Below are 62,483 nucleotides of genomic sequence, written 5' to 3' on the forward strand. Positions count from 1 at the left end.
TCAGGGACTCCAGAGTTCATCTCTATTGAGATATGTCCCTTGGAAGGATGGAACTCCTCTCTACCGTAACCATAACTCTAACGTTTGTAGATGACAAGTTAAAATACATAAAAAAAAAAAAAGAAAAAAACACTTCAAGGGTCGTCATCGGTGTATTTAAACACTCCAACTGTTATATTGCCTTATTGCAAGTTGCCTATATGCCTTATTACACACTCATTCCCCATGTAATCTTACATCAAGAAATTTTTCTCTAATTTGCTACTTTATATGATTTTGTTATTGTTGTTTTTATTTTATTTGTTCATCCATATTTGTTATACTCCACATACATGCCAATACCCTACATGCCTCTCTCTCTCTTCTAACCTCAACTTTCACAAATAATTGAATGACTGTGAGGATCTTAACTGACATTGTATCATATATGACACACATAATCATACCAATTATCACAATTCTAATCATTTAACACATGGGTTATCTGTAATCACACATATTAGTTACAAACCAACTAAAAAGTAATCACCTTTTCCCTGTTCCACACATGGACATGAAATCTCAAGAACAACAAACAAACAACCTTTTCTAAATCTTCTTCTTTTTTGTTCTTTTTTCTTGTTTTTTTTTTCTTTTAATCTTTTAAAAACAATCAAAACCTCCATCGCTGGATTTACATTCCAAAGCGTATGATGAAGTTGAACAATTACATGTAGAGCTTAATGAGCTCAGAATGGTTACACATTCAGTCAATATAGAGAAGACAAAAGTGGAAAAAAGAAAAAAAAAAGCAGTGATATATTAAAAGATTAATAAGAACAGCAAGCTTACTTCTCCTTTCTAATATTAATTTCTAAAATAGAGAACTAAACAGTTTGTGGTTGCTGCTGCTGCTGCTCATTTCCTTCCCAAGTCCATACAATATCTTTAAGGCAAGGTCTCATATCTTTGTCATAAAACTGCCTATATTCCAATGTATCTCCAGCAGTTTTCTTCACTTCCACCACAGAAAAAGAAGGCGTTACTTCAAATATCTCAGCATCTATTGCCAATTGTCCTTTCCTCCCCTGTTTGCTCCCTTGTAGTTTCACAATCCCATCTTTCTTCATCACCTTAAACCTTTCCATTTCCGCTATCTCTTCCAACTTCGACACGATAGCTGAAGCTGGTTTCGTCGTTGTGAAACGAGACTGTAGTCTTTCATTCACATCACTCTCAAATAGACCTGAGAGATCAAAGCCTGGTGAGAGAGATATGAGGTCAAATGCATTGAAGGAATTATTTCTTATTGGAGCTCTTGTAGCTGTTGGTGGCCTTCCACTCTCATTGGTGTTGCTAACAGAGCTTCCTCCTTCCGAACTAATATCGCTGAAAGCAGAACTAACGTCGCTCACAGACGACATGTCTTCGTCGTTTTGAAGTTGTTTTGGAGTGGTTACATTTTCTTTGAAACCTTTCTTGAACCAGGAATTTTCCATGAGTTTGGCCATGTTTATTCTGGTGCGAGGACTTGGGTCTAGGATTCTTGAGAGAAGCTTTCGAACTTCTGGGGGAAACCATTGAGGGCATTTGAATTCTCCTCTTGAGATTTTTCTGTACATTTCCATCAGATTTGGATCGTGGAAAGGGAGATAGCCAGCAAGAAGAACGAACAGGACAACCCCAGATGACCAAATATCAGCTTTAGCACCGTCATAACCTTTTTAATAAGTAGAAACAAATAAAAATTCATCAGTTCCTATTCTAATATCTCATCAATTTTGAAAAACTTAGCATATACAAACAATTTATTAAGGCCATGTTCACTGATTCATAATCAAAATTATTCATATTGTAATAGGTCTCTTTTGATGTATGACTCGTAACGAGTCTCAAACATTTTGAAAACATAATTTATACACAATTTTTGGTTGCTTGCTTTACATTATCTGATATCATTGTTTTTTAACCTTACTGTTATTGATTGATACTTAGCGACAATGATAACGATATTTCTACCGGCAACAATAATTGAAAAATCATGCAAAACTATTTTAAAAAACTGTAATCCAATGAAATCCACTCTTTAGATTACCATTACCATTACCATGGATGAATTACGTTTTAAGGAAAATGCAAAGCAATCAAACCTTTCTTGTTGATGACTTCAGGGGCAACATAAGCAGGGGTACCACAAGTTGTATGAAGAAGCCCATCTTGTCTTCTAGATTCAGCCAAAGCACTCAACCCAAAATCCGAAATCTTAAGATTCCCATACTCATCAAGAAGGAGATTTTCAGGTTTAATATCTCTATGATACACACCACGACTATGACAATAATCAACAGCACCAATAAGCTGTTGAAAATACTTACGAGCAGCATCTTCCTTAAGCTTTCCTTTAGCCACTTTATTGAAAAGCTCCCCACCTCTAACATACTCCATAGCAAAATAGATTTTGGTCCGGCTAGCCATAACCTCATAAAGCTGCACCACATTAGGATGACGAACAAGCCGCATCACAGAGATTTCCCTTTTGATTTGGTCGATCAACCCAACGCGTAGAACTTTCTCTTTGTCAATGATTTTAATAGCGACACTCTGGCCAGACTTGAGATTACGAGCATGGTAGACTTTAGCAAATGTGCCTTGTCCAAGCATTCTACCAAGCTCGTATCTTTGCATTAAAATGCTTCCCTTTTTCTCCATTGTTGAGGAGAAGAAGAGAAACAGGGGAAGAACAGAGAGATTGAGAGAAAGAGAGAGAGAGGGGGGGGGGGGGGGTGGGGAAGAAAATGAGTTAAGAAAAAAGAGAAACTCAACCGTGCCTAAAGAGGCAGGGTTGAGGGGAGCTATGGCGGGGGGGGGGATGATGAGAAAAAGGGAAGAATATTACAAGAATTCTGGTGTGAGAAAAGAGAGAAATATTGGAGTTATTTCTTGTGGCTGAGAATTGGGAGGAGTAACAGAAATAGAGGAAGGTGACCTAGTAATTTTAGGATTGCCTAAAAGTGGGATGTAAGAGTTGGGTTAATCTAATGCCATATTATGGATGTGATTCATTTTGTGGGGTTGAATTTGAAATGATGGGTATCAGAAATCTAATCTTTTGAGAGTGTGAAAAGCTCAAAATGACTTGAGAGGGGTCAAAGTGGTGACAAGTGGCAAAAGGCATATGGGGGGGGAGGTGGAGTTGTGGAGCGAAAGGGACAAAGATATGAATTTATATTTGCATCCACAAATCAAGTGGTTGTGAGACACTTTACAAGTTGGTTATGCTCATAATAACTATTTGAATGGCCCATCTATGATGTAGTTTAGAAGTTCGGTTGATGGAGCTCAGCTCTCAACATTTGGCAAACCATCTTAACTTAAGATTTTGATTTTTTTATGTTATAGTTAAATATGTTTTATAACTATTTATATTTTTTTGTTTCTTAAAAGAAAAAAAGTGTGGTTCAACATAAGACTATAATAACTATCTTTGGTTAACTATTTTTTTTAGATTAAAATAGTTTAGAGGTAGATCGAAAAATCCCAAAAACTAATAGTGAGAGGAGTATATGTATGTTTTAGTAAGGGCTTGGGTCAATTAGGCATAGAAGTTGGGCCTCGCAAGTTGTAAGTTACACAAATGGACTTGGAGGATGGCTTGAATTGGTGGAACAGAAATACTATAAGAAAAAAAAAAAAAAAAGTAAAGTAGAAGTAAGTTTATTTTGTTTTGTGGTGCTACAAATATAATTCGGGATTTATATATCGTATCTACAACTATCTAATAGTGTTATCTCAATCTTATCATTAATAATAAAATTCACTTTTAAACTTTAGTGTTCGTATAATCCATTTCATGTTTGTCAAATTGCCAATAAATAGTGATATTTGGTGGGGTGTGTGAAAAACATACATATTCAGACTTTCTAAAGAAGCCATTGAGAAATAATTAAATATTGACAAAATTTATCAAAATCTCATTATTAGCTTTAGTTGTTTTATCTTCATCGACATTCTTATTCGAACTCAAATTTTGGATTTGTTTAAATAAATAAAATAGAATACTTTATCATAATCATGGGTTTAAATAATTTCTAAAAAAATAGAAAAATATCCTATTTAAAGATATACATAAAAAAATAGAAAAATAATTTCTTTAACTCTAAAATATCTTTTAAAACTAAATATAATAATTAAAAGTTACCTTTTAAATATATGAAAACACTTTAAATATAACAAACACTTTAAATATAACAAAGTTAAATTGCACCACACAGTTTCCTTTTCTAAATTCACTACTTGAGTATACATTAATTTTGAAAAACTAGAGATTGCAATGCACACTTTTCTTTTAACTTTTACGTCTAGAACTTGAATTTTGATGCAACAAGTTTTTAGTAACGTTGGATTCATAATTGCTTTCTATAATTTAAGCAATAATGCACACTTTCCTTGAATTTATAACTCTAAGAAAATGTTAAACCCTAAATTTGATCCCACTTTATTGTAAGTTGTAATATTTCAATCTATGAGATTGGTATGTTAAATATGTACACAAGTTTTGATAACTTTGTCACACCCCAGACTGTACTGTGACGATAACGTCGAAATAGTAGGAATAGAATGCGAGTTTGTTACAACTTTAAAATTTTCTTATTGCAACATCTTATCATCAACTTCTTTTAAACTATTAACAACACTCAAAATGCAACTGTGGTAAATAAAACGCCAAACAAAATAAATACAAACCAAAATGTAAACTTTATCAATAACAACCATTTCATACACATTTACAACACTTTGACCCAATAATTAAGGCTTAACCATTCCCAAAACACCTTGAATCACCTCGCCACAAATTCTTCAACCTTTTTCCCTACTTGACCTAAACGCCCGAAAAGTGAAATTTTAAAAAACGTAAGTCTAAATGATGTAGTGAGGTTTTATGAAATTCTTTTTGCAATGCCCTTTGATAAATTCTTTTCGTCAAATCATAAATACAAATACAAATTAGTTGATCAATTAAATACTTTATTGTGCAAAACATGTCAAAACGCATGTAATTATTCTCACAATAGAATTATATCATCTCGCAAATCATATCAATATACATTATGCATGACACCAATTCGCATAGCACATCATTTTCGCATCACATAAATCATCTCAAACAAACACACATTACTTAATTATTCTTTTCGCCAAGGATCTCGAATCGTTCTCTATGCTTGATCTCATTACCTCGCGTTTAGACTACTGTATCAACAACATCCTAGAACGTATAGATTTGTCCTTGTTGCTCAGAACACTAAGCTTTATATGCTTCTTTCAACGCATAAGCCAGCTACTTGTCACCATGTAGCCCGTACACCCCATGGTAGCCTTGACTCTTTTATGTGCACATAAAAGTTAGCATTATCTCAAAGAAACAACTAATAGTTTGAAAACCACTTAATAGTATGAAAATCATAATCATCAAATCAAGCTTTAACGTTATAAATCATGTTTGAAAACATATAAACTTTTCGTAGAAATCTCTTTTGAAACACTTTTCATTTGAATTCTTCTTTCAAAATAGTAAAGCGAAACCACAAAACTTTTAAGAAGAAAACCACTCACCACACTTTACCAAAAATCCTCCTTTTCATTCTCTTCTCGTGAAACAAATTGTCGTACTTAACACTTTGTTTTTCTTCTTCTCGCCAAAGCAATACAACAACATTTTAGCATTTATTTTTAATAAAATCATTTGTGCTGACTCAATTACCAAGTCCTTTATTTATAGAGCCCATAAACTATCTTAATCATGTCTAAACTCTTCTTAGTTTGCCAACTTCTGCTTAAAACTTTACACGTGTAAATTTAATACTCAACTCTGTCATGCTTAATTCCTTAATCTGACACGTTCATCCCTGTCAAATCTGATATGACATTTTCTTCGCCAAACTTTACTTCTTGTCTAACCTCATACCACAAATAACTTTAACCACTTAACATTTCTCGCGAATAACTTTATCGAGTGGTTATCTTTACTACAAGAAATCTTCCTCGCAAACTAACCAACTTTTATTCGCTTAGAACACTTATTGCAAACTTAAACTTCAAAGGTTCCTTGCGAGCTTCTTCATCGCGAAACCCTTGGTTATTATCTCGAAGACTACCCACTGCCTAGTCGTTTTAGTCAAAACTTCGCTTCTTAACTTACGTGAATAATTTCTTTTGAGAGCGTTCAGACTTATAGATTCTACTGCAAATCATTTTTTTCTCAAAACTTTCTCGCAAATTAACTTCTTAATCGCAAAACTTTTGTTAACCATAAAAGATTTTATTGCTTGATCATTTTCACGGATTTAATCAAACACCAACTTCTTTAATACTCAGTCGAATTTTACTTCCTATACTCAAATTAAAAACGGATCTTTACAAAGACTAGTTTTGTTATATGTTCATGCTTTTCTTTATATAATAAACTTGGTTTTGTTTTGTTTTTCATGATCACGGGTTTGTTTATTTTTTATTTTGTTAATTTTCTTTAGGTGCCAAACACTACTGCTTTCCAAGATGATTATGATGATTTAGTACTTCACTTTATATTTATTTTAATTTGGTGGGTATATTTGCTTTGTAATTTTAATTTTATTCTATTTTAGACTCAAACCTTCTCCAAGAATCTTAATTCAATGAATTTTATTTTGCATATTCTTTACACAATTATTTATATATATATTTTTTTTTAACTATCCCAACGCCATATATCATGAAATGTCGATCAAAGTAGGATTTGTACATATCATTTATTTTGACGTCAACAAAGGGTCACTTGTGACAAACCATCTATAGATGACTTGATTTAATTGGAAGTGTCTTTATTAACAAATCAAAATGTTAACATTAGAATAATTTTCATCATAAACCTAAATTTGAAATCTTGTTGGGATATTGACCCTCAATATAGATAGTATTTTAATGTAATAGTTTCACCATAATATCGTAGATCGTTATCAATGTGTTTTAGTTCTAATTTTAAAGATTTATTCTTCTAACAATAAGTGTTGAAAGATACATTTAATGAATATAAAAATGTATATATATGATACTAGAAAATATAATGGATTAGGTTGTGTGAAATTTATATCTATTGTAAATAAAATTATCCTACTCATCAAATTTAGAACTCACAAGAAGAATCATCTAAGGTTAGACTTATCAAAACCTTTTAAATTAAATTGAATTTAAAATTCAGACAAATTATTTGAATTAACATGATCTTTCATATTTGTATTTAGATTTTTATCTGCTAATTTTAGCTTTATAATAATCCTAATTTTTATATAATTGACATAATTTATTGAAGTTAATGAATATATGATTGATTGACGATCTAAATAACACATATTGGAAAAGTAGTTTTAGATTTTTGATCCAAAACACATTTTGTTCATATTTAAATTTAAAATGATTAGTTTGTTTGTCATTTTCTCTTTTTGTTGTAATAAAATAGAAATTGAATAGGGCCAAGATGTTTTAGGTTTTTTCAATTGGGGCCTTGGAATTTGATTTGAATCAGGTTGAAGGATATATAAACTGACACCATGAACATGGCGAATTAAAATCTCTTTACCTCAAAATCCAATTACTTCCCATTTTTTAAACCTTCTCTTTGGAACTTGTCTCACCATTTCGTCTCTTCCTCTCTCTTTCTTTTACTTCCTACAAGTCTTCATACTTTTTTTATATTCCTACAAGGTGAATATAAGAAATAAATCACTATTTTTACTTTATTGGAGAAAAAATTATATAATATAACAAAATTAATTAAAATCTTTATACCATACATATTTATATTTATGAATATTTGTGGTAGTTTTATCACATTTATATATAAAAAAAAATTCATAAGAATAAAAAATAAAGGGAGACTTGAGTGAATGAAATATAAAAATTAAACATTTTAAAAGTTTAGAAATGATAGAAGGTTTTTCTATAAATATAAATAGCTTCTTGAAATATCCATCCGACTCCATATATATCTGATCATTTTTATTTTGTAAATTTGAGACTTTAATATCGTAACACGCTACAAATATTAGGAAAATAACTTCTATTGGATATTAAACAATTAAGAACGTAATCTATGTAAATTTAGAGAGAAAGATAGGTCCTAAATCATGATATGAGATTTACAAAGGTAGGGTAAACAATAAGAATAAATAAAACAGACTAATATATATTCTTACAACAAATAGCAACCATACAAAATATGTCATCAATCTAAACACAACTTTATTTTAAGCTATATTCTCATACATAACCAAGTTAAAAGTTGGAAGAAATGTATATAAAATGAATAATATCAACAAATCTATTATTTCATGTCTTTTTTTTTTGTTAAATCAATAGACAAAAAAGTGTATGTGTATACTTACGTTAAAAGACCTAAAAGAAAATAAAGATACATTACATGAATCGTATCGTATGTACATGTTATCGTTTTTTTCCTTTTAACTTTGTATTCTTAATTCTAATTTTCTATTATTCTTTTTCTAATAACATTTTTTCAGGTTAACATCAAATTTTAATTTGGTTTTTTTTTGTACGAGTGTTAGACTTATTCAAGCTTTTTCTAATAACATTTTTTCGTATTAACATCAAATTTCAAATTGTTTTTTTATGTATGAGTGTTAAATTTATTTATTTTGAATGAAAAACACATCCAAAATTTTAAGTCATTAATTTAACACTAAAACTACCGTAGGGATTGTTTAGAAAGGAAAAAAAAGAGTCAAACTTTCACAAATTAAAATACGAAAGTAAAAAAAAAAAGAGGACATATTTGGTTAATGCAGCAAAAAGTTATAAAATTGATTAAAATTGAAGAGCATAGTGATTTGATTAAATTTAGAAAAGAAAAGGAAATGCATAATTGGAGCTAAAAAGATGTGGCCAAATATTTTGGGGGGTGAAGGTCAGCCTAGATAGGTAAGGTGATGTAAGCATTTGGCTCGGTGGCGTCCGTAGCTTCAAGGCTTTCTACAGCTAAATTAAACTACAATTTTATCTCTAAAATTAAAATTGGAAACGATTTTGGTTTTTATTATATAAAAATGAGGTTGATTAATGAATGAATGAATTAATGAAGGGTGAAGGCTGAAGGTTTCACTTTGCATATCAAACAAATGCAAATCACGTGAACTGAACGTGGGGATTGACATGACAAGTTGATGCACAAAAAACACAGCCTCGCACCTGCCTCCCTCTTAATGCTATTACGTCATTCGCGCCCCAACACCGTGGAATCCTCCCCCCTTCATTTCTTATTCAACAATACATACATATATATATTACCACAACATATGGATAGATATGTATGTTTATATTTTTGTTTATTGTATAGTTCCAAACTACTCATTTGGAAGAGTTTAATCAATTTGATTTTTTTATTCAACCTTCAAATTCGAACTAAACTATTAAAATAAATTTTTATTTTTTTAATTGAATGTGACCTAATATTTGTCTTCAATGAGGTAAGAGTCTGCATTAAGTGTGCTATTACGCTAATCCAAGAGTTCGTTTATGAATTTAGCAAAATAAAAGTAACTCAGAATTGAATAATTGGGTTCATCTTAGATTTAAAACTTGTAGTTATTATGATTTTTGGACTTTATTTAGGAGGATTATCTCAACCAACGAATAGGTTTTAGATTCAAACTTAGATAATAATATCGTAATAAACGAGTTTGAATGGGAACGCAATATAAAGATATATTAACCGCCTTGTGATGTGAACGTGACAAAGCAATATAAATACAAAAGAAAAAGAAAGAAAGTAGAGTCCAAAATGGTAATACCGATGAAGGAAACAAAATTAGGTTTGGAAGAATTAGGTCTGACTGTTTTTGAGTGTACACTCACGAAACCCCATAGGATCAAAGTTTGAGAACTGCAACTCTTTTGCTTCATGTGCAATACCTCTTTCGTCTTCGTCTTCATCTTCGTCTTCCTCTCTGCTTTTTTCTTTTTTTCTTTTTAATATTGTATTTGCGTAATCCATTCAAAACAAATATAATCAAACAAAAGCAGTCACTATAAATTGCACGCATCACAATATCCTCTGCTCCAATCTCTCGGATTGTAACCAAAATAATATCATTATTACTTTCCCCGCCGGATTAATTTTTAGTTATTTGTAATTTGTATATATCCTCAATTTTCAATAATATTACTTTTATCTTAAATCCTACTTTCTTTTTTTTATCCCTAAACTTTCTATATTCTTCTGTTTTACTTTTAAAACCTTTAAAACAAGGTTTACTTTGTTCTAATGATGCTGTAGTTTTTAATTATATATGTTTAAATAACTATGTTCTAGATTTACTATATTAATTAAATTGATTAAGGATGGAAATATTTATGTAACTTTATTTTTGGGTATTTTTAAAAATAATAAAATAAATTAAAATATTTATAAATTATATTAAAATTTTGAATTCTATCACTTCTAGCTTCTTATCACTATAACATATCAATACTATCACTAATAGAATTTGTTAAATATTTTGTAAAATCTACTATTTTTAAAAATTTTCTCTTAATTTTTTGTATGGGTTATTTTTAATTTTATTTTAAATTTTGTTTCACGCACTAGTATATTATGTGAGTCCTATTTTTTTATTCAGCTTCAGATGATTTGTTTTCCTAATTTAAAATTTTTTAAAATAAAAATAAAGTGCGTGAACGGATGAGGGAGTTGAGTTTTGGAGAAGAAAAAAAATTAGTTGTTTGATTTAATTGATTTAGATGTGTTGATTATATTTTTGGGTTGACAAAAATGATTCATCGAATATACTGACATCATTTTTTTAATTATTTATCAATTTAATTAATACGATGATCTTAGAGAAGAGTCGTCAAATCAAATCATCAAATTAAATATAATATTGAAAGCACTTCAACATTTTATTAAAGAATGGACAGAAACCAAATGATAAAAGATCAAACCAAGTTATTTTTAAAAGTTCAAAAACTAAAATTGATGTTATAAAAGTTTAAGAACAAAAATAGATACAAAGCTTAGAGTGTAACATATAATTTAAACCATTAAAAACGGACGAGTACAAACTATACAGAAGAAAACTTTAATGCACCCATCCAAATATGTTCCAATAAAATATCCTTAAGGTGTAATTTTTTTCGTGTGTGATTTGTTTATAGAGTTTTTTTTAAGAATAAAAAAATTTGGCAAACTATTTACAATAAATAAAAGAGACATTGTTAAAAATAGTAAAATAAATTAAAATATTTACACGATGTAGCAAAATTTTGGATTCTGTCACTGATAGTTTTCTATTAATATAGCATATACAGAATTTGCTAGAGGTTGTAAATAAAAATAATAAGAGATTTTTTTTTTTCAACTATAAAATTTTATCAAATAATAATAATAATTATTATTATTTTGATAACTTTCATGTATGATAGGTAATATTTTTAATGGAATCACAGTGGCTTTTGTTTATATGAATAATTACAATAGGCCAATAGACAGCCTAAATAATAATAAAGTACATAATAACTAATCTTTTAAAGGTAGAAAAAATGGTAAAAAATAGAAAAATTGCTTTTAGTAAATTTTTATAGTAAGGAAAATAGTTTATCAAATTTTCTATTTTTAAATAAAAGAACCGATAAAATGTAGATGATATACCCAGAAAATTTTGTTATATGATTTTCAAATTATTTGGAACTGTTGTATATCTATTAGTATAGTGCAACAACTGTTTTAGTTATTACTTTTGAAATAATGAATTAGAAATGGATTTATTTATAAAACATTATTTTAATAAATAATGAAAAGGATAGGGTAGGGAGTAGGAGGGTAAAAGTAATTTAAAAAAGAGGTGAAAAAATTATGCAATTTGCTCACATGTGTTGGTCAAACCTGTCAACTTCCTAATTCGTAAATTTGACACAAACCAACAGCAAAGGATATATATCAAAAATTTACTTCAAAAATAATAAAAAGTTGAAGATGAATTGTAATTGGAAACTAAAAATTAGAAATAATTTTTTGAAAAAAGTGCAAAAAGGACAAAAATAAGGACCCGTGGCAGAAGACAATTGTGGAAGGTGAGGAAGGTGGGGGTTGTGTTGGGAGTAGAGAGACAGCATAAATAAAGGAAAGCATTTGTAAGAAAAAACGAAAACATCACCCCCTCATTCCTCCCATCACATCCAATTCCATGGCAACCCAGGATATGTGTAGCAGTAGCAGCACCATCACCACCAAGAAGAAGCAGCAGCAACTACAAGAAGATGGTTTTTCGAATACTCACGAGGAACGATCCCGCTGCTGCTTCGAAGAATGGATGCAACTTCAACGCGAAGACTTAACCCACCTCCTCAAATCCCTTCACCAACCAACAAACAACGACACCACCACCACCACCACCACTGTAATCCGCAATTGCATCTCTCACTTCGAACACTACATCTCCAACCGCACCCTCTTAGCTCAAGAGCACCCTTCCCCTCTTTTCGCACCCACATGGTGCACTTCCTTAGAAAATTCCCTCCTCTGGATGGCCGGTTGCCGACCCTCCATTTTCATTCGCTTAATCTACGCACTCACTTCCTGTAGTAGTGAACCCTTAATAACTAATGATGATGACAATAAGAACGGTAATAATACTGTTACTAGTATAGGGGAACTGTCTCCTAGTCAGATGACACGTGTGAATGGGCTACACATGAGGACGATAAAAGCGGAGGAGAAACTGACGAGTGAATTGGCGAGCTGGCAGGAGGAGTTGGCGGATGAGCCGATTGCGTTGATAGCGGCGAAAGGGGATTGTGGGGATGAGGTGGTGCTGAATAATATGATGAATGAAGAGGCGGAGATGGCATTGAAGGAACATGAGAAAGTTATGGGAAAAGTGATTGGGAAAGCGGATGAGTTGAGGTTGAATACGATGAAGGAATTAGTGTTGGAGATTTTAAAGCCAACTCAAGCGCTTCAGTTTTTGGTTGCCAGTAAGAAGCTTCATCTTTCTTTACATCAATGGGGAAAACGTAGAGATGAGAAGCAACGCAGAATCAGATGTTATCACTCAATCTCTCATTAAAATATAATATAATACAATAAATAAATAATACTCAACTCTCCTAAACTATGTCCTCCTCGTCGTCGTCATCATCTAACTCTCTCCCTCTCTCTCTCACTACTGTTTTTTTTTTCTTTTTTTCATAATTTCTAGATTAAGAACATATATGTTTGTTTTCTTGTTTTTTAATTTATTAATATGATAATTAGACGCTACCAGACTCTACTCTCATTACTAATTTTTTAGTTGAAATTTTCTCTACTGAAAAAAGATAAAAGCACAAAATTTCATACTCCTTTTATCATTATAATTTTCTGCAAAATGAGTGTAGGTTGAAATATTTTATACTGAAAAATACTAATGGACTTGTCGAACCTCTCTATCTTTGTAATTGGCCAACTGGGTGTCCTATCTCTACACAATACAATCTCCATCTTGGCTCATCTCAATATATCTAACCATTAAATTCCTTTTTAGGACAATGGGTAAAGTGGAGAAATAACACTAACTTTCAACTTTCTGGATATGAACTCTTTATTTTGTTTCATCTAACTTTCAACGACAACTTTTTTTGTTGTTACCTCTCATCATTGGCATATATTAAATTTTCAAATTTTTCCTTTTTTCTTTTGTCTTTTAACACTATTATTTTGAAGAACAGAAAACTGTTATCCAAAACTTTTATCAAAATAACATGAACTTTTAATGGATAAGAATTTTGGGTCTATATTTTTAATTTTGTAACAGCTTAATATCTGAAATTTACTAGGTAATAATTTAACTATACTTTAAAATATTGTTAAAATATTGTAGAATTTCTTCTCTCTCTACATTGATAAATTAACTAGGAACTAAATGTCTATCTTTCACTTAATATTTAGATGATACTTTTCATGTTAGAATTAAATTGTTACCTATTTAAAAGATTTTACATACTAGAGCTTACAAATTAATAAGCACAAGAACTATATATATATATATATATTATAAATTTGAAAGTGCAAAGAATTCTAACTTTTAAATTTGTATAACAAACTTATAAGCTTTAAGATTATTTAATAAGTCTCTAAACTTGAACATTTGTTTCTAATAAATCCTTGACTTAGCCAAATTCCAAGCTTTCAATTTTTGCTCAGTGAGCTTGTGAAAATGTAAGAAACTTGAATAGGTGATGGAGAAGGAAATATCAAATACAATAATTCAATAATTCAATAATTCAAAAACGCATTGAACGAATGAACACCTTTTGAAATTCAGTAGCCTATTATATAAAATAAATAAATAAAAAAGCTAAGAAAATGATAGATCTATTACCCTCGTTTTAAAATTAACGACCAAATAGATACAAGAGACTAAAACGTAGATTCAACGTAAAAGTTTATGTTTGTTCACGAAAATTGGTTTATATAAAGGCCATAGAATGTTAGAAAATGGGAAAGATTACTTGTGGGAAAGAGAAAAATGGAGGTTAAGGACAGTAACCGAAAGCAGAGAGTTTAGGAATTGTGAAATGGTGAGGAAAAAATGCATTGCTGAAAAAGAAAAAAAAGGAATGTACATAACTGGAAAAGAGGAACGAGCTAAAACAACAATTGTTACAATACAAAAGGGCAGGGTATAGCAGCAAAAATTTGGGGGTTTATCTAAATAAATCTAGTAAAAGGGTGGGATTTTTTTTAAAAACAAATTTATGTATTATTTCACTCCATTTGAGATGATGCACTTTGTGTATTAGAAATGTTACATCCCGAACTTTGATAAATAGAGATTACACAACCAAGTATGTAACAAAAAAAAAAAAAAGAAAAAGAAAAAGAAAAGAACAGCACCCCCCCCTACTTCACAAACTCCAAACCCACACCCTTATTGCAATATCAGCATATGCTAGAAAGAAATTGTGGAAAAGAATCTGAATCAAATGAATTGTGAGGGCTTGCTTACATGAAAAGACCAATAAAAAAAGGAGGAAAAAAAAAAAAAAGAGAAATAAGAAAAGGGTTCCACTTTCCAAATGCCATGTGTTGTAGAGACTGAGAAGCAAAGCAAATGAATAGCAGGGGAGGAGCCAGAGTTTGAAAGAGGCTATGTTTGTTTTTAGATATTAACACAGAAAAGAAAAAACATACTATACTTGGCAACAATGGACACACAAGGAGACACAAGTGTTGTAGTTGCTATTGTTGTTCAAGTAGCCTCCACGGATAAGATCTCCAGTTCAGCCCACCAAAGAGGAGACAGTCTTGGGACCGATTGGTCCGGCGATAAACCGATCACTTCCCTTAGTTTTGCAGTTATGTCTTTCATGGTTGGTCTCATTCTTGGATCTGATTTGATGCAATCTTGGATCACTTCACAGATTACATCCAGTTCATTGTTTTTGAATGATTTCAGACTTTGATCAATCATGTAGCTAATACTTCTCTTGTCATTTAGAAACTCTGCAGCCTGCAGATGTTCATAACATAAAACCAGATTATGTAACAAACATATCCATTTGACCAAATCTATATTTGCTTGTTTTAGTTCTTGAGGTTTGGACTATTATTATGAACCTACCCAATTCACAAGAGGCCCTTGTTCTTCTGAGTATGGGAGCTTTCCTGAGATGATTTCAAGCAACAGTACTCCGAAACTGTACACATTTGATTCTGGGTCGGCGAGGGGTGGCAACTCAGAGTGCTCAGCATTATCATGGCTGCTGCCGTTCTTATATTTCGATATCCCATTTGATAAGAAAATTATCTCTGCAATCTGAAAAAGCATCGGAAGTGATGATGATAAGAAAGACTGTTACAAACTGTAACCAAAGTAATCAAATGGGGATTTATATGTGGAATACCTTGGCAGCATAATCGTCAGTTAGATAAATAGATGTTGATGTGAGATTAGTATGTGCCACTGGGGGATTTAAATCATGATGCATATACTGAAGGCAATATGCTGTTCCCATAATTATCCTCATCCTTGCCCCCCAGTCAAGATGTTCCACTTCTTTAACTGAACACAAAGAACAACATTTATGTTAACCACAGAAAGTGGAGCGTCAAAATACTTAAATAAAATTTGCATCCCATTCTTGCCTCAGAAAAATTACCATGTAGGTGCTCAAAAAGAGTTCCGTTTGGTGCATACTCGAACACCATCATCCTGGTAAAGGGTTCTTCCTCCTCACAATAGCCAAGAAGATTAACAAAATTCTTGTGGTTGATTCGCGATAACGTATCAATCTGCACAAGTTATGGAAGGTGTTAATGGTGAAGTTGAATCTTTGAGTTCTACAAAGGGAAATTGAGGGTGAAGGAAAAGATTAAAACAAAAGGAAAGGAAAGGAAAACCTTTTTCCTATAGGTTTGCTCTGAACTCTTTGACCAATCTTTAGAGGAAGTAACTGAGACGGAGGCAACAGCAATTTCTACTCCACTTGATAGTGTTCCTTTGTAGATAGTACTACAATCAAAAGTGTCAATGATATTGCTGAAATCCTCACAGGCTACTTCCAATTCTGGTCGATTTAACTTGGGTGCCCCTAAGTAAGAAAAACAAACACAATTAAGTCCCCAATCATCAAAACAATACACAATGAAGCCAATTCATTTCTTTAAAAAACAAATACCTGTTATGAATGCTTTCTGCAACTGCCCGCTCAATCCAGTCTTCCAAGGACCAATGGTCGTCACTCCTCGGCTTCGGCACATACAGAAGATTATTGTAGCCAAAATAACTGATAAAGATACACCTCCAATTATGATAACATACTTCCAGAAATTTCTAGAATTATCAGTTTGATTTTGTTCAGTTGTCAGTGGATCTGAAAAGTTTGACGAAGTATTCCGTAGATGGGGATGGGGAAGAGGGGCTGGTATAGGTGTAGTTCCCTGTTTATGTTTCTTTGGTACAGCTGGGAAAGTGCCACTACTTCTGGAACTTGTAACGGTATTGATTGAATCTGAAGAGGGCAATGAACTGCTAACAGGTGCAGCTGCAAGGTTGCTCGATTCATCCAGAAGCTTACGCCGATGAGTATTGACAATATTCTGTGCACTGTCATCCACTTCTTCTAGAACAGAACCTGTTCAAATACAAGACAGTATAGTTTCATATATCTTATAAAGAGTCGTTTCCAAAGTTCATGAATGAAAGTTTTCAAAAGTTCAGTACTTACTAGGTAGATAATCATCATTACTTTCCGTATGGTCAGGCTGAGAGTCCTTCCCATGCTTGAGCCTTGAAGAAGAAGCAAGCAATTTCAACAATCAAACAAGAAATATCTTTGCTATAACAATGCTTGGGACAGACAATTAAAAGACGAATCATACTCAAATACATACAGCGGATTTGGCAAGCTGCTGAAGTGTCGAACAAATGCACTATCTTCACTTGCAGATGCATCTGAACTTTTCATATAAATGGGATTTCTCTGCCAGATCCTACCCCATTAAAGGAGCAGATAAAGTGTTAATACATCGAACACTATCAATGATATGTAGAACATTTCAGAAAACATTCAGACATTGATCATCATATTAGCATCAACTACATTGAACTAGCTGAAACTCAACTTTGAGATTGAATATCTTTGGATTTGACCATGCTACATACATTAGGCAAGTACAAAGAAAAGTAATTTGAGGGGAAAATATAACGACAGAAAGTTCATACCAGTGACCAAAGTTTCTATATACACTGCCAATTTCAGCATCCCATAGAAATACAAGGTCATCATCAAACTGTAATTCGTAGAGAGAGCTGAGATTCTGAAGCTCTAATGGGACACTGCCCTCAAATTCATTGTCACAAAGCAACCTGAGATTGTTAACAGAGAACTTAGAATTAAACTTTTTCTTTGCCAATGCCAATAAAGTGTTGGAAGAAATCTAGACACAAAAATGATTTGTTGAAGTTAAAACTTACAAGTACTTTAGATTAATAATCCTGCTTATTTCTGTAGGAATTTTTCCACTTAAGTTATTTTCCCTCAAATCCAACAACTCCAACTGTGTTAGTCCTTCAAATTCACGAGGAATGGTGCCAAAGAAACAATTCTTATAGACAATACTGTCGATGCATAAAGAAGTATTAAAAAAAAAGGACACGTTTTAAGTAAGGATCCACAATATCTAGATAATCTAAGAAACTAACTTCATTTGTTAGACAAAAAAACTTACAGCGATTGTAAATGAACAAGTCTCCCAAGTTCTGGTGCCAAAGTTCCCTTTAACATAAGACCACTCAGATCCCTACAACATGTAGAGATAAAACATCAAAATTTTCATTATCACATGGAACAAACAGAACTTGTCTAAGGAATGTCTAGTCTACAAGATTTTTTAATTACAGGACTATTCAAGCTCAGCACCATGAATATTATGATTCGTTGGGTTATTTTAACGTGATACATCTACTATAAGAAGATGGTTCAAAATTGGAGAGCATACAGCTTGTGCACTTCGCCACTGACGCAATGAACACGAGTCCATCTGCAAGGATCATTTTCATTCGGGTTCCAATCATCAAACGCAGCATAAGGATCAGAAGTTACTTGAGCTCGGAATGCTAATAGCGCCAATCCTATATTCCCAACAATGAAACCCCACGAGGTCGGCAACAAAATATGAATTCAATCTCCATTTGATGGGGAAGGAAAAATCAAAGAAAAGAGATACAAACAACCAAGATTTACCTTCATCATTAAGTGAGAAACAAACTTCAATACCGGAAACAACAATCAAAGCTAAGAAAGTTGAAAACCGAAATGCTTGTGGGATCCATCCATCCCCCATTTCTTGGTGATCACAATGCAGCAGAGTTCAATAGCCGCAGAGCTATGATGACTACACAGAATCGCCAGGTTTTCTATGCAAACTACCCCGACGAAAGCACTTGAAACCGGAGTCGAGTATTGATCAAAACAACAAAAAAAAAAAAAAAAGAAGAAGAAGAAGAAGGAAAAACTTGGTATGGATCAATTGGGCTAAACTAAGAAAAAACCTATGTTACAATTCATTTGAAATAACAAGGGCTGCCGCGACCAGCAACCGTATAAGGGTCCCTCATTTTGATTTCTCAAATCGGTTTCACAAACTCTTTTCCGGCAAGAAGCTCATTACCCAGCTCAACAAGGCTGAATCCACAGAATCCCTGAAAATAATCCAATACAAACTCAAACGTTAGACATTTCACAAAATGGTATCAGCAGAACAATGGATCATTAAAAAAAAAAAAAAAATCAGAATGAAAGAATACCCTCATCATCAAGCAAGCAAAGAAAAAAGAAAGGCAATGAGAGAGAAAAGTAAATACCGTGAAAAATGGGAAGGAAAAAGTGCAGAAGAATCTCCGTTTGGGATGTTGACAGAGATGTTAAAAAAAATTACAAGGATTGTCTGAAAATGTAAAATTAGAGAACCCCACAAAGAAAATTTGGTAAGAATCTTTGTAAGGAAGAAGAAACGTCGGTGGGTGGGTCGATTAGAAACAAAAAGGAAAAGGATGTTAAGACGAAAGGCAGCAAAGAAAAAGAAAAAATGGGATAAAAAGATAAAGAAGAAAGAAAGATTTTGTTTGTTTGAAATTTTCTTTTCAATTACTGCCCCTTGAGGATGATCTCAGAGCAGTTTCTCTTCGACCATCTTCTGGGTCTCAACCAGGTCTCTGCCTCTGTCTCCGTCTCTCTGTTTTTCTCTCTCTCTAATTTTCTCTCTCCTTACCAGCTTTTTGTTTTCCCTTTCTCTTTGTCCAATCCCTCCGCTTTGCACCAAGCCGGGATGGGATTTTTTTTCGTAAAAAAAAAAATCATCAAAATTAGTGAATAATTATATATAATTAATAATTAGATGTTCTTGGATGTGGGCGTGGTTAAACCGTTGAGAGAGTTGGAAAACACTATCCGTTTCAAACTGTTCATTCGGCGGCACAGAGACAGGGAGAGAGAGAGAGAGTGGAAATCGATGATTAGTGGTTTAGAGGGTCTCCATTTCCGTCGTAAAAGGACGCGCTTTCATCTTCTTTTATTCTTTTTTTAATTCCGTTCCGTTGACCAAGCCTTCATTTCTCTCCCCCCCTTTCTTCTTCTTCTTCTTCCCTTCTTTTCGTGCCCACCTCTCTCTCTCTCTCTCTCTGTTTTTGTTCATTTTTTGTTTTCCATTTATTTCACAGCATAAAACTTTACTATATTCCCTCGATAGATTATCTAGGAGCTTCGATTTTGCCACCTCAAACTTCCCATTTCCTCTCCTTCTTCATTTTCATTCAAACAGAAAAACAGAGCAAAACTTCCCCTTCTCCCTCTCTCAACTGTCAAAAGTCACAACTATTTTCCTTATTCACAAATGTCCTCACAATCGTATCTGGTGGTTTTGTTTAACATTATCCATCTTCCAAAACTCATTTTCCTTTTTCTTCCCTTCTTGATGTGTGTTCGTTTTTTTTCCTCGAGTTCGTTTTTACAGAGCTTGTTCTAAACGAGATGTTTTGGGATTGTGTTCGTTTGGCAAGGGAATTTGATTTCAAATATATAAATTTGATAACAAGGAATCTAATCAAACACAAAGTTGCGTTTCTTTTCGGAAATGTACATTCAAAAGTGAATTCCACAACATTAAAATCGTTTGATAATAATATTTATAAATCATAATGTCCAATTATTACATTCACCCAGTTTTTTAAAAGGAACAACTTGTTTTATGTTAGCAACCTTATATAGTGATTACTCATAATATCATAATTTAATAAAAGTAAGAGCTTACAACATATTATTTTTATAAATGACAAATCCATTGAAAATATTTTATGAATTTTGTAAATATTTTCAAATAGTCTTTTCCAAATATCCATAAGAACTTGTCTATATTGTTAGAATATTTGAGAGGGTACAAAAATCAAAATTAGTAATTCTACAGCGCACCTAAGAGAGTTAGATTGGTTGCTGGAAAAGTTGCCATTTAGAACATGAATTTAGAAATAGACTAATACAAAATAGTAGTCAAAATATTGGTTTATCAATTAATGACTTACTATTTCTAATTTATTGATTTCCTCAATATAAATCCACGACGTTGAAGATGTGAAAAAGACAATACAATTCAACGATGTGACAAGTTCAAGTAAGTTTTATATACCTTAAAATTCAGTGCTCTAATCAAGCACACAAAAAATCAAAATTAGCAACTTTTTAGTCTTGGAGTCCTTTTATGCATCTATCCAAAGCCTACACGTCTCTGCACTTCAGAATTTTTTATAGACCTTTCAATCTCAACTCTTACTAAATTATTTGATATATCAACCTTCCTTATAATTCAATTAATCATTGATTTTCTTGCTTGGGACCATGGGTTGACAAACCTCAGATTTTAGATTTTATATTGCCCTGGGTGGGAACTTCAAGCACAAAAACTCCTTGACGGAGTGACAAAGAAAAAGAAGGCTTAAACTACAATTTATGAACAAACTTTCATTCACTTGTATTACTTCAAATATACAGTGCAATTATCTCACAGCACTCACAGCTATATTGATTCCTAGGCTGCATTATACAGAATTCATTCTATGAATATGAATATGAGTATTTCCTCAGCTACCCCGTGCATGTCTTCACATAAATATCAGAAGACATAAAAGGAAAGGGCAGCTCAAATCCTCTCAAGTTATTCAAAATTTTTAGAGGAAAGGAAGGGGAAAAAGATTCTATAAGAAATTTAAAAACCATTCTGATGTATAAACTTTCACACAAAGCCAATCAACCCACCTGAGTGTTGCAGAGAACTACTTGAAATTTTCTGTTGTTGAGTGCTGAGAAACACGAGGAAGTAATTCCTATAAACAAACCAAGAAAGAAAAGGATTAGTCTCTTCTCCGTCTCCAACTAGATGCACAGAGTGTGTTTGAGAGTTCATGACATTACCTCAGAGTAGCGAACATGATCGTGACACAAATTCGAAGATTTTACAATGGTTTCCCATTTGGTACTGGCTGATGTTCTAGGGCTCTGCGGTTTTTGATACAACTTGTTTCCAAAATTTGATCCTGCCAGTAACTTTTTCGAGGAAACTGAAGGCAGGGTACGCCAGAGCCAAGACTCGGAAGGAGACTTTGGTAGAGGCGGAGGTTGAGAAGATATTGCAGAAGTTACTTTGACACTTGCTGGATCTTCAACTTTGACCAGCTGATAATTGGCCTTGGAGTAATCTTCTTCATCAGCAGAGCCCAAATTAGTATATTCAGTGTGATCTTCTTCATAAAGTCCATGTCCTACTTTGAGGCAATCATCAATAGCATCTTTGATTTTAGATTCTGCAGCTTCACGCTCCAGTCTCCCTTCTTCAACCATAGTCAAACATTTTATTTCTAGGAATGAAGGTTCCTCAGTGGTACTTTCTTCCATCACTCTCATTTCACATGCTGTCTCATTCTTCCCATTAGGACATTCCGATTTCTTCTTGTCGTCGAAAATGGCTGAATTAAATGGAGGATTTGTTCCAGCGACACTAGCGGTATCTATGTAAAGTGTCTTCTCCATAAGGATATTTGCCATGTCAACCCCATCTTTATTAGTTGCTTGAATGGACGGTGTATCGTGACAGTCTATATCACCTTTAGATTTGGAGATAATGTCAACTTCTTTAGGAACTACAAATGGCTGCCTTCTGCAAGGAGACCGTGATGCTTCATTCCGGAAGGGAGAAGCAGCCCTCGAATGCCTGAAAGGAGAAGACCTACCTTTCATTTGCAAGTCGGTGGAGGAAGAAAAATGTTTCGATTCACCAGTCCACTTATCTTTCACCTCCAACAGCTTGGGTGAACCGACAGCAGCTTCTGATTTTTGCTTGTAAGTAGCATCCCAAGCATGCTGTAAGATGTAAAATTTATCAGCAATTATGCTTTCATACATAGCAAGTGAATGGGAAGAAAAATAATTCATTAAACAGAAACCTTGTTCATCTTCTGGCCGTATGAATGGTGCAGTGTTCTACTTGATCCCCCAACTTTCTTAGTGACAGACATGGGTGCCTCGGTCCTGATTCTCATTCCAGGCACAGGATTAAGAAGGCCCAAAGAGTTTTTGAAGCATATGTTGGGTATTAGACCACAACCTCTAGCTGATATATGACCTGAATTATCATATTCATCATCCACAGAGTCACTTTCTTCATCTACTTCATCTACTCCATGTACTTCATCTTTGCCATACTGTAGTAACAAGGTAGACTCAAGTCGTTTAATAGGAGAAATCCTCCTATTCTCAGCCTTCTTAACTTGTCTAGGTTGCTCAACTGCTACAAGTTTCTTCTTTAAGGAATATTTAGCAGGCTCCAAAACCATTGCCTTGGCTGCAGGCAAGAAGCGACTCATCATGAAATCTCGAGTTTGAGGATCCGTTCGGAAAGTTCCCGACGGTTTCACCATGGGGCCATTGTATCCACTTATACCACTAACACTACAATTGTTAACAGAGAATGAACCAGTGAGGGACAATGTCTCACGTGCATCAGAAAAATCATCATCGTCATCGTCATCATCATTCTCAGATGCCAAGCTCCTCCCACCGCTAGCTTTTGCTGACTCTAATCTAACAACAATGGCATTAGAAGAAGATGATTCACACCCATCTTGATGACAAGCTTCCATTTCTGAGCTATATTTGTTAGCATCCAAAGCCGTCCCAAAGGAAAGCCTCGGAGTAGAACAAGTCCTCTCAGGCGGGTGAGGCAGGTGAACCTCAGGTGAGGCCGAGCCGCTATCATTCTTAGCTCTTCCTGGAATCTGCTCCCAGTAGAAAGGAACTGCAACTGGTTCTGTAACTTGATCTAAATTGAATTGTGGTCTAGAAACCGGAAAGGTACTCCGTCTACTAAAGTGGGAATTTTCAGATTTTTTCTCATTCGCTTTAGATATAGAACTAGCTGCCTTGGAAAATCGCCTCACAGACATGAGTGGAGCATTAAAATTGAGTTTTCTTTCCTCCATTGCTTGCCCAAGAAACAAGAACTAAGAGAAGAAAATCTAACTACCAAATTAAGGCTGCAAGAAAGAAGAGAGTAAATAAAAGTCACGAACACCGCCAATTTTCGACCGGAAAATAAAGCCAAACTGAATAAACCCTTGTACGTTCTGGGTTGGTTGTAAGTTAACCCTTGTACGATCAGACACCACAACAATCAGTAATCAAGTAATGAAATTCAGAAATGAAAATTCGTCAGCCACCAATTAATCATCAAAATCCCCAAAATTAAGCGAACCCCAGATGAGAATTTGGTGCAGAACTCACTAAAAGTCAATCAAAATGCGAAAAGAAACGGGAAAAAAGAGAGAGAAATTGAAGCGATGTGCACAGAGCATAAGAAAACAAATTTTAAGAAAAGAAAGACAGAGAATGAACACATTTAACAGAGAAAAAAGAAGAGAACAAAAGAGAAAGAGATGATGGGTTTTACCAGTAAGTGGAAGAGATAAGAAAGAGAGAGTGTGCATAAATGATGGCGTGTAGTTAGGGGAAATTTGTGAGCATGGATTTTCGTTGCTTTACGCCGATGATAGAGGTTTCAATTCAATTTTTCACGCGCTCTCTGTTTTGGACTTTTCTTTTTCGTAAAAGCTCATTGCTCGCCTTGTGGTCACGAGAAATACAGTTGAGGGAGGAACAGAGTTGATATTGATACTGATAGTGCACTTTTCTTGGCCCTTTGCTCCATTTCACTTTTCTCTTCCATCACTCTCCACCAGTTTATTCCTTTTTCGCCGTTGGATATCATAATTTATACATTCGAAAACAAACTATATCTATTATACAATTGTATTAATTAAATCATTATTGCCTTCCAGTTTTCTTAAAACAATATTTAAAACTTTGGAGTTTGAGGATTTTAGTACTGTGTTTCTCCTCCCTTCACTCTCTGCATTATATTCCGACGATAGTATTATATTATCTAATCTATGCTTAACTTTTACATAGATTTGTCTTAAAGTTGATCCAAAAAAGTAATGTTATATCAATAAACATATTATCCATTGTCATCACTAACCTAACACATAGATCTACCTTCTTAACTTATTAGATATATAAAATAAAACCAATGCAATGTCATATCATGTATCATGTTTGGATGTATTCCAATAATATAAAATATGTTTTGTTATTTTCTATTAGGAGCTATGAATTATTTAAGAATATGGGAAGAGAAAATAAAACATAGATTTTAGAAAATTGTGTATTTATATGTATATAGTTTTGGAGGGTTGTAAATAAAACCAAAGGGAAATGGACGGTGGAGGATTTAAAATTATTGGTGAAATATATAATCAAATTGGATGAGTTGAGAATTAGCTTAAAATAATAATAATGATGAAATTGATTTTGATTTTGATTAGTTTAGTGAAAAGTTTCAAAGGTTGTGTGTGTGATCCTTTTGTTAATCTTTTCTGCCTTTGATTGCGGAAATTAAATATATGGTTGAATCAATCACATGCATCCCACAATTTGTTACATTAACCCCAAACATTCCATCTTCCTCCAAATTAATTAATACTACTAATTGCCACGTTTAATTCAGATTCTTATTAATTTAAGTTTTTTCTTTTAATTTTCCCAACTTTTAAAACAAGTTAAACTATGAACTTTTATTCAATTTTCAACACTCCAATTGAATATCTTACCATAATTAATTAATTAGCAAACTTTCTTTTCTTTTATTAAAGGAATTAATTTGATTTGATGTATAAAGATATATGAAAAATAATAAATATGCACAGAAGATATATGGAAAAGATGGTTGAGATGTATTCATTCATATCTAATTCAAACATTTAAGAAATAAAATATATTTTACGTCCTCAAGTTATGAAAAATATGTATATTTGGTCCATGCATTTTTAGTTTTGAATTTTTTAGATATGTAATTTTAGTTCATGTATAGGTTTAGGTTTGATTTATAATTTTATTTTAAACAATTAAATTAAATTCTATCTAAAACTTTTTTTTTTTTTTAAATATCTAAAACTTACAAATAAGATATTTGTAGGATACATTGAAGTATGTATTAAAATTTGAGAATGTTGTTTTTCCTTATTCTTTTTTGGAATGCAAATTGGAAATTAATATTATACATTGTTCTAAGCTCTTTGACCCACTGTTAGCTTTTGTTCGACGAAGGCATGAGCCAACACCATCAACACAAGCTAAATGTGTGACATTGAAAGAGTTGATATTTGAGAGAGATATTTTTTTAGTACCATATATATATATGATGTAAGCTATTTTGATATTTTCCTATATTTTACTTTTTATATAAAAGAAAGTTCATATTGTATAGAGCGATAAAGTACAAATAAATTGAATAAGTGGAAATTGTGCAAAAGGAAAGAAATACACATGCATCAAAGGGACAAAAAGTAATAATAATATGTAATATAGCTAGCTAGATTTAAAGCAGATAAGATGTTGAATTCTCTTTAAAATATTTGAATTAGTAAAATTAACTAAAAAATCCATAATGATCGACTATTTTTTAACTTTCTAAATACCTCATTAATAAAGATTAAATCAAATTAAAAATAACTAAAAATTTTCTAAAATGGAAAATATCCACTAATTTGTCTTTAATGCCCAAAATATCTCTAATTGAATTCAATTAAATTCCAACAAATTTTATTATTCCAATTCCCTTTTTTTGCATATAACCCTATTTATTCTCACACTTATGTGATCCAGAATTTCTATCCAACTTTATAAGATTAGGATTTGTATATATTAAACATTCTTCACATACATAATGCATATTTTAATCAAATGAATCTGTCTTAGTGTATTCTAAGTGGAAGAATTAGAAAATTTTACAAAATAACTTTTTTTTTTTTTTTTTATAAAAAAGAGCACTCGAGAATTATGAAGCAGAATTGCTAAATCCCATATTATATTTAACCCTTCCTTTTCTGGGTAGGAATAATTAAAAGCAACCGACCTAATTAATAAAGCATAGTACAAAATATAAAAATAAAAAGAAGAAGGAAAGTCGCGTTTTAAAGAAGCGCCTCTACCGTACGTGCCAACCACTTGAGATTACACGTGACAATAGTATTAGCAAACAAAACAGTGTCTTCTTTAGTACTCCCGTAAGGAACATCCACCACATACGATTCCACTACCACCGTGTTCCCTCCGCCGTCTCCATTCTCATGCAACGTGGTGGTGGACCGGTAATTGGCCAGCTTATGATCCCCACCAACGATGGTAAAAACCATGACATGTGCTTCGTCATCGAGATGCTCGAGCCGCTCCACGCTGGTGTTAGCCGGCATCCCAGTCACCAACACCACCTCTCTAACGGTGCCAACCCCGCCATCGCCTTGGCGGATGGTGCAGCTTTTCACAAAGCCCTTGTAAGCCTGTGGGTTGTCGAAACGTCGGACCATGGACCAGACTAGTGCGAGAGGGGCGTGAACCACTTGGAAGAGGCTGGAGCCACATTGGTTGGGGGAGAGGGGTGGGCTGTGGTAAAGCTGGATCATTGAGTCTGTGGTTGGGTTGTGATAGTGCATAACAATATTTTGAAGTAGTAGAACAAAGGAATTATAATGTTTAAGATTTAGGTTGGTTTGTTTGGTTGGTTAAGAGTTTATAATTTGTAAAATGAATGGTTTGTGAAGGCGGCGTGTTTTTGTATAACTTAGAAGCGAAGTATATAGATATATATATATAATAATGATAATATCATATCTAATGTCACACCCATTTGAACTGCATGTGATTTTGGACGTATCTCAATTCCAACTTTTCTTTTTATCCTTTTCTTTCTTTCTTTTTTACCGTATAATAGTTTTCATTCATACCCTGCTTCAACCATCACTTCTCTTTTATATCTCTTTTTTTCCCTTTTTTGAAAAAAAAGAAAGAAAGATAAATCTATCATTTAGAAATGCTCACTTAAATATGTATAATAGTACACCTACGTACATATTGTATATATGTTATACTTTTTCATAACCAACTTTGAATATAGTGTCAAGTCCTTAATTTTTATTGGCTTAATTTTCTTTTCTAAAAGAAAAAAACTCTAGCTTTTAAAAATTTTAAAATATATTTTAAATTTGAAAATTCAAAAACATTGTTCACTGTACGATAAAATTTTAAAAATGGTCAAAAATAAAAGAAATGACAAAAATTGTTCACTATAATGAATAGTCTTTGTTTTTAAGGAACAATTTTGTGAATTTTTTTCTTTTGAAGTATTGATTTATATATGTTCTTTCCAAAGTAGTTTGGATTAAGATAATGGAATAAAGGATCAGAAGAGTACTTATATGAAAAAAAAAATAGAGTATTTATGTAATTGGTTTTAAATTGATTTTTTCGAACATTTTGATTACCTTACTATATCAGCATCTTAAACTTTTCTTTTAAGACTTATGATATTATTGCAACTTTTGAAAAACAGTTTAAAAGATAATCTTTTGACAAAGTATTAAAGGCTTTTCTTCGTACTAACTCCAAGGATTTTTAAAATTCTTTAGAGATTTACTTTTAATCTATTGGAAGTTGAAAAATTATTTGTATAATTTAATCTGGAGAATAGATAGGTTCAACCTTCAAATATCTTCACAATTGTATAATATTGTCCAGTTTGAGTATACAACTTCGTGATTTTGTTTTTGGTATATCTTAAAATACTTCATATCAATTAATATAGTTGTTCTCACTTATATATTCAAGATTATCCTCATATTTAATCGATGTGAAACGTTCACCAAATTTATAAGTTTGGTTAGAATTTTTTTTTATCAACTCCAATTATTGAGTTGGTCAAATTGATAAACCAAATGATTCAAATAGGATTTTCAACTCAAATCGGATTGGATTGAGTTGTCACGTCGTACGAGTCATACGAATTGTGGAGTTAGTTGAATAGTGATAAATTGGGGAAATAAAATTGAAGTTATTGATTTTTGATACGAATTGTGGAGTTAGTTGAATAGTGATAAATTGGGGAAATAAAATTGAAGTTATTGATTTTTGAGAATGAATATATAGGGTAATTAGATAAGAAGAAAGAAGTTATTTTAGTTTAGGGATGAGATTGATATTGGATGGTAGAAGATTGAATAAAATGTAGTAGGAAAAAAATGAAGAGATTTGGAGAGCCAAGTCAGAAGCATTGGATGCATACGTGGGAGACCAATTAGACATTTTGTACACAATGGAGACGCGTGTGTAAACAAGCCCAAACCTATTTATCTATCTGAACGAATAGTATATGAGATTGACGGTGACGGTGGCTGTTTGGGAAACTGGGCCGGATAAAATACAAATTGGGCCTGACATGTACCCTTCTTTTAGGGCTTTAATTTGTTCCTTCAATTTCTTTTTTATTTTTGAAAATACTAAATAATTAAAACAATAGCTTTAGACGCACATTCATGCTTGTGTAATTTAGTGACAAATTCTTATGCAAAAATCTCTATTACTCCTCTATCATCTTTGAAAAGTAAATTTTATTAGTATAAAATCGTATTTAAAAGTCTACAACCATTTTATACAAGAATATTCCATGGTGAATTGAGAATACTTAGTTGTTAAAAGTATATTTTTTTTGTTCCGTTATTAAATAAACTAGTTGGTAGCACTTGTTATGTATATTAATTTTTTATTTTATGTAACTAAGTAAAAATAAAATAATTAATTATATAAATAGTATGATGCAATATTTATTTAAACATAAATTTTTAAAATACATTTTTCAGCTTCATTTTATTTAAGGATATTTTACTCAAGACTTGTTAATGCACGTGTATAAATCGAATTAACTAAATGATATAAAGAATTTGATAGTATGACTATGAAACAATCCATTTAATCAAACTTTATATCAATGTGAGTAGTTTATTTTTTATATTTATCAATTACACATCAAATTTCTGAATGAATTGGAATTTTGAACATCGTCATCGACATACTTATTATTATTTGGACATTTATACTAATTTTATATATTTTATACATTTTTAACACATTCTAGAAGTATAATTATTTAACGAATTTTCCAAGAATTATATTTAAATATTTTTTAAAATGAATAATTAAATTTAAACAAAAATATATTATCGAAATAATACAAATAAAAAAGACAATTTTTTTCCTTCGACCTCTCAATTATAAGATCAATGATATACTATTGTAGTAAGCACACTTTACATATTTGCATCAAAAGCATACTAATTAACTATAAAAAAATAATTAAAAGCTGAAAAATAGTTATTTGGCATCAGTATATCACTTTGTTATTTTTTGGAAATGTCGTTTCTAACTATTCTCTCCTTAATCTCCCACTTTTACATTCTTCATTCTTGAATTCCCGTCAAATTCTCTGCATCTTTTTTATTGGGTTGATTGGTTGCTCCTAAACATCACAAAAAGTTGATGAAGATTTGTGGGAACTTTTGTAGCAATTGACTCACAAATATTTATTTAAACTTGTTGGAAGACTAATTTCTTCATACCCTTAACATTTTATTGTGAACATGCATAGAAAAGAAAAATAATTGGATATACACAAATATTTGAAAAGGAAAAGATTTAAAAGATTGAAATGATTACAAAATAGTTAATATAAGAGAATGTGCAACGTGAATAGGTGAGAGATAAAAGAGATGGAAATGGTTTTAGAGAAATTTAAATCAAAGATAAAAAGTTAAAATTATTAATATCAAAGTATTTATTAATAATTAATTTCAAATTAAAAAATAAATAGAAAGTAAATTACAATAACACCCAGGTAAGAAACAAACAAATGGACTAAGAAGAAGGACAAAATTGAAAACAAAAAATTTCTTTCCTCGATCATTTTCTATATACTATAGATAGGAAGAAGACGGAGAAGTTATGAGTTATTTATGTACATTGATGATTGTTTGGTTGTGTTAGGTGCAAAGAGGGGGAGAGTTTGTGAGAATGAAGTTTTGGGAAAGCAAAAGCAAAGCAAAAGGCCACCCAACATTTCCCCCTCATCTCATCTCATCTCATCTCATGCTTATGTGGGACTATCCAACCATGTTCCACAATTTAATTTACATTGGGACACTAAGTGCATCACACTATTCTAACCCAAGTTGACATATTCATATATAAAACATTCACAACGACGTTTACATATTTCTAGTTTGTTTGTTGGTCTGGAAGATATTTTTCTTTTCGTCGATTTTATTTGAACTTTGAAGATATTTTTCTCAAGTTTAGCTATGACACATTATGATTAAAATTACTATAACAAAAATGTAACCAAACTCCAATGGCATAAATAGTTTAGTTAAAATCATTTTTATAGAAAAGATATTGTAAAGAACAAAAAAAAAAAAATGGTATTGTTTTCTTTTATTCCATTTATTAAGAATAATAGAGAAAAAATAGATTTATATACACAAAGTGTATGGTTGTATGTGAAGTATTGTTTTGCAGTCCAAATAATGTTTGGTTTAGAGAAAAGTTAATGAAAGTGTGAGATTTGTATTTATGACCACATAAACATTTAAGATCATAAGGAATAAGAAGAAAAAGAAAAAGAAAGAAAAAGGAATTTGAAGTATATGTCGTTAAAAAGTTAGATATAGAATAAAGATATTGGACAATCACCAACCGATTGATGTTTTTTAGTACAAAAAACAGAATACAAAGACAATGAATTATCATCATACATACTTTCATTTTATTTTTCTGCAAGAAAAAACCAATCACAAAACAACAGAGAACATGGACTATATGTTTTTTCGTCGTCTCTTTTCTCTTTTCTCTTTTAATAAAAATAGTTTTATTTCATAAAATAAACATTCTAAATAATAATATTATTATTAATGATCCCTCCAACAAAGTACCAAATTACCTAAAATAATAGAATTCAATTCAAGAAAAACTAATACATTTATGAGGAGAGAATAAAATGATGCATTGGAGGAACTAGTAAGTGTTCCCATTTTAGAGTGTGTTTGATACAGGATTCACTTTTCCTTTCAAATGTTGGTGTAAAATTGATTTTAAAATAAAATTGGGATTCATTGGACTCTTATTATTGTTATTAATATTTTTGGGGGTGGGGGTGGGGACGGGAGTTACCCAGGCAGGGTTCCGTAAAATACGAACCCGGTCCAATTTAGCTGTCCATCCTTTGGAGCTTTCCCAAACAAATAAACCTCTTTTTCTATTCTTCTTTTACTTTCCCTTCATTCCTTTTCCTTTTTATACCAATCTTTTCTTTTTATTTTCTCTATATTCATTCAACCAAAATACCCTTTTCAATTTCTCCACCCTTCTCTCTCATTCAAATTCCCATCCTTTTCTCATCTTATGTATCATACCATCCATAATTATCATACCACATATATATTTCTTTCCATCTTATGTATCTTCTATTGCCATCTTAGATCTATATCAACTTTTACACCTAAGTTATACCTATAGCTTCTAAATTTTATGGATATGAAAAGTTTATTCAAAATCAAAATATAGATAGTATGTAATAAATAGATGGAGGGAAAGACTGAAGAAGAATTATTAGAAGAAAGTTTAGAGAAATAAATAAAAGGGAAGGGAAGGGTGGGAGAAAAGGATAAGAATGGTAATCCATGTGAGGAGGCTCTAAAATGGACCCTCCCCTTTCCTATTACTTCACTTCTTGCCCACTAACATCTACATCTCCATCTTAACCTATTAAATGACCGGTGGGGGCACAACATATATGGATGGGACATAACTATATATAAATCAATTACCCCAATCAAAAACCCTTAACTTTACTTTTTTATATATCTTCTACATTTGCTTATACCTTGTATTAGTATATTCTTATATATATATGTATATACACACACACACACTTTAATTTATATAGAATTTAAATAAAACTGTGGGGGGACACTCATTAGTACACTGAAAGATGAAAGATGAACGATGGGATGGGCCTAGAGACATCTATGAGGTCAATATGATGATATTTATACAATTGTATATAAGGCATCAAATCAATCAGTTTGAAAATTTATTTGTTTGAAGGTGATGAGCATGCTTGCATTTTCTTCCTTTTGCTTTCATATATCTTTTTATCTATTTATATCCACCTTTTTACATGTGACAAATACAATTCAAATCAACCACCTTTTTTATTTGAGGGTTTTAATCTCTCAATCTAATCTTTTTCTTTCTTTTTTCTCTCTTTTATTCTTACATTTCTTTCTTAACATCTGTTCAAAACTAATCCCTATGTAAGTTAATTATGCTGTGTCTAATCAAAAAAACCAAGTACATGAAAATCACGTTATTAATTTGGTACTATAGTAGATGAAAGATGATTATTATTATCGTAACTTTAATGATTACCTTCCTATTGTACATGAGAATCGTGTTATTAATTATATTTGGCAGTATAGTAAACTAAAGATGATTATTATCATAACTTTAACGATTATCTTTATTGTACAAGTTAAAAGATGGAATGATGAGAAAAAAGATGGAGAAATTTATGTATGAATATAGAATGAAAGTGAGAAAAAAGTGCAATTAGCTCTCACTTTCCAAGGAATATGGCACAAAGTCTCACATGGTGTTGCTTGGGGATATTGAAAGATGATACACATAAGATTTGCTCTTCTATCTACAATATATATATATATATAGATATATATTTTTTCAATAAACATCCAAAACAAAAAAGAAAAAGGGTTTCAAAGTCCTCAATTTTTTCTCTCACATAAGTTGGGAAACCAATCACAATTTGACACTTGTCACATTGCTTATTGAATCACAAAATGGGATCTTGTGTTATCACTCACTTGGTTGTCTTAATCATCGATCCAACTAAAACACCCCCCAAAGCTAATAGATATACTCCCAAAACCCTAAATTATTGAACTTGGTGAGAGAGAGAGAGAGAGAGAGAGAGAAAAAAAAAGAGGGTCCTAATTCCTTCACATCTCCCAAACCCCAAACTCCCATCTTTATGCTCAATTATTAATTCATCCCTTAAAGAAAAATTACGTTTTTCCAATGCTTTATGTGAAGATTTCACTCTTTTCACTTACCCCTTTGTGGTTCGATTACTCTCTTTTGCTTTCTAATTTATTTTAAAAGCTTTTTTTTAAAAAAAATTCTCATGAAGTATTATTATTGACTTTTGTGGGTAGTTGATTGAGTATTGATATGATGTTCTTTTTTACTTAAAACTTGAAATATTATGAGTGGATGAAAACTAAAAGACAACAAAATCATGATTTAATTTCTTTAATTTAGTGAAGAAGTAGTTAGCTAGCGAATGAAGGGGAAGACTTTAATGGAAAATAAATTAAGAAAGAAAAAATATCTTATTGTTTTCATAATTTTAGTGAAATAAATATAGGTAGCACATATATCCCCCACATAGAAAATGTAGTAAGGCATTTGGAAAAACAAAATTTTGCAAACATAGAGTCTACTTTGCAAACTTTTTTTTACAACTTTATTTAATTTTTACTCTCTTTGATCTATAGATTTTTATCATGTACTACATGCTTATTATCCACTTATTAGAGATTAAACAATTTAAATAAAACAATTTTTTTTTTTGTTGAACAAAATAAAACACTAAAAATAATTAAATTATAGGTTGTAATGTTAACTTAAAAGTCATAAAGGTTGTATAGGAAAGGAAGAGGTGAATATAAGACAATTGTATAAGAAGCCCTATAAAAAGTTGAAAATAAAATTTTTCAATCACACGCTTATGTTATCATTAGCCAAAATATTAAAACGCTCCTAATTCCCCTTCTCTCTCTTATTTCCAATTTCTTTCTCTATCATTTTAACTAAGCCTTTTATAATAGAATCTTCTGCATCACTGAATTTTCATCGGTTGTTTCTTTCTCATGTATAAATATTGTTGAAAAGAGTTTATGTTGTAGATAGGATCTTTTTTTGGTATAGAATGGGTTCGTCTGGGTATGTGGATTCTTAGTAGGTGAGAAATAGAAATAGAGGCCGGAGATGAACACAGCGTGAAAGAGAAGAATGGTAAAAATAAATAAGAGCAAAAAAGAGTGATGGGTTAGAGTGTTAAATAGTTAATTTTAGTGTAATTAATAGTGTAAGAGAGTAGTGAAAGAGAGTAGAGAGAGTGATAGGGAGAATGAGAGAGACGGAGAGTTATGTGGATTTGAGGTAATTTCACCGAAATATAAACATAAACAAAAAAGTGTAAAAACGTAATTGAAACTTAGAAAGTAAGTCAAAACCTCCTTTCATTCTTGACATTTTCCAAGACAGATGTAGTGTTCGTTGCAACCAAAATATAAAACAAAAACCAAATAAAAGAAGAATGAAAAAACGAAAAAACGAAGAGAGATCAAGAAGAAAATGAAGAACAACTACTTTCTCTCTCTCCATCTCTCTCCCTTCTCTCTTCCTCTCCCATATTTCAATATTTCATTAATCTCTCTCTCCTCCAATACACAAAACAAACTCAAAATTTAAATTTAAAATTTTTTGCTTTCTTTTTCCTTTTTTTGTATTAAGGCAATGAAAAATAGCATAAGATGCTGCATATCCTGCATTCTTCCTTGCGGAGCTCTTGATGTAATTCGCATAGTCCACTCCAATGGCTACGTCGAAGAAATCACCGGCTCCATCAAAGCTTCCGATGTCATGAAAGCCCATCCTAAACACGTCCTTAAAAAGCCCTCCTCCCCTTCCTCCTCCGCCGCTCACGACGCCGCCTCTGCCCTCCCCAAGATCGTCATCGTCCCACCCGAAGCTGACCTCCAACGCGGTAAGATTTATTTCCTCATGCCACTCCCTCCCGACCCCGACAAGCCCCGCCGAAGAAAGAAGAGAGAATATTCCAATAATCATCATCGAACAACAACCGCCGCCTCCACCGCCTCCGCCGTACCCGACACCACCACCAACAGCATTTCCATGACTAATCTCCTCGTTTCCGATCACTACCTCTCCGAAATACTCTCCGACAAAGCTTCCACCCACCGCGAACGGCGGCGCGGCCGTGTCGGTGTCTGGAGACCTCACTTACAAAGCATTTGTGAATCACCCAGTGATATCTAAAAAAAAACGGCTATTCAGGTTGTGGGTTTTTCTTCTTCTTCTTCTTCTTCTTCTTCTCTTCTTTTTTTTTAAACATAAATATATATATCATCATAATTAAATTCCATTTCTTCTACATATCATGATCGTTCATAAATAAATTTTTTAGCAAAAAACTTTTTTTCTAGAGGGATCTGAATTTTAATTAAGACCTAATGTGGTAATTAAATCTCATTAGTTACAGATTTATGCTTAATTAATTTCCAGAGTTTTATTTTTTTGAATTTGTGGAGAATTTTGAGTGCTTGTAGAGAGAGAAGTCATGTGTGTATGTGCATGAACATAATTTTGAGTGATTGTGATATGATGATATGATTGTACAGCCTCCAATTATCTACCTTTCTTTTCTTTTCTTTTCTTTCCCCATTTTCTTATCCCATCATTTTCCTTTCATTTCTTTCCCATTTTACACTTTTTTACTTCTTCCTTTTTTTTTTTTTAAATTTTTTCTATTGTTTTCTTATAATTCTAACCACCTTAAAATTCACTTCAAACAAGCTATACACTTTTATATATGTAATTAATCAAATCTATATTTGTGTAATATATGTAGTAAATTATTGTATATGAATATCAGGGTATATAATAATTGTAGTCATTATAGGTTGAGAAACTTAAAATCTCATTTTCATAAAATTCTATCAATTATTTGATAAAATAGATCGAAATAAATAAATAATTTTGACACATCCTATTTATTTATTTATATATTTTAGGAGAAGTCGAAATCTAAATATTTCTACTCAAGTCTATTAACTCTCTTATTTATTTTAATACGATATATATATATATAACCCTTGTTTCTTTAGATTTTAATTTTCTTAGTGCTTCAATTTTAAGTATATTGTTTTTACTATAAGATCATGTGAGGAAAATAAAATGAACAGTAAATAGTATTACATCATATAACATGTAAAAAGAAATTAAAATAAAGTTCCAATGATTTATGGGTCATATCAATCTCTCGGCCCCATTGGATTTTTTTTGTTTAGTTTATTTTTTTATAAAAAAAATTATTTGTGAATTCGAAAGAGCCAACGAATTCTATGAATTTTATATTTTTTGTTTATAGTCAAATTGGAAAAGAAATTCCTGATTTTCTGCGATGCCTATGAAATCAATTTATAATATAATTAATGAGCATTATGGTTTTTATAATGAAACCCCACAAGCCTTATGGTCATTGTAAATGCCATTAACAATATCCCATCGCTTTGTACTTGTGGGGTTCTCCACCATAATATTTATTTCTAATTTCACAATTTGTTCTAAGTAATATTTAATTGCACAAATCATATACACACGTATTTATTTATATATATATATATATTTATTGTTAATACATTGGAATACTTTCTTTATAAATTTAATTTTAAGTGATTAATTGTTTTTCTTAGATAAAAAAAATATGTGAGAAGACAATGTTATTCATTACTTGGATTTAGATGAGGAAAGTGTTCGTCATAATTGTATAAATTTAATGGGATACATATAGTTTTAGGGGGGAAAAAAAAGTATCAAGTACAGATGATAATATACATTTTATCTTTAAAAAAATAAAAATTTGAAAAATTATTATAAATTGTAAAAATGTAAAAATATTTATAAAATATAGTAAAATTTTATGTTTATGTTGGACGGTGTATGTTAATATCATTGATTTTTCTATCATTATTTTATTGGTGATCAATGTGAACTTATATCACAACTACGATATAAATGATCAATAATGACAGTTATTTTCTATCGCGAACAAAATATGCGACAGTTATTTACAGTTATAGTATCGTCTGTTGTGAAAAGTTATTCAATAACAGTTTTCAAAAACTGTCATAATAAGTTTTTTCATGACAGAAAATAAATGTCATTAATTTTTATTTTATGACAACAAATAGCTGTTATATTTTATTTTATGACAACAAATAATTGTATCATTTGTTTATTAACGATAGTTACAAAAATGTTACAAATTTGTTTATTATGACATTTTTTATATGTCAAGGATATGTCAACCGTGATAGTTTTTATAAAAACAAATGTCATTTTTTCTATATCTACGACAGTTACAAAAATGTCACAAATTGATATATTATGACAATTTTTTCCTGTCAAGGATATGTCAATCGTGACAGCTTTTTATAAAAGCAAATGTCATTTTTTGCTATTGACGACAATTACAAAATGTCACAAATTTGTATATTATGACATTTTTTCTCCATCAAATATGGACAAATCGTGATAGTTTTTTATAAAATTAAATTGTCAATGTTTTAATATTGACAAGAATTACAAAATGTAACAAATTCGTATATTATGACATTTTTTCCCTGTCGTATATTCCTCAATTACTACCGTTTTTTATTCTTCTTCTTGTCGCTAATTCCATTATGCTAACCATTTCAATGACAATAATGTTCTAATACATCACACCCATATTGAAACAAAGACTCCACACTTTAATATGTATACGCTATAATACACTTTATAATATTCGTATACCCATTAAAAGATAGTTTACATACAAAAAGAATAAACATTAAGATATTTAGGTACCAACAAGCTTAACATCACACTACAAGAAAATCTACCTACTACGACAGTTGTATACATCCCAAATTGAAAGGAGGAAAGAAAAAGCTGTCACAAAAGCTAAAAAATCGGGTTTTTGACGGGAAAAGACGGAATTTTTCAAATTTCACTTTCCGCGATAGTTATTTGGTGTCATAAAAGATACAAAAAATGAATTTTTAAATTTATTAAAATAAAATTTATTTTAAATAAAAAGTTTATTAAAATCTGATTTTTTTCTTAATTTCAAAAACATTAAATAATTTATTTATTAAAATAAAACATCTCCAAAACCCTTTTTCTCCACCACCTCCTCCTCCTCTTCTTCTGCTTCTCTCTTCTTCTTTTTCTTCTTCTTTGCATCGCCCTCGTTCTCGATTTTTCCTCCCTTCCGCTAACCATCTCTCTCCTCTCTCATGCACATCGGGAATAATGAGACTTTTCGTCAACGACACGTCTGAAATCTCCCTCTTTCTCTCCTTCAGTCGACGCCACCACCCAATACCCTTGCATCGCTGAACTAACTAGTGAAACTCAGCCATTATTTCTATTGTTTGTATTTATACATTATATTAACTTCAAATGCTTTCATTTTACCCAAATGTGATATATTGATGGTTCTTTTTAGAAAAACATCTCTCATAGTTTTGCTTTTATAGGAGATATGTGTTTGTTTTGTCTACCATCCTATTCAATATTTTTGTTTACGATCATTTTTCTAATTTGAATCTACATTTTTTTTCTTTATGGTTGGCTATGTGATGAAGCATTTTGGTAGCTTACAATGTGTTTGATGAAATACCTCAATGAAGCATTTGATTGATTTTTAATAAATTTTTTCGTTCGAATTAGGAAATCAAGGCCAAGGGAGATTTTATGCTATGAGCTGAAGCTTTGAGAAAAAGAGAATGAAAAATGAAATGTGAGATTTTAAACTTTGATGGTGTGTAGGGTCTTTTTGTTTGTCTATGCATTTCCAAGTGAATTTGAGTACTTTTGATTTTTCTATTGATCTTTTTTTATGGTTGCTATTGAGTTGTATCGTAATTGCCTGATATTTGTGAGGTAAGACACTTGCTATTAAACCTAAATGTATCACCCTAATTTTGAAACTCATAACAAAGTTACCCAGTCTCTAAGGAACTTTACCCCGAGTTACAACTGGGGGTGATCTCAAAACAACCAATGTCAATATCTTCTTTAAAGATCCTTCAATACTTTCACCAAGAACAACATAATAATCAACAATCAAATTGTCATCAATTGAAGAGCATGAAGTTGAAATTGGGTTTTAAAGTGGAGTTGAGTGTGGGGTTAGACTTGAAATTGGGCTTACAATTGGAGTTGGTACTTATATTTGGACTTTGTGAACCTTTATTTGTTGAAGGTGATGAAGTCATTGATTTTTGGAGCCTAGCAAATTATCGACAAAATGAAACAACAATAATAGTGATATACAAAACTTAATACTAGAAAAGTCAATGAGCTCATGACTTGAGAAATGAGTTAATGTATTTCACTCTCCAAAGTTCTTGTATTTGTCTCAGATATGTATGTGTCTATTGTTTATTAGCTTACCAAAATGTTCTTCACTCTCCAAAGTTCTTGTATTTGTCTCAAATATGTATGTGTCTATTGTTTATTAGCTTACCAAAATGTTCTTCAATACATATCTAATGTCCAACTCACAAAGACTTGGTAACACTAAAATGTTCATATTCTTTTTGCATAATTATTGAGGCATAAGTCTAACCAATTTGTTTAATATCATTTGATAGTATAGAAGTTTATGGAGCCCTTGTTTAGATAGATTTCTTTTAAATGTTCATATTCATGGAGCCCTTGTTTAGATAGGTTTTTTTTTTTTACAGTTTAATATATTGAAATGTCCCTTGTTTATCCTTTTTATGAATATTTATTTTATAAGAAGCATAAAATGAAAAATTTGAGCTAGTTTTCATATTATTTGATCCTAGATATATATAGAAGATAAAAACTTTGAGGAGGTGAGGAAACTAGTATTTGGAGTATATTTATGTATGAGACTTGCACTTTATATTTTTATCCTAAAGTGTACATACTGAAAACGACTTGAAGTTGTTGCGATAAATTTTGTAATAGTACCATCTTACTATGCACGAATGATAAATTTTGAGCAAGAGCCATTGTTGTAGCAAACAGGTTTTTAAGTATATAACATTTCTATTTATAAGTAGTATATCATGTAAGTTTTCTCCTAAATCTCCATCAATGACTGCATATCTCTTTCTATACGACCCTTTTTGTAGCATATCTCCATTGCAACAATGTAAGTATCTTATCTTTCTCTCTTCCACTTGTTAAGTATTTGGTTGATATCTTTTCTTAGATTGTCACCGAGTTCATTAACCTAAACCTCCATCAACAATGTCTTCACGTTGCAACTTGTAATAATGTTTCTTGTCTTCTTCTGTTTTTTTATCTACTTATAGTTCATGTTGATTGTATAATAGTAGTGTAACTGTTAAGCTATTGATTTTGATATTTGAGACCCCATTGTTAAACTTTAGACCAATTGGTCATTGTCTATCTTTTATTATGTACTTTAATCACATCTTTCTTTTGAAATATATATGTATTTTGTATGTTTATAGTTTTATCATTTAGGCACAAGTTATTTACAGAGTATTGCACTCAATTGACCAACGGTTTCCAAATCCCACAATGTTTTCATTCGCCTTGTGCAGTTTCAGTAGCCGCGGGGGAAGTACGATCGCGTGAGTTCTTTCTTTCTCCTTCGCTCTTTGTTTCTTCTTAACCCTAATTATTATCTCTGATTTTGAATAGTTTTGTACATTTTCACATTGGACTTTGTTAAATGATTCTACTTTGAAGTTGATATATCTTTTTGTTTCTAGTCATTTTCGAGTTTGGTTGATATATCTTTTTGTTTGTTGAGATGCAACCTAGCAACATTTTCAATTTTAAAAACTGATTTTTACTATAAGTAATTGCATGTTCTGAGTTAGATTTGCTTATAGGAGATGGTTATAAGGTATGCTTTTCTCTTTCCTTTTGTCCTCCACATTTCTTTTTCAATTAAACCATTTGAGATATATATTTTTTTAACTGATTGCTAAGTTAAAAAGGATGTGCTTCCTTATTATTCATTCCACTGTGTTGTTGTAACCACAAAGTTCCAATTGGACAAGAGAACTATAAGCATTACTTTCTTATCGATATTTGAAATTTCACAAGAGCAATTCATTATAACATCTTTTACTATTTTGTTTCATTCATATGGTATATTGTTCTTCTTCATATTTGGGGACTTGTAAGTTTTATCTAATTATGTCATATGGTTGTTAACTAATAAAAAGACTTGTTAACATATCCTCATCTTCAAAGAATTCCAGGTTCTCTCTCTTAGTGTGTGGGTGTGAGTTTACTTTTTTTGGGGTGTTCTGGTAGTTCTTGAGCCTAAATACATGTTGAAGTGTTATGACTATCGTGCCGTTATGGTAGTTTTTTTTTTTTTTTTTAATTTTCCTATTGGCTAAGGATATATGTTTTATGTGTGCCATTTTCACTGTTCTTTATTTTATTGGGTGGAGGGGATGGACAAAAGTTTGGGCACACTAGTTATTCTTCTATAATTTCACTATTGTTTTTTATTTTTCAATCTTAAATCAATGGGAGTATTAACTTATAACCTATTGGCTAAAGACATGTTATGTGTGTGCCATTTTCACTGTTTTTTATTGTGTTGGGAGGGGGGCTGGAATGAAGGGTTGAGATGTTCTTTAGTCACACTCTAATTAAAATGAGATTTTGTTTTCTTACTAGGTTTGGAATAATCTATTGGAGCAATGAATCCAACTTGGAGCAATTGATTGATATAACACTTTTTTTGTTTTTTTTAGAAATGAAGGATTCGACGATGGTTCAAGCAACAAAGAATATTTTTAGAGGTGAAGGATTACCGGTTGGTTGTTCATGCTTGTACAGAAAATCATGTTATATGTATTATGATGGTATTTACACTAGTTTTGAGTAAGGGCTATAATTCCATACTTGTAAATTGTTCAAACTTGATTGGAAATGTACGAATACTACAAAGTGCATTATAATGTGTATATATATATATTAAAGTGTTGACCATTTGTTTCTATATGAGTGTTATGTATTATAACATATTGTCGTTCAAATGGTTCGTGTAATGGTAGAGCGACAAGGAGAACAAAGAAAAACGGTAGTAATTGAAGAATTTGCAACAAGAAATAAATATCATAATTTATGAATCTGTTTATGAATTTGTTACACTCCATAATTATCAATATTAAAACAATGACATTTTTTTATAAGAAATATTGTCACGATTGCCCTATATTTGACAGAAAAAAAATGTCGTCAATAGCAAAACAATGACATTTAATTTCTAAAAAAACTGTCATGATTCACACATCCTTGACATTTAAAAAATGTCATAATAAACGAATTTGCGACATTTTTAAACTCTTGTTAATACACAAATGATGATAGTTATTTGTTGTTATAATATAAAATATGACAGTTATTTGTTGTCATAAAATAGTAATTATAACGACATTGATTTTCTGTCATGAAAAAACTTATTGCGACAGTTTTCGAAAACTTTCATGAAATGACTTTTCATGACTTCCGCTTCTATGACGGTAAATAACTGTCATAGATTTTATTCGCGACAGAAAATAACTGTTGTCGTAGACCACTTTTCTTGTAGTGTCAGTACATTGGAACCAAACTTTTTCTACTAACCATACAAAAAGTCCTATTTCAATCCATTGCTCCATCTATATAAATTTGCTACAGAAAGTCATACTCAATCAGAACTTTAGGTTACCATGCGCATCACAAATGACAACATGTTCAATTCTACAATCTAACTTCTTTCTAAATAAACCAGCTTACAGCAACAAGTACATGTCAAATGTAGTTGTGATCATGGTCAATAATTATGCATGAAGAAAAACAAATCACTCATTGCTTATGGTTTATTAAAGAACCACTACTAGTATAAATTTGTTACAGGCATCATGAATCATATGGTGCAGAAACTTTACCAGACATTGAATATATCTAGAGGCAAAAGATAAATGAAGAACGTGTCTTCGCTAAAGAGCAATAGATGCGAACTTTTCCCACCACTAACTTGTAAAATGATGACTCCATTAAACAAACCCTAAAACAAAAAGGTGAAACAGTAATTTAAAACTACTCAAACATAATAGGATGAGTATAGGTATCCAAAAAAAACTACTATACTATTGAAGGATGAGCTCTCTGTCTTACCAAAAGGTCAAATCAACTTCACTACTATTGGTTTGCATCTTTAATAATAACTAATAAAAAACGGACAATGGGTAGCAAATTGTAACAAACATGAAGGATAGCTCGTCAACACAAAACGCAAAGAAGTTAAGAAAAACCATTCATAAAACCATATGAAAAGTATAGACCTACAAAATTTTATAGCGTATTAGGGTAATCCAAGACAACTTAGTTGCATGACAACAACATCATTTCAAGAAAGAATAAGACAAATAATATTTAGACCACTCTCATAGTGAACAAGATACATTTTGAACTAAGTGCTTTGAAATTTGAAGATAGCTTTTGAATATGGGTAAAAAAATATTTTGACAATTCAAACACTTCCTTTTCAACAACAATGTATGCAAAACATTAACTTATATATTGGATTTTATTGTGTTGTATTTTATTATTGTGACTGCCATTAACCTAAAAATAACTACTCATCACTACTAGGAATCGGTATACTTGATGTCCTAACAATGGAAGACTGAACCTTTAAGGATAAACCTCCAGACAAAAAGCAACATAATAGATAAAATCGAAGAAAATAGTGGGGAAAGACTAACAGCTAGATTTAGTGAGAGAATATTCAGCCATTTTCTAAAGTTTTCGGTAACAAAACCAGTGATCCCAATTACTCTTGCACCTCATTCAACGTATGTGCAAGTCGAAATTGACCACCCAACTACATTTCCTTATAGAGGGTAGGGTGCTTAAATTTGGGCTGAGGGATTTTACCCTGATTACAGGCCTGAACTGCGAGGAAATATCATATGTTAATACAGAGGATATAGAGGGTGGAGGACGACCGAAAATGATTTATTTCGAGACCCTGAAATCGGTAACAAGGCATTGATTGAGCACTATGTTCAATATAAGTACAATTGGAACGATTGACGATAGGATAATGATGACCAAATTATACTTTCTAGAGAGCTTTCTACTCCCAAGACAAGAATTTTTTAGTATAGAGTGGGATCACGTTTTGATGGTAGATGATGGCAAGTTATTTGATAGGTATCCTTGGGGGAGAGTTGCTTTTGACCTCTTTGTAGATTTCATGAATATGGTTGTGACTAGCAAAGGGCAAACATGGATATTCGTGTGAGGGTTCATTTTTCTGATCCTAGTTTGGACTTACGAGGTAATCCCAACCTTGAGTACGCCACCAAAACTTCTTTGCAAACACGGATGTCAAATGAAGTACCCCATATAATAAATTGGAAAGAATACACACAACTAAAATGGAAGGACCTACAACAGAAGGTCTTTGATTCGCCAATGGTATGCAACTCATTTTACAACAGATTTTATATGTAGATAATCACTTATAGTTGTAATATTTTTTTTTCTTCTTAAAACAACTTGAACTATCCCCAATGCTCGCTACATCTGACGAAGTGAGCAAACCATACTTCACCGTTCCTTCATGTAGGAAAAAAAAATCTAAGAGAGGCATAGAGGAGTTTACAATGGGCAAAAAAATTGATTGTGTAGCTTACGTGTCGCTTAGTAGAGGAATGCCCTCTAAATCCAACTTGATGGACTAGCCAAGGCTATTGAGAGTATTAAACAAAGCCATGAGAAAATGGAAAAAAGTATAGAGCATATGATTGGATTGTTCAAGACTATGAAGGAGAAAATGGACAAAAAGTTTGAAAAATTGCATGTCAACTTAAACAACATTATCGAAGAGATTAAAAGAAAACAACCTACTTCCTCAGGTGCCCAAAAGACAAAAAATATATTGTAAGCATGAGCTTTAAACTATAAGTTACTTCTATGATTATGTGTATATGAAATAAATTTTGAAAATACATTGTATTTGTAATTTAAGGAGTAAGGTCTTTTGAGAAGCACCTTGATAAGGTAGAGGAGGGAAATGAAGAAGAGGACAAAGAAGAAGATGAAGCTGAAAACCTAAGCATGGAATTGATGCATTAGAAAGACCTTGGAAAAAAGGACGGCCATGACAACGGTAAGAAAAGGGAATGGGTTGCTGGAAGTGGGAGCCAAGGCTCTGGAGGGCCAGCTGGTAGACAACCGACATTAACAAAATCAGAAACAATACCTCCAAAAAATAGGCAAGATGTTGATCAACCACCGTATAAGGTAATTTATAAAGTAAATTATACTACATTATGCTGAAATTGTTTATAACAAATGTTTGAAACCAAACCGTATACGTAACTTTGCACAACTTTCGTATCATCAACAATCCTTTTTCCTTTATTGGTAGACTGAAAAAGGCTTTGTTAAGCAAACAGACATGATTGTCATGTCGATCAATAGTTGGGAAATTTGACGCTGTTAGGGCGAGGAGAAGAAGATGAGGGTGGATCGACGAGATGGAGATCTCGTAAGATAGGGTTTCTGAGATTTTGAGGAAGACGAAGAAAATAAGAGAGTGAAAGAGAAGGGGAGAGGAAGGAGAAAGTAGAGAGAGAGGTAGCCGTTAGAGAAGAAGTGGAGGAAGAAATTTTTTAGAACTAAAACAAATATTTTGTTTTTAAAGATTAGACTAAAAAATCAAATTTTAATGCAACAAAAGAGAAAAACTAAGGTAAAAAATTATCAAATAAGAACTATTAATTAAAACGATAACCCGTAAAGTAACAAAATTTTCAGTAATGATAAAGAAAAAAAATTGTTTTTCAAATAATTATAATCCAAAATTTTCAAGAAATGTGAAATTTCATTTAATAAGACAAGAAATTGTGAACATTAGTTTTCAATTTGGCAATGGATGAAAGTATTAGGAATTGAAAATAATGATGGACACGCAACTTAACCGTCACCACAAACAAATCCAATTTTTCATTAAAAAATGTTGAATTTATAATTAATGGTTCTAGAAACTTTCATACAATTTTTTTTAATTTAACTTACTTAATTTGAGTTTTCTTGCGATGTTAATGTCGATATTATACGAAAAATTGTCTTAAATGATAAAATTGTTGAAGATATTTACAAATATAATAAAGTTTTACAGTCTGTTAGTGATAGACATCAATAGACATTTATCGGTGTTTATCAACATCTATTAGTGGTCTATCAATTATCCTCTCTAATTTTTTAGTTTAGTGGTTATTTATCAAGCTCTTAATAAATTCAATAGCGATTTAACAAATATAATTTAAAAGAATATTCCAAAAATTACCTCGAAGTATCACTTAAATTTTCAAAACGACCTAACAATGCTAAAATATAAGTTCATAAGTCATAACCCACCAAAAAGCACAAATAGAAATCTAATTCTAATAGACCATGTTGTAAATATCGGTCTATCACTGATATATATAAGATTCTATAGAGCACTTATAAACTTTGTGATATTTTTAATTTTTAAAGATGTTTCTATATACTTAATTATTAGTTCCAATAAAACAAAATAAAGAAAAAACTATTTAAAACTTGAAACATAAAATAGGAGAAAAAAATATAAAGAGATGAAACAAAATTTTAAATATATGTAAATTTTAGATAAAATAAATTTTCAAAATATATGTAAATTTTAGATATTAAATAAAAAAAAATGTAAGTTGAATTTTAATTAGTAAGATTAGGGAGGTTTAAAAACAAATTTTTAATTTTTTTTAAGTTGATTTATAATGATTTCTTTAAACTTAATATCATGATTGATTTTGAATTCACCAACCTTAAATATTTTTTAAATTTCAAATAAAGTTTAACTAAAATTATATATACCAAGTTTTCTAGAAAACAATGTAACATAATTTTTTAAAATATATTGTCCGCCTAAAAACCGAATCTTAATACAAATTCTAAAAGTTAATTTTCATAAATATAAAGCAAAATATTTACGGTTCGAATCAAGAGGACAACTAAAGGACTATAATGATGTCAAAAAATCTGATTAAAACAGAAGAAACTACTATTTCGTTTGAAAATTTCTATGAAAAATAGAAGACGGTTCGATACCTAAATATGAAGTAAAGACGTGCAGAATTTTTCCAAAAGCAATGCAGAGTAAAGTAGCCAAAGTCTAGATGTACTTATGAAGCAATTAAGAGTAAAGCGGCCGAAGAAGAAGAGATATGGAACAATCGTGAAATGTCCAAATGTGCTTTTGAAGAAATCTGTTAAGAAGATGAGGTTTAAAATGGATTTCAAACATTTGTTAGGGTTTTGATTGAAAGAATGAAATAAGAGACTAAAGTCCAAGAAAAAGAATGATAAATTGTAGAGGTGAAGCTTGTTGTTAATGACAATTCTTCTAATTTTTATGTTTTATGAGAAAAAATATTTTTCATAGATTTTAATTGTATGTAGCATATGTTATTTAATTACATGGTAGGTGTGTTTTTGGTGAATAATTATATATTTCAAATTGGCCAGATTTATTTATTTTGTTTTTCAAATTTTTATGTTAAGATATTCTAACCTTTAAAATTATTTTTACTAATATTCTAATCTTTAAAAATATTTCAAATTGTGGAGGGTGTTTTGGTAAAGAAAATATGAATAATGAGCATATTTGAATTTAGAAGGAGGAGATGATTGAGAAAAAAGTTGACCAATTTTAAAGCATGAAGGCTCATAAACAATAGTTTTAAATTAAAATTTGGATTAAAGTATCTAAATATGGGGTGTTTTTAAGAATTTTAAACTTTACAAAAAAAGAAAAGAAAAGAAAAGGCAATTGGCGCAGACCGAAAATATGGTGGCATTTACAGAACTCCATATTTAATAAAAATAGTAATTGAATTGATAAGAAAAAAAGAAAAAGAAATTGAAAATGGTATCCGTTGAGAAAAACAGAGAGAGTTTGCCCATATACTATACTTCACACCGACCCAAAACCCACGATTTTATTTATTTATTTATTTATTTTTGTTTTTATTTTTATATTTAAAAAAAAAAAAGAAAAAAAAGAAAGCGTCTATGAAGAAAAATAAAAATTGGAATCGACGGCCGGCTACGCGCTTCTCGCGTGAGATCCCACGTGCTTTGAACTCCATTCCATGAATAACCGGCCAACCATCCACGTGAACCCCTCTCCGTTTGTGAGTTTTCCCTTCTCCCCACCCAGCCAGCCAGACCGCAGTTTTCCCGCTACTCACCGACCCCACCCCCCCCCCTCCCTTCACCGCACCCTTTCTTTTGGGCCGAAGCCATAGCCGAATCATCCCAGCCCCTTCCGACACTCTATCCAAACCATCATGACCCAACCCCCCTCCTTCCGGTCCCGGCCCGCTTCCTTTTCGGTTCTCTACCCCTTATCCCTTTCCCATCCCCATCCCCATCCCCGGCCGACTCGCTCTTCATCGCCGACGCTCCCTTCTTTTTTATCCCTTTCTTCTTCTTCTCTCTCTTTCCTTCTCTCCCCATTCCTCATGGGTGATCACCGATTCTCACACCCCTTCCTCTGCTAACTCTCGCCAAGTTCCATTCGTGAGGATTGTTGGAGCGAGGACGCTACTTCCACTCTCATCGACGCTTGGGGTCGCCGTTTTCTCGACCTTAATCGTGGAAATCTCCGTCAGAAGGACTGGCAAGACGTTGCCGATTCTGTTAACTCTCTCCACGGTCTTACCAAGAAGACCCATCGCACCGATGTTCAGTGCAAGAACCGGATCGATACCGTTAAGAAGAAGTACAAGACCGAGAGGGCTAGGGTTTCTGCTTCCCATGGAAATTTTCTTTCCTCTTGGCCTTTTTATGCTCGTCTTGATGAACTCATTGGTCCTACTGTTTCCATGAAGAAACCCTCTTCTCCTCCTTTGGCTCTTCCTTTGCCCTTCCGTAAGACTCCTCCTCCTTCCGCTGCTGCTTCTTCTGCTATTGTCGCTGTCTCTCAGAAGCGACCTGCTGTTGCGATGGAAGATGTGTCTTTTCGGAGGAATTACTCGGCTGCTGCCGCTGCTGCGCTGCGGTTGCATTGTCGGAGGAGGAGGAGGAAAGAAGAAGAGGAGGAGGAGAGAGTGAGCGACGATGACGAGGCGGAAGGTGAGGCATGAGTAGGTTGGCAAGAGCGATTAAAAGATTTGGGGAAGTCTATGAAAGAGTGGAAGCTGAGAAAGTGCGACAAATGGTGGAATTGGAGAAGCAGAGGATGCAATTTGCTAAGGATTTGGAGCTGCAGCGGATGCATATGTTCATGGAGACCCAGGTTCAGCTTGAGAGGATTAAGCGAGGGAAGAAATCAACTCCCAGTGGTAAGGCTAAGCGAACTTTCTCCTCTCTTTTCCCATTGAAATCGCTTTTTCGTTTCGCATGAAGTGGAAGTTCGATCTCTTGCAGCTTCAATCATCTTTTTTTTTCGAGCGTCTTCTGTGCTGATTGTTGCAGTAGAGTTATTTGGTCTGATTGTTTGCTAGATATCGTGGTTTTGAGATCCATGGAGCAGAAAGATTTCCCAAGATTTTTCAGAACTTTGAAATAAACTACTAATTTAACTTTGTATGGTCATATTTCAATCTTATATTAGAGATATTAGTGAACTTTTTATGTTCTTTTTCTTTCTAGGGAATCCTCCAGATAAAGTTTTACATTCTAAACACTATAAATTATTAAAAACCAGTTCCGTAACTTTGTAACTTTCTTGATTCCGAGATGAGGGTTACTTAGATATATATAACAATTTATAAGTTACTAAAACGAAAAGGAATCTTCTATTTCAAAAAAAAAATAAAACTAAAAGGAATCTTGGTCGTTCTTTGTGGTTGTGTGGGGGGTGGGGGGGGGGGGGGGTGGGTACTTGCGGTTTCTAAGGTTGGATACAATTTGGCTGTATTATGTAATCAATGCCTTATGTTTTGCTTGTTTAGAGACTTGAAAATGGACCTACGAAATGATTCTTTATTTTTACTGGTGCTGGTGCTATGTAAATACAATATAGAAAGGTTATATTTGAATATGGGTTGTAACGAAGTGGTATAGCCTTGGTTATAATGCATTGCTACGTGACCAACTCATAATGATTTAGAGAAATATGTGAAGACTCTAGAGATTTTGACAATGTCTTATAACCCATTTTTGGTTTTTGAAAATTAAGCTTATATAACACTACTCTCACCTTTGAGTTCCTTTGTTTTTTGTTTCATTGTCTATCACGGTTTTGGAAAACCATGCAAAGAAAAGGTAGTTTTTTTCCCCTTTTTTTCTTTTCTTTTCTTTTTTCTTTTTTTCTTTTTTCTTTTGACATAAAGGTTCAACTATTTCTTTAAGAGAAGGGAAAAACCCTGAGGTGGGCACAAATTTTTTTTCTTTGTTTGAGCGAACAACTATTTGTACATTACGGTTAAATTGACATATAATTATGTCTCTTATAGCCCCCTGGGTGAGGGTCTGACACACACGTAGACATGGGGGACGGGGGGGCTGTGAGAATTACCATTACCGTTTTATGCGGATGATGAGTGGAGAGGGTGGGGTATCTTTTGGCAATTATCTTGTAATTGATCTCTTTTGAGAATTTGGGAGAGATTGGTATTCTCTTGTATACGTCCCTGATTTTAAAAAATAAAATTGAAGTTGAGGCTAAGGACTCTGAATTTCATTTATAGTCTACCAATTAGTGATTACTTTATCTCAATCACTTTTCTTGGAGAGAATTAGGTCCCTGACATGCAAGGTTGTTCTGCATATTAAAGCCAAAAAGTAATGCAATTCTTCAGGTTTGAGGTGAACACGTTTTGGTATATGTATCATCTGAAAATCTGAATTGCAGAAAGAATCATAGCGTAGAGATGGTAGAGAATTGTGTTAGGTTGAGGATAATTGTTGTACAGTTGAGTAGCTTGAAGAAGATACATTCATAGGTTCATATGTTGGTTACAGAGGAAACAACCACCAATCTAAAGAGTTGTACATAACTGGAAATTAAAACAAAAATCCAATTGCGTGTGAACCACTGAGCCCCCAACTGTTTCTCGTTTCAGTGATAAGAAAAAACAATGATCTTAAAAATTAGAACTATACATTTCTGTATACATCATAGCCAGAATATGGTGTTGGGGAGGTATTTGGAAGGAAGAGTTATAGCCTGATAAAACTTCTCCGGGTGGAGAACTTTCGACAGTTTAATATATAGATTTTTCAATAATTCTGAACAAAATCCCTCAGACATTTTTTCCGTGTTCCAAACAGAGAATGTGTGCCTTGGAACAGTGTTTTTATTTATTTTTGTGCTTTTAAGAACATTGGATATAGAACTGATGCTAGGTATCAAGAAACTGGTCAAGTAAAGCCAAATTCTGCTTTAATTTTATCTGGGTAAACTGCTATTAGTCATTTGATAGTTAGCACCAGCAGTTAAGTCTCTACATCATCACTTTTTTTTGCAAAATGTTAGGTTGAACTTAGGCTTCACTTTCCCTAGCTGTGGTGTCTCCCATGACCAATGGGAAGGCGTGAAGATTTTAGATTTGGAAATTACAATGACTTTTTGAGCTTAGATTACTGGACTATCTCCTTCGGCTAATTTAGTTATTTGATTCATTTTTTTTAATTGGCTATTTTCCCAGGATTAGAAAATTTGTTCTCACGTTTCAATGTTGCTTCTAGCATGACTATGTTTGGCCTCGGAATGTTTGGGAGGATGTCTCCAAGGTCTTTGACGCAAGCCTCTAGGCGGAAAGCTGGAGGAATAATTTGAAGTGCATGATGTCTTCTTGTTGATTATTGCTGTGGGGGGTGGCTCTAACTGTTATCATTGGTATCAAAAGGAAAAAGGGGAAAAGGGTACTTGGTGGATAATTCCTTGCTCAAGATTATACCATTGGATCGTGTAGTTTTATATCAGTTTGTTTCCTCTGAAGATTATGAAACCAGCTCTCTGCCTCATTAATGATGTCACGTGACATACTTCCGCTCTAGTCTTGTTTTGTAGTGTACTTTGGTGTAACTAATTTAATTCAAGTTCTTCAAGAATATAAGATTTTATATTTTCGAGAATTGCTAATGTATATTGTTTCTTGAAAACCTCTTCTACTGTCAAATTTGCTAGTCATATCTCCAGGAAAACTGCCTTTCTAATCTATCTTGCTTTTCCAAATATTCTTGAGAACTGAACATTCGAAGATGGCAAAACATGACCATTCATAATCAGTCGTGCGTTTCAAGTCAAATGTTTGTGAATCTTAGAAAGACATTTCTTTTTCTGATGCAGATATGTAGAGGGTAGCCGTGTGAGAAGGGATAACATAAAAACATCGTAAGGTAAATACAAATGGAAGCTTCTGATATTGTGGAGCAGATGATGAACACCTCTAATTTTAAATATCACAAATGAGTTGGAATTTAATTTTATGAAGTTAGCCAAGGCTAACAACCCCTTCCGCACTCCTTGTAGGGAAGTTGGGCAAACTGCTAATCTAAGACGAACCATATTATCTTCTACTATTAAGAATTAGCTTGGTGTAATTCAGCTTCTTTAAATATCTAAATGCCACCATTTTACAGATTTGGTTGGTGTAACTAATCTTGTATGAATGTTGCTTTTGTGGTGGTAAGTTAAGTATGAAGTTCTCTCATCTTCTTCTCATGTGTCGTGATGGTTAGTGCTCTGGTGAGAATCTAAACTTAGTTTTTTATTTTTTTGGGTGGGGGAGATGTTTTTAAGTGTTGTATTTATTTATAGTGATTGTTCCGATGGATTTCATCGCCTAACTTCGAACCAAATAATTTATGTTTCTGAACTAGTCTAAGTGGCAAAACTGGTCTAGATCAAGCACTTTAAGGCCAGCTTGATAATGTCTTTTGTTTTGTTTCTTTTTTTTTTTTTTAACAAATAGACTTGTTTGACAACTATTTTAAACTATTTTAGAGAAAAAATTAAATTAAATTTCGCTAACTATATAGTTAGAGCAAAATTTCATTTTAATTTATTCTATTGTATGTCTCTCATAAAACAAAAACTTGACTTGTTCTAATCAACTAATCAATACGAATTAAATGGATGAGAAACATGCAAATTTTGTTTTGTATCAATTGCATTAAGTTCTAGGTTAAGTTAGGTTGAATAGCTAATTTTTAAGTGCTTAACTAAATATTCACGTGAATCAGTTAGGTTGAATAGCTAATTTTTAAGTGCTCAACTAAATATTCACGTGATTCAATTTTAAGTTGATTCATGTTAATTTGAAACCCATCCTAATTTATTGCTTTAAATGGATTAACGTAGAAGCAAATTTCACATATTATTTATTAGTAACGAAAGCTATAATCATGTAATCCTCAAGACACGATAATATGAAACTCTTCGATCAAAACGAAATTGAATCAACAACTACAAGTGCACGAAAATATGTATTAGCAATGATCAACCTTCGGTTTTCCTATACTTCATGATTGAGATCAGTTTGAATATTTACTAAATTGACCATAGTTGATTTATTTTGACCGATTGATACTCAACCCTATTTAAACTTACATTCTATAATGAAAAATATTTTAGATTGAGATAATTGTAAACAACTATTTATAAGGAACTAGTAGTTAAGATAATTGAGATAGGTGTAAGGAGAAGCAAAAGAGGGGTTGTTGAAATCTTTGAAGTCCTAACATGTAATTGGAAAAGAAAAATAGAACCGTTGTATACTATTTTTCCGTTGAAAAAAAATAAGATGTCACATATAAGCAATGGCCAAAGTAGGATTGTATATTATATTTGTTTATTGAGAAGAAACAAAAATGAAAGAAGGCGAGGTGGAGAATCAAAATAAGATGCTTTACAAGAAGATCCAAAAAAACCAATTTATGGTTATTATTAAACAAAGGTTTATATTCAATATTTAGGTAATAAACGAAATGAGATAGAGAATTAAAAAGAAAAAAGCAATTGGCGCTGACCCTTCAAAATGGTTTCCGTTAAGAAAAATAAAGAGAGAGAGAGAGAGAGAGAGAGAGAGGGCATCCACCGGACCACAAAACGGACGATCTAACATAACCCAAAATAAAAGCCAAAATGCGGATATACAAATAAAACTATCGTCAACGGCCGGCCACGCGCCTTCCCATCATGAGATCCCACGTGGTTTGAAATTCATGAGTAACCGGCCAAACCATCCCCACGTGAACCCTCTCCGTTTGTGCAAATTCCCCCCTCTGGCTACCCACGCCGCACTCTTTCCCTAGTCAGCGACCCCACACCCCCCCTCCCTCTCTTCACCGAATTTGGCCGAAGCCGTAGCCGAATCCGAGCCCCTTCCGACACTCTAACCAAACCATCATGACCCAACCCCCACCCCCCCCTCCTCTCTCCTTCCGGTTCCGGCCCGCTACCTTTTCGGTTCCCTATCCCTATCCCCATCCCCTATCCCATCCCCGGCGATATCATCGCCTCGACCGCTTCACTCGCCGACGCTCCCTTTTTCTTTTATCCTCCCCCATCTTCTTCTTCTCTCTTTCTCTTCTCTTTCTCTTCCCATTTCTCATGGGTGATCTAACCGATTCCCTCACCCCTTCCTCTGCTAACTCTCGCCAACTTCCTATTCGTGAGGATTGTTGGAGCGAGGACGCTACTTCCACTCTCATCGACGCTTGGGGTCGCCGTTTTCTCGACCTTAATCGTGGAAATCTCCGTCAGAAGGACTGGCAAGACGTTGCCGATTCTGTTAACTCTCTCCACGGTCTTACCAAGAAGACCCATCGCACCGATGTTCAGTGCAAGAACCGGATCGATACCGTTAAGAAGAAGTATAAGACCGAGAGGGCTAGGGTTTCTGCTTCCCATGGAATTTTGTTTCCTCTTGGCCTTTTTATGCTCGTCTTGATGAACTCATTGGTCCTACTGTTTCTATGAAGAAACCCTCTTCTCCTCCTTTGGCTCTTCCTTTGCCCTTCCGTAAGACGCCTCCTCCTTCCGCTGCTGCTTCTTCTGCTGTTGTCGCTGTCTCTCAAAAGCGGTCTGCTGCTGCCATGGATCATGTGTCTTTTCGGAGGAATTACTCGGCTATGGCGGCTGCTGCTGCTGCGGTTGCATTGTCGGAGGAGGAGGAGGATGAAGAGGAAGAGGAGGAGGAGGAGGAGAGAGTGAGCGACGATGAAGAGGCGGAAGGGAGGGTATGAGTAGGTTGGCAAGAGCGATTAAAAGGTTTGGGGAGGTGTATGAAAGAGTGGAGGCTGAGAAAGTGCGACAAATGGTGGAATTGGAGAAGCAGAGGATGCAATTTGCTAAGGATTTGGAGCTGCAGAGGATGCATATGTTCATGGAGACCCAGGTTCAGCTTGAGAGGATTAAGCGAGGGAAGAAATCAACTCCCAGTGGTAAGGATGAGGAAACTTTCTCCTCTCTTTTTCCATTGAAATTGCCTTTTGCGTTTAGCATGAAGTGAAAGTTCGATCTCTTACAGCTTCAAACATTTTATTTTGAGTGTCTTCTGTGCCGATTGTTATGGCAGATTTATCTGGTCTGATTGTTTGCTAGGATATTGTGGTTTTTGATATTTATGGAATAGAATGATTTCCCAAAATTTTTTACAACTTTGAAATAAACAACTAATTTAACATGGAGTGGTCTTGTTACAATCTTCTATTAGAAATATTAGTGAACTTTTTATGTTCTTTTTCTTTCTAGGGAATCCTCCAGATGAAGTCTACATTCTAAACACGATGAAAGGTTTAAAACCATTTACCGTATCTTTGTAATTTTCTTGAGTCCAAAATTAGGGTTATTTAGATATATAGCAATTTATAAATTACTAAAACTAAAATCAATCTTCATCTTTCTTTGTGGTTGGATACAATTTGGCTGTATGCAATCAATGCCTTGCAGTTTTCTTGTTTACTGACTTACAAATGGACCCACGAAATGATTCATTACTTTTACTGCTGCTGCTGCTATATGTAACTACAATATAGAGAGGTTATATTTGGATATAGGTTGTGGTTAAGTGGTACGCCCTTGGTTATATTGCATTGCTATATGACCAACTTGTAATTATTTAGAGAAATATGTGAAGGCTCTAGAGATTTTGAAGATTTAGAATTTTGCTTGGACAACTAAAGCTTATATAACCTACCTATGCCTTTGTTTTTTGTTTCACTATCAATGTTTTAGAAAACCAAGCAAAGATTTTAAAACTAAACAAGAGAAAGAAAAGTAGTTTTAAAAACTTTTTTGTTTGGTTTTTGACTGAGAATTCAACCATTTCTTTTAGAAAAGAGAAAACCATGATTTGGGCACAAATAAGGCACAAAGAATTTTCTGGGAACTATGGTCAAATTTACACGTAATTATGTCTCATTTATAGTCTGGTAATTAGTGATCATTTTGAATAATAGCTTATCATGCAATCACTTTTCTTGGAGACGATAAGGTTCCTGATTCCTGACTTGATAGGTTGTTCTACACATTAAAGAGGAGAAGTATTGCAATTCTTCAGGTTTGAGGTGATCGTATTTTGACATATGTATCATCTCTTTTTTCCTTTCTTTTTAAAATTTTTTATAAGAACACGTGTGTCATCCGTGAGCATTGAAAATTTGAATGGTAGGAAGAATCAGAGCGTAGAGATGGTAGAAGAAGTGTGTTAAGTTTGTGTGTAATTGTTGTATAGCTTAATAGCATGAATAAGATACGCTCATAGGTTTCTATGTTTGTTGTGGAGGAAAAAACCACGAATCAAAAGGGTTTTACATAACTGGCAATTACAAATAAAAATAAATTCCAATTGCGTGTGAACCCCCAATTGTTTCTTGAGAATTAGAATTATACATTTCCGATACCTCATAGCCAGAATATGGTATTTAATATACACTTGTTTCAATAATTCTGGATAGTCTCTCACAGGTTTTTCTTCCTTTCCATGTTTCAAACAGAATGTGTGCCTTGGAACAGTGTTTTCATGGTTTTAAGAACATTGGAGTATACCACTATTCCTAAGTCTCAGAAACTGGGCCATGTGAAGCCAAGTTCTGCTTTATTTTATATGGGCAAACTGCTATTAGTCATTAGATAGTAGCACTAGCAGTAAGACACTACATCCGTTTTTTGAAATGTTTGGCTGAACTTAAGCTTTACTTTCCCTGTTGAGGTGTCTCCCATGACCAAGGGGAGGCTTGAAGATTTTTGATTTGGAAATCTGCACAATGATATTTGAGCTTAGATTAGACTATCTCTAAGGCTATTTTAGTTATTTGATTCCTTTTTTTATTTGGCTCTTTTCTCCCATGATTAGAAAATTTGTTCTCAAGTTTAAATGTCGCTTCTAGGATGACTATGTTTGGGGAGAAAATCTCCAAGGTCTTTGACGCAAGCCTCTAGGCGGAAAGCTTGAGGAAAGATTTGAAGTGCATTTGTCTTCCTATGGATTAATGGCATTGGGGGTGGCTCTAACTGATGTCATTCGTATTTAGTGCATGATTCCTTCATCAGGGTTATTATATCAGTTAGTTTACTCTGAAGATTATGAAACCAGCTCTCTGTTTCATTAATGATTGCCATACTCAGTCCTACTCTAATCTTGTCTCGTGGTCTACATTGGTCTACATTGGTTTAAACTTACATATTTCAAGTTCTTAAAAGAGTATAAGATTGACATTTACGAGAATCTATAATGTCTAGGGATATGTTTCTTGAAAACCTCTTCTCCTGTCAACTTTGCTAGTCATATTTCCAGAAACTGCCTTTCATTAATACTTTGCCCTATGTTCTTGTGGACTGATATCAAAGATGGCTAAACATGACCGTTCGTAATCAGTCTTCAAAGGGACAGAAGACATTTATAGTTATAATATTGTCTACAGTTGTATATGCCCTTCTTTCCTTCTTTTTCCTCTCAATTGAATGGTTTGAGGAACCAAGGTAGTATGAAATGCCTTTTCCCCTCATTTGTGTTTCTCCAAAATGCTTAAGTACCTAACAAATTGTTCGATGCATTCATGGGCTAATGGTGAATTAACGCTTTGTAATGCACTGTTTGAAATCAAATGTTCATGAAACTTAGAAAGACAATTCCTTTTCTGAAGCACTTAGAAAGAGTTCTTTTTCGGATGCACTTAGAAAGACAGTTCTTTTCTGATGCAGATATGTAGAGGTAGCTGTGTGAGAAGGAATGACATAAAAACTTGATATAAGGTACATACAAATGGAAGCTGCTGATATTGTGGAGGAGATGATGAACACTTCTAATTTTAAATATCATAAATGAGTTGGAATTTAATTTTGTGAAGTTAGCCAAGACCAACCCCTCTTCCCCACTACTTGTAGGGAAGTTAGGGAAACTGCTGTAATATCAACTTTTAGATGTGAAAGCTAATTTATGACGAATCTTTTCTTTTCTTTTTCTAATCTTCTACTACTAAGAATTCTCGTGGTGTAATTCAGCTTCTTTAAATATCTTAAATTTTAAAGATTTGGTTCCGGGAAGTTAATCTTGAACCAATGTTACTTTTCTTTTCATGTGGTGTAATTGTGAGTGCTCTTGTTCGAATGGACAAAGTGAAAAATGTGATAATCTATCGTCTACAAGGTTTGCTTGTTTGTTTTTGCTTTTAGTTACACATTTGCATGACGTGTTTTGCCTAGAACTACAAGAAATGTAGTCTTTGTTCAATATGCTTATAAAGACGTAACATTTATTTAAAATGTAGATGTTTACAAGGGCATATCATTTATTTATACTAATGAATTCGTGTGTCGTAGAAAGGAATGTACCTCTTAAAGGATGAATATAATATTGGTGTTTGGGGGATAAAGTTTCTCGACATTTTGAATAATTAAAATCTCAGCAAATGTGCCAACCTGAAAAGAGTTTATTTGTTAATGTAAGTTTTTTTTTTCTCTCAAACCCTTTGATCGTACTTAAAAAAGAAAAGAATAGAAATGATTAATTATTGAATTGAAAAGTGGGGTTTAGGGAGGTAATTTCTAAATAATATTTAAGTTTGGAGTTATGAATGTCATTTTATGAAAGATACGATAAGAGATATCCAAAGGAAAAATGATGATAGATTTATTAATTTAATTGAGAAGTTAGGAATTTTATAAATTATTTTGGTTTTGGAATTATGTGTAGTGTAGAAAGGGCCAAACCTTGTAGCCTACTTTCTTCTTCTTCACTAACCCCATTCATCATTTACCTTATCACTGCCTTTCATCTTCCATTTCCATTAAAATTTTCACCAAATATTTATTTTGTACTGCGTTCTTATCCTGACAGTAAATTTTTAATATATTTTATTTTTACATTTCAAAATAAAATATAATTTATCATTCCATTTTAAAACTTGTTCTAAAGAGATTTTTAAATTATTTAAAAAATATACTTTGCGTTTCAAATAAATTATCAGAACTAAAGGGATTAGTGTTATAAGAAACTAGAAGGCAAACATGATCTAATTTACAAACCACTACTCATTAATGTTTAAATGAAAAGACTAATACACTCTTATGTTGTAAATGATTTCTATTATGTCTCTAAATTTACGATCTTATTTCTTTTTAGTTTGTTCTTTAATTTATATCATTCAACATTTCATGAGAATATGAATATAAAAATTTTAATTATGAAAATGTTAGGATCGGAATGACATATACTATATATCACAATAATTGTTGAACTATTCTTAAATCTAAGTTTATTTGAACAATACCCTCTACACTTAGAGACGGCCCCGTGTAAAAGGCTACGAGTCATCCTTATTAACTTAAGTCATGACACAATATAACTAAGCTAAATGAGCAGCGTTAAAACTAAAAGTTAAAATGTTTGTGTGCGTTGAATTTGTTATTCTAATCACAATTTGTGAGTTATACAATAGATAGTCTCAATAATAATACATTTTTAGATGTAAACTATTTTAGTTTGGATAATGAATAAAGAAAGATAATAGTTATGAAATAGTATATATGATAGATAATAATCGGACGTTTGATCAATTGTATTATTGTTGATCATTATTAAGTGTGTATAAGTACAACTATTTATAATATACGATTAAATATAGTAAAATTTTATTTGCTACATTATTTACTATTTCACATTAATATTGGCTATTTTTTCCTTGTCATCTATTTTTCTTATTTGTTACATTATTTACTATTTCTTACTCAAACAAAAATAGTTTTATACGACAAACACAAACAATTATAATCGAAACTAAAATAATTTGCTACCTAAATACTAAATATTGAAACCCATTGACTATGATTTTTATTAGGTAAGTCAACACTTTAAATTACATCCCGTGAAAGTTTAAATAGTTTTTATTGTAGTTAAAGTGTGAGTTGTAATAATCATGAATTTCAAGTATTATCGTACTCGGAGATCTAAACATTGCAGATTACATTATAGCCCATTCTACTCTAGACACCGGTTAGGGCCAAACACCCCTTTAAAAAAAGATTAAATAAGTTACAACATCACTCGAGAACAAACATTAAGCCAATTAATATGACCCTTTGTTTCGCTTCCCTCCCACCTCATTTACTTTTTCTACTCCTTTTTTGAAAAAAATCATATTTTGGTGTTGTAGGTACAAAAGATGTGTCAATATAGTCAAGATTTTAGTGTACTTGTAACCCCTCCCACATTGTGATTGTTGTTAAAATCAATGTCAAAAGACTAAAACTCTATACGACGAAAAGAAATTAAAATTAATTAGAAACTACGATAAATATCCACATTTTAAAAAAATAAATCAGGTAAAAAAAATCAATATATACATATATTATATGAACATATATGATTTTTGAATAGAATAAAAATAAGTAAAAAGAAAAGGATAAAAACGGAGTTTTAGTATCAAATTCACATAATTAGATTTCAATTTAAATAAATATTGGAAATGTATATCTCGAGTATGGAAAAATGATGGTAGGTAGAGTCGTAAAACTATTGAAACTATTTATAAAATATAATAAAATTTTAAAATTGGTCAATCAAATGATAGTTAATGAATATTAATAAAATATATAATTTTTCTATACTTTGTATTTTTTTCATTAAGGTATATTTGTAAACGTTGTTTAGTAAATTTTTTATTTCTGTAATTATTCTTCAAGTGTTAAGATTCAAACTAAAATCAATAAATCCAGCAAGGCTATAAATTATAAAGCTAGTTGTAGTCGTCTAACAATTGTACATATTATATTTATGAACATAGATAATAAGTTGAATTGACGTTTTAAAAAGATGTGCATGCATTAGGATACATTTTAAGTGGTTGTCAAACATAATATTACTACATATCATACAAATATGTTTAATTATTGATATTTGAATTCCGATAACATACAATCAATGCAATGATCTTAGAAAAATTGCGCCTACTTAATTATATAGTACATGTTAATTTAATACAACTCTATATCCTATACTTTTAAACTATCTACTTTGATTCAACTAACCATTATTTTGATTATTTGTTTTAAAAAATAATTTCTATTTGAAATTGAATTAGGCTAAACTTTGGAGATCCAAAATGGTAATTTCAAAAGG

The 62,483-nt window shown here is 32.2% G+C and overlaps 6 protein-coding genes, 1 non-coding gene and 1 pseudogene across 8 annotated transcripts; 4 read left to right on the forward strand and 4 right to left on the reverse strand.

Annotated features, from left to right (window-relative positions):
- Positions 1-584: 584 nt before the first annotated feature.
- LOC101206082 (CBL-interacting protein kinase 5) lies at positions 585-2,973 on the reverse strand. The gene is made up of 2 exons (XM_004150166.3): positions 2,130-2,973; positions 585-1,699 (listed from the first exon to the last, which is right to left on the reverse strand). The coding sequence occupies exons 1-2, from the start codon at positions 2,686-2,688 to the stop codon at positions 867-869; spliced, it is 1,392 nt and encodes a 463-aa protein (XP_004150214.1). The 5' UTR covers positions 2,689-2,973; the 3' UTR covers positions 585-866.
- A 9,128-nt stretch (positions 2,974-12,101) lies between these two features.
- LOC101207776 (protein DOG1-like 1) lies at positions 12,102-13,328 on the forward strand. The gene has a single exon (XM_004150173.2). It carries the CDS (start codon positions 12,213-12,215, stop codon positions 13,092-13,094), a length of 882 nt encoding a protein of 293 aa, XP_004150221.1. The 5' UTR covers positions 12,102-12,212; the 3' UTR covers positions 13,095-13,328.
- Positions 13,329-14,802: 1,474 nt separating this feature from the next.
- Positions 14,803-20,534, reverse strand: LOC101205850 (protein MALE DISCOVERER 2). 2 transcript variants are annotated; one of them, XM_004150165.3, is made up of 14 exons: positions 19,374-20,534; positions 18,754-19,211; positions 18,509-18,641; positions 18,239-18,310; positions 17,985-18,128; positions 17,733-17,876; positions 17,402-17,500; positions 17,236-17,297; positions 16,687-17,142; positions 16,409-16,599; positions 16,168-16,300; positions 15,913-16,070; positions 15,630-15,824; positions 14,803-15,518 (listed from the first exon to the last, which is right to left on the reverse strand). In XM_004150165.3, exons 2-14 carry the CDS (start codon positions 18,851-18,853, stop codon positions 15,258-15,260), a joined length of 2,148 nt encoding a protein of 715 aa, XP_004150213.1. In that variant the 5' UTR covers positions 18,854-19,211; positions 19,374-20,534; the 3' UTR covers positions 14,803-15,257. The 2 variants fall into 2 exon arrangements, with proteins under 2 accessions (XP_004150213.1, XP_031739238.1); XM_031883378.1 differs by lacking the exon at positions 17,985-18,128.
- A 962-nt stretch (positions 20,535-21,496) lies between these two features.
- LOC101207534 lies at positions 21,497-24,844 on the reverse strand. The gene is made up of 4 exons (XM_011659379.2): positions 24,503-24,844; positions 23,001-24,089; positions 21,973-22,917; positions 21,497-21,884 (listed from the first exon to the last, which is right to left on the reverse strand). Exons 2-4 carry the CDS (start codon positions 24,033-24,035, stop codon positions 21,834-21,836), a joined length of 2,031 nt encoding a protein of 676 aa, XP_011657681.2. The 5' UTR covers positions 24,036-24,089; positions 24,503-24,844; the 3' UTR covers positions 21,497-21,833.
- Positions 24,845-26,947: 2,103 nt separating this feature from the next.
- LOC101210966 (abscisic acid receptor PYL12) lies at positions 26,948-27,775 on the reverse strand. The gene has a single exon (XM_004151668.3). The coding sequence runs from the start codon at positions 27,600-27,602 to the stop codon at positions 27,084-27,086; it is 519 nt and encodes a 172-aa protein (XP_004151716.2). The 5' UTR covers positions 27,603-27,775; the 3' UTR covers positions 26,948-27,083.
- Positions 27,776-35,449: 7,674 nt separating this feature from the next.
- On the forward strand, positions 35,450-36,532 carry LOC101205379. Its single transcript, XM_004150163.3, has one exon. The coding sequence runs from the start codon at positions 35,593-35,595 to the stop codon at positions 36,133-36,135; it is 543 nt and encodes a 180-aa protein (XP_004150211.1). The 5' UTR covers positions 35,450-35,592; the 3' UTR covers positions 36,136-36,532.
- Positions 36,533-49,425: 12,893 nt separating this feature from the next.
- LOC116404348 lies at positions 49,426-53,080 on the forward strand (annotated as a pseudogene).
- Positions 53,081-54,875: 1,795 nt separating this feature from the next.
- On the forward strand, positions 54,876-59,441 carry LOC101206812. Its single transcript, XR_004216270.1, has 4 exons — positions 54,876-56,307; positions 56,618-56,659; positions 57,325-57,432; positions 59,069-59,441. It is a non-coding gene; the product is annotated as a trihelix transcription factor ASIL1 (transcript).
- The last annotated feature ends 3,042 nt before the right edge of the window (positions 59,442-62,483 follow it).

This window comes from Cucumis sativus, chromosome 1, assembly GCF_000004075.3.
Source record: "Cucumis sativus cultivar 9930 chromosome 1, Cucumber_9930_V3, whole genome shotgun sequence".
NCBI lineage: Eukaryota > Viridiplantae > Streptophyta > Magnoliopsida > Cucurbitales > Cucurbitaceae > Cucumis > Cucumis sativus.

Coding starts and splice junctions, on each gene's coding strand:
- LOC101207534 (XM_011659379.2), bottom strand. CDS start 24,035: ATGGAGGAAAGAAAACTCAATTTTAATGCTCCACTCATGTCTGTGAGG. Junction 22,918..23,000: donor ACGGCCAGAAGATGAACAAG/GTTTCTGTTTAA, acceptor TACATCTTACAG/CATGCTTGGGATGCTACTTA. Junction 21,885..21,972: donor ATCATGTTCGCTACTCTGAG/GTAATGTCATGA, acceptor GTTTGTTTATAG/GAATTACTTCCTCGTGTTTC.
- LOC101206082 (XM_004150166.3), bottom strand. CDS start 2,688: ATGGAGAAAAAGGGAAGCATTTTAATGCAAAGATACGAGCTTGGTAGA. Junction 1,700..2,129: donor TGAAGTCATCAACAAGAAAG/GTTTGATTGCTT, acceptor CTTATTAAAAAG/GTTATGACGGTGCTAAAGCT.
- LOC101205379 (XM_004150163.3), top strand. CDS start 35,593: ATGAAAAATAGCATAAGATGCTGCATATCCTGCATTCTTCCTTGCGGA.
- LOC101210966 (XM_004151668.3), bottom strand. CDS start 27,602: ATGCACTATCACAACCCAACCACAGACTCAATGATCCAGCTTTACCAC.
- LOC101205850 (XM_004150165.3), bottom strand. CDS start 18,853: ATGGGGGATGGATGGATCCCACAAGCATTTCGGTTTTCAACTTTCTTA. Junction 18,311..18,508: donor AGTGGCGAAGTGCACAAGCT/GTATGCTCTCCA, acceptor TACATGTTGTAG/GGATCTGAGTGGTCTTATGT. Junction 18,129..18,238: donor CTTGTTCATTTACAATCGCT/GTAAGTTTTTTT, acceptor ATGCATCGACAG/TATTGTCTATAAGAATTGTT.
- LOC101207776 (XM_004150173.2), top strand. CDS start 12,213: ATGGCAACCCAGGATATGTGTAGCAGTAGCAGCACCATCACCACCAAG.